The 63,406-nt window shown below is 32.2% G+C and overlaps 5 protein-coding genes across 6 annotated transcripts; 2 read left to right on the top strand and 3 right to left on the bottom strand.

The window, feature by feature from the left end:
- Positions 1-2,999: 2,999 nt before the first annotated feature.
- LOC132055516 (zinc finger protein CONSTANS-LIKE 16) lies at positions 3,000-5,345 on the bottom strand. The gene is made up of 2 exons (XM_059447384.1): positions 4,087-5,345; positions 3,000-3,508 (listed from the first exon to the last, which is right to left on the bottom strand). Exons 1-2 carry the CDS (start codon positions 5,059-5,061, stop codon positions 3,263-3,265), a joined length of 1,221 nt encoding a protein of 406 aa, XP_059303367.1. The 5' UTR covers positions 5,062-5,345; the 3' UTR covers positions 3,000-3,262.
- Positions 5,346-8,198: 2,853 nt separating this feature from the next.
- On the bottom strand, positions 8,199-10,696 carry LOC132058102 (lysM domain-containing GPI-anchored protein LYP6-like). The gene is given in 6 exon segments (XM_059450666.1): positions 8,199-8,486; positions 8,580-8,611; positions 9,062-9,223; positions 9,328-9,442; positions 10,186-10,518; positions 10,521-10,696. Coding segments are annotated over 6 exon segments (888 nt in total). The 5' UTR covers positions 10,549-10,696; the 3' UTR covers positions 8,199-8,268.
- A 6,424-nt stretch (positions 10,697-17,120) lies between these two features.
- On the top strand, positions 17,121-23,690 carry LOC132055515 (carbon catabolite repressor protein 4 homolog 5). 2 transcript variants are annotated; one of them, XM_059447383.1, is made up of 14 exons: positions 17,121-17,531; positions 17,928-18,091; positions 18,491-18,556; positions 18,650-18,702; positions 18,925-19,006; positions 19,709-19,755; positions 19,930-20,011; positions 21,024-21,116; positions 21,194-21,226; positions 21,326-21,402; positions 21,615-21,708; positions 22,551-22,636; positions 22,737-22,821; positions 23,146-23,690. In XM_059447383.1, the coding sequence occupies exons 1-14, from the start codon at positions 17,249-17,251 to the stop codon at positions 23,212-23,214; spliced, it is 1,314 nt and encodes a 437-aa protein (XP_059303366.1). In that variant the 5' UTR covers positions 17,121-17,248; the 3' UTR covers positions 23,215-23,690. The 2 variants fall into 2 exon arrangements, with proteins under 2 accessions (XP_059303366.1, XP_059303365.1); XM_059447382.1 differs by having other exon boundaries at positions 17,123-17,531; positions 21,603-21,708.
- Positions 23,691-24,812: 1,122 nt separating this feature from the next.
- LOC132055514 (uncharacterized) lies at positions 24,813-27,461 on the bottom strand. The gene is made up of 2 exons (XM_059447381.1): positions 26,768-27,461; positions 24,813-26,539 (listed from the first exon to the last, which is right to left on the bottom strand). The coding sequence occupies exon 2, from the start codon at positions 26,391-26,393 to the stop codon at positions 25,116-25,118; it is 1,278 nt and encodes a 425-aa protein (XP_059303364.1). The 5' UTR covers positions 26,394-26,539; positions 26,768-27,461; the 3' UTR covers positions 24,813-25,115.
- Positions 27,462-62,286: 34,825 nt separating this feature from the next.
- Positions 62,287-62,961, top strand: LOC132058101 (uncharacterized). The gene has a single exon (XM_059450665.1). The coding sequence runs from the start codon at positions 62,385-62,387 to the stop codon at positions 62,703-62,705; it is 321 nt and encodes a 106-aa protein (XP_059306648.1). The 5' UTR covers positions 62,287-62,384; the 3' UTR covers positions 62,706-62,961.
- The last annotated feature ends 445 nt before the right edge of the window (positions 62,962-63,406 follow it).

Below are 63,406 nucleotides of genomic sequence, written 5' to 3'. Positions count from 1 at the left end.
AAAAATGGGTAGTTGTCCAACTCTATCCAAAAGTTAGTTGGGTCGAGATGAGCTGGATCAAGATTGACTAAACAATGAATCATAGCTAAAGCATTCCACTGTTATCAAATTTTAATTTCTTTATTTGTTTCTTAGATTCGTTGGTGTATCTTATATCTAAGAAAACATGTAGTTAAAGTCAGCATGCAAAGTTAATTGTAGCTCTCTAATCAGTAAAGAATCTCCCAAACAAAAATATGTATAAAGAGTTAATAAATTCGATTATAAAGTAAAATAATTTAATATCACTACAAGAAAGTATAGAAATTGCAACAGCTCTTTTGGCAACAAAAATAATATAGTTGGCAAAAGTCAATATTTGGCAACAACTTAGTTTTATTGTTGGCATATATAATGAATCTTTTGAAAATGAACTTTTTTTTGTTGCCAAAAATTTACTTTTTGTTGCCATATAATATTGATTATTGTTGCAAAAAGTACTTTTGGCAACTAAAAAAAAAAAAAAAAAAAAAAAAGTTTTCATTGCAATAACAAATTAGTTGGGAAAAGTTTATATCTGTAACAATAAAAAAAATGTTGTTCTAAAAGATTTCAACAATAACCTATTTATGGCAACAAAAAAAAAAAAATTGTTGTCAAATGTCTTCTTTCTTGTAGTGTATCCTGTATATATAGATAAAAACGAAATTTGTTTATATGTATAAAGGACGAAAACTATCTAGTATATCTTCATGTACAATTTATAAGGCTATAAGATACATTTTACAAAAAGAGAGTTATATATTAGCAGTGATATACTATGTAAGATATAATTACAAAAGGATAGTTATATATTAGTGGTGATATACTATAGTGGACAAGCAAATACAGCGGGAATTTTGACATGTTTGAAATTTTGAGTTATTTGCTTCCTGCAGGACAGGGAAAACTGAGTCTATGACGTACAGGATATGTTACTCAAAAGTAATTTCCATAGAGGAAGTCAACTAATGGATCTAACTATCAGTATTGCAGGAAAAAAAATTCTAATATAATTGTGTGTGCTAAGCCGTTTTATACATATTGTGAAATGTTAGTATATATATGACTTATATATACTAAAAAGCACTAAAATCTCCATGGAACGTGGCATTTATGGAGGGATGATTGTGCCCTTTGTAAAAAGTGTATAGACTAGTGATCAACGATGTGAGCACAAATTTTGGAGACTAGGGATCAAATCTCAACAAAAACAAAAAATTAGGTAATTTCTTTTTTATCTGTATAATTTTGATGAGCAAAATTACATGATACTTCTACTGTAAAAAATAGCAGGTACTCGGAAAATAATTGAGTGCGCACAAATGATCTGAACATCGTGATCAGAAGAAGAAAGAAAAGTATATATGGATGGCTTTTGAACTGTCAATGAGCAATTATTAGTACTCCAAAGGCTGTCACCGATTTTCCGCATGCAATTATGCAACTTAACTTGGTATTAATTTCTATTTGGTAAGCTTGAGTGCTTGACTACTTTTGTATCCGATGTCTTATTTTGTGTGTGTGAGAGAGAGAGTGGGGGGGGGGGGGGGGGGTCCCATGTATTAACTGACTGAATTTGAACGAACGATGGATCCAATATTTGTCACTCTCAATTTGGGTTTACACTCTTTTCTGAGTTCCCACATCCATTACCATACTTGTGTTAGAGCCCGTTTGGATTGGCTTATAAGTTGCTTATAAATTGCTTTTCACTTTTTTTGAGTGTTTGGTACTTAAACAAAAGTCATTTTGTCTTAAAATGAAATTTCAAAAATAATTGGTTAGGCGATTTGATTTATCTAAAGCGAACTTATAAATTTCTTAAAATAAGCCCATCCAAACAGGCTCTTAGTTTGCTTTAGTTTCTTACTTTACTGATGTGGAGGAACTGGTTTAAGACCCTTTGGTGTATTCTTGATTCAGTTATATATTCACATTGCTCATAATGAATTCTAGGTCTCCCTTGTCCCCATTAAAAATTAATCAACCTCAACCAGAACCTTTAGCTTATCTTGAGGCGTGTGTATGCACTGTTCTTAAGGATATTTTACTCACATATTATCATTTGCCATTTTTGCCTGTAAAATTTATTAATAAATCGTATCCCTAAGATTCAACAAGCTTGTTCATGTATAAATTGGGAACAATCATTACAGAATCCCATGCACGAAAAAGGAAATCCAGCTTAGAAGAAATTGGACAAAGAAGAGTTAGAAATTCTGTGAATAACTCTCCAAAATACCATGTAGTATGGAATTCATGAGGTACATTCCTTTTTGATACACTACTAGTTCCTCCAACGTAATCTTGTATAATAATTTCTCCCTTGCGTGTTATTTGGTTATCATATCACTCCCCTTTTCTCTTGTTCTATCTTCCTCTTCTTTACTTTGCTACTTTGATTTAAGCAAACACGGTAACAGCAAGCTTACTTTGATTTGGTGCACGAGGTTAAGGAAATCCATGCCTTTAAAGTTGTTAGACTTGTCACCGACAAGATAAGCATAAATACTACAGATGATACTCACTTTACGTGTTACGTATATCATTATTTCTTTGATGCACTAGGTGTTTTATAAATTGTTAAAGAGTATATTGATGTGCTTCTATCAGGTAGATGCCACTAAGCTCTTTCTCTAATGAGTATTTAGCAGCATGAACTTTTAAATTTGAAGTGGCGGATTGAAGACATCTTCTTCGAATTTCGAATTTATAATTAAGGTTTAACTCATTGAATGTTACATATTATATCCAAACAAAAAAATTATTTAATTTCCAGCAGTCTACTACTATGAAAATCTGGTGCTTCTATGGTAGCAATGTTTTACCTAATTTTTCCCCTTTCTTTTGTGAGTAATCCGGTGCTTTGCTTCTTCTCCTCTTGTATATAAGCACTATTCTAGTTAAATCTTCAACAGCCTTAAACTTCTCTACAACATGACAGATCCGGGAAGATGGAAAATTAATCGAGCAAAATGTGAACCAAAAAATTATTTTCGACACTTGTTAGGGTACATTAGAGTTTAGGCCTCAAATGATATTTAAGGCATGCTTATAGGGATGCAAATTAATAGAGATACTTACTGAAGATGATGTAACGAAAGCTTAATTCACATGATTTTATTGATTGAATAAACATAGGTTATCATAAAAAGAACCTAAGTCGTTCCAGATTGCTAGAGCAAGCAAAATGGCGATGTTATAATACAAACCCTATCAACTCTACTCCAAGATCTATTCATCATCGTTTGTTCATCACGTAGGGAAAACCAGGTGCTGAAAACGACGTCCTTTTAACGAATCGTCCTTTAAGTCGAGGCCTTTTTTCTGCATTTAATTTTCTAACTTCGTACCGGATTTTCTGGGAGAACAATCTTGTCCGCCTCTTCTCTCTATAACGCGATACCCTCGCTTCTCTTCCTCCATCGCCACTTCTTACATATCCTCCATATCCTTGATGACCTCCTCCTTCTCCCATGCATGTTTCCTTCATGAATACAAAGAAAAAAAAAACATAAGAACGTATAAATCAAAAGATACATAAGAACGACAATGAAAAAACATGTCTCTTTTGAAGCATGACGATTTACTGGCATGTAACAACAGTATACGTATAATTTAACCTGTTATAGAGATCGTTGATCTGCTTTATTTTTTATATGTAAGCATGTAATTAGTTCTACTTTTGAATTAAGAATTTTTACATCGTTATGTCACATAAATGAGACTGTTAGAAAATAGGAAACAAAATTGAAGAAGAAAGACTTTGTCGTGTCAAATTTACTGTCCTTAAAGAGATATTTCCAATATTTTCCTTAAGGGTTACAAGCAATTCCCTTTCCGAATTAAACAAAGCTTGTACACTGTGAATTAATTTATGCTACTTGAGGTGAGTCCTTCTATTAATAGTATAACCTTAGAGATACTTTTCATTCCTGTTCAATTTACTCCAAAAATATTACTTCTACGTACTGACTGAACGATATCTACAAATAATCAGCATAAAATTGAGATTAAGCACGGAAAATAAGGAACTAATTTTTTTCAGAGAAATATGAAGTATACCAAGAAATCAGGCCAGCAATCATCAGGATTGAAATGAGGTCGGATTCCATTTGTCCATGGAGAAGATTGATTTGGCCAAGCACTAATAACCGCCTCATGATTAAGCCTCAAAAGCAGCCTCCTTTTTTCATCACCTTTACTACTCCCACTGTACTCTGCAACACTAGGGACAAATTCTGTTACTGCCGCAGTAGCCATTACTTTCTGTTCAACAGTTTCTTCATATTCTTCGAAATTCCAATTCAATGCTTCTCTTGCCATGTCCAATTCTGGATCCAAATGACAAGCAACAACAGCTCTCATTTCCTCATCTTCAACCTCGATTTTTATCCCCTTATTATCTTCAACAGTCTGTTCATCTTCTTCTTCTACGACTCTAAGCTCTTCGCCTAACAAGGTTTCAACATCTGCAGCAAATTCAGCAAGCTCAATATCGGAAGAAAGAAATTCAGGAAGGTCCAAATCATCACATGCATGATCCTCAGTATTCAACAGCATGTCCAAGTCAGTAATAGTAGTACTTTCATCTGGCACAGTGCAGAGTTCTGCTTCAAAGGGATCGAAAACTGGAACGCGATAAAGAAGCTGCTCTTCATTTTCATCCGGTGAGTTTTCTTCATTGCCAATTTCAGGGACACGATTTTCCTCGTCCTTTTTTCGTTGCCCCATTTGCGTACTCTTCTTTCCATTTCTCGGGGTTCGTGCCTTTCGAGTAAATCCCTGGTGCCAGGCAGGTTGATGAGTTTGGTCGACTAATTTGTTGTCAGTGGATTTGTTAGAAGATGTTTCAAGACGAACTCTTTCATGGCGACTCGCCAATTGGTTTGCTGAATGGACAGAAACATCGCAGGATTGACAAAGGAAAGCATCATCAGCAGGGCAAAACCAACGTGCTCTTTTTGATAAACAGCTATCACAAGCTCTAGCTGTTTTGCCTCCAATGGCATTTGCAGTCTTGCTTTCACTAGTCATCATTTACGAGTTTGGGCTATTGAAAATGAATCGGTAATTCAATGGATCCACTATAAAAAGAGAAGGGGTGATATCAGAACAAGATCCTAATTTCAAAAAGAAAAGAAAGGCGAATAAGTAATCACTTTTGAGTGAATTTGAACAAGCCCCAAAAATAAAGTGGAACAGTTCAATATATATATATAAAGGACTGTTTAGAGACATAAGGATATATAGTTGGGACAATAATTGTTCATTGAGTGAGACCACAATTGCCGCTTTTGCTACTACAGTTGTTTCGAATTGTTGAGCCCATGCACTTTTGGCTAAGATATCATCCAAGAAGAAAATAAGATTAAGCTCTTTTGGGTCCCATGAATTGTTCTATCTGAGTTTTTATTGGCTGAATTTCTGAATCCATCTTGAACAAAGTATTCTCATTGGTTAAATGTCTATATTTAGGATTCTTATGGGACCTCTTTGTAATATGTGGGCATATATGGAGATCAACGTGAATGAAGAAGACTGCTATTAGTGTGATTCACGACATTTTTGTCTCTATAGTTCAATTATTTCAGTTACAAGAATTTTAAATGTTTTCTTTGTGGTCCCTTTTTTTTGTCTCTTTCAACTTCGCCATCCCCGGCCAGTGGCTTCTTTCTCTGATGTTTGCTTCTTTGTGCTTAATGAGAAAATCTGAACCATTCTTCTCCTCCACTTGATCCACTACTGGATGTTAATTGATAAAAACAATGGCCTCAAAATATATTAACCGGGTTAATTTATTTTTTATATGTTGGAAATTTAAAATATAAAAATGGTAAAAATCTCGAAACATCTATAAGCAAAATGGGCCCTGCATGGAGTAGTGCTCCTGTGGTAAGAATTCAAGAAATAGAACATTGATAACCAGATCCACAAATTTTTACATGCAATAGACAAAATATACTGTTGAGTGTTGAGAAGGGAAAGAGTAAAGAAAGATTAGTGGTTTCTCTTTCTCCATTGAATCTTTGTTGTTCTCCTTGATCTTCTCTTGTTTCCTTCTTAAATAGCGTTTGTAGAATTAATGTGCATTTTATAGCTTATGTTAATTACATTATAATTAACAAACTTCATTTCTAGCTGTGAATATAACGAAATTTTGTTATGATAATTCTAAATGTCCTTGCTTTGTTGATTAATAGTATCAATTATTATAGTTTGCTCGCACACTTGTTATCAGTTGTCACATTAAAATTTTATATAATCAAAACCAAACATCTATCTTAAAGGTAATGATGCACCCATTCTTTTGAAATTCTTAATACGACTTTATTTATTGTTAGGAAATTGAGAATTTAGATAATGCTAACATGTACTATATTGCAAGTTCGTGCTTGTTATAACATTTTTTAAAGCTTTGTAATGTATCCGGCTCTCAATTCCATGTTGCAGTACGGTAAATTTTTATAATTTGCATCGTAATATGAAAAAATTGAAGCTAACAAACATGCATCACTGTCTTCCCGTTAATATATGATCGAGTAACTATCCATGATAATCGCGATTAGTGTTCTTGAAAAAGCCAGATACTTGATCTGCTACAACAAATTAAAATGTATTGATAGTATAAAACTACAGTATACTTAATGTTCCTATACAAGATAGAAAGCGACGACTAGGTAGTGGGTGAATTGTTGGAGAATTGGCTTATGGTGCTTACAAGATGTCAGGCTCATTCACCGAAAGAATCTTAGTACAACTAAAAATTGACAGTAAAATAGACTGGCATTGAACATTGTGTAATGTAGTAGAAACATGTCGACACCTGTCCCAAATTGACGTGGTGAAGAATAGCATAAGTTGAACTGTCTAATTCATATTGTGGATGAATCTGTAAGAACTTCAAATATCATGATCTTACCTGAGGTGAAAGCTTAAGTTTAGTCAGATTAGTTGAAGCATATCCATGTGTCATTGCGTGCAGGGGCGGAGCTACTTGGGGTCAGGGTGTTCACCCGAACGCCCTTAGCAAAAAATTACAGTGTATATATAGGATAAATTTTCTGTGTTTATGTGCATCTATTAACTTTTGAACACCCTCGGCAAAAAATTACAGTGTATATTTAGCTTCTTCCTTTTTTCGAACACCCTGAATAAAAATTCTGGATCCGCCACTGATTGCGTGTTATCTTTTCTAAGGACGATGATTACAGTTGTTTGATTGGGTCAATAGATAATGACACACTTCTAATCATATATAGGCTAGAGAACTATTTTTGGAACAGAGAAGACATTTAAAATCTAGTTATTTTTTCCCTGACATGATAAAGTTTAATCAATTGCGACTGATGGATTGCCAAACTCTGTGGAAGAAATTTATGGAAATATCTATTGCTCTAACTATGGTAAGACTTAAGACCCTATCTTAGTTAATTTAATTCACACCATTCATTTTAAAAAGATATATATGGATCACCCGCCCAAGTAATTAATCTCTTCATTGGGGTCCGACCATTGGAAAGGGGTAGACTTAAATTTTTAAGTAAGACATCACACTTCAATATGGTATTATAGTAGATAGATATACTAGGTTTGAGACTTCGAGTTTCACTGTCATTCTTATTACGAAAAAAGAATCAGATTAGCACATGAGAGTCTGTTGCAATATTATCAAAAAATTGAAACTTAGATCAAGTTTTAGAAGAGAATCGATTGTCACTAATAACAAAACAGCATAGGTAATTACATTACAGCACTATCCTTAATGGATAGGCGAAAACTTGTGATGGGAACGCAAAATTATTACAGTGATTACTCTATTTCTCAAAACGGATACTCAAGTTGAAAAGCAGAACAGGATTTCTTTCAAGTAAATGAGTTCATACTCGAGCTCCAAAAGTAGCCTATATTTTGTCTACTGTTGGGTCCCTAAATTAGAAGTTTGCCCCATTCGAAAATTCCAGTAAAGGCCGTTGGGGACCTCAGTTCACTATCCACTGAGCCATTGACATCGACCCATCACTGTGTCAATCAACTTGATTAATGACTGTACATTACTAGTTAAATAAGGCCGGTGGAAATTGATTAAAACGTATCATCCAAGCATTATTAATTATTTTGTTAGATACGAAGAATAAATTCAAATATTTACCAACAAAGCTTATAATCTAGTGATATCAGTAGAATTGTTTTACACAATAGGTGTAAGTTTGATTTTCATTATCCCTTTTCTCCAAAATAACCTTTTTACAAGAGTATTTCAAAGATAAACTCAAAAACCAATAAACTTATAAGGTGTAACGCTTGAGATAGCCATTTTTTGCTATGACTAGAATTGAATCCTAATGAGTGGGTTTTGGCTGAGTGTGAGTATTGAGATGGAGATGGGGATGGACTTAAGTATGGTGCTATGTAACTAGTTGCTGGAGACTCCATTGATGACCCTGCAGGTTCACTCTGGTTACCTACATACCCCCCCAAAAAATTACAAGTAAAACACCAATATTACAACTGAGAAGATTAAAATAAAACTCAAGGACTGATATATGATTTATTACCTAAACACTTGACATCAGTTGAATTCACCAAACTGCAAACAAACAAAGAAAAATATTAGTTTCATTTTTTTTATTTGCCAAGGGATGTACCTTATGCAAATATTTTACATGAGTGCAGGGAGTTGCTCCAAGGCCAGAAGCAGAATTTGGATCATCTTTTTGCGGTCTGGACAGTCCCTCCACACCCCCACCCCCCCCCACCCCCCCACCCCCCAAAAGTTTGTTTGGAGGGCATTGGAAGCAGACAAGGAAGGAACTTTATTTGTGAGGCATAAAAAGCCTGTATGTAATTTGGATTGAAATCCTAATATTTGGCAAAAACAATCTTGTGCTAGCAGTTCTGCAGCCATTTCTGTTTGTAATGATGCATAATATTGAATAAATAAATATACTTTTTCAACCAAAAAAAAACATTGAAAATTACTCCATGTCTTTTGACCCTCCTACACCGAACAGGGGGAGTGTTATCTTTTTAGTAGTACCTTCGAAAGATTTTGCCTCCAAGATGTCCACGATAAATGCAGGCTGTAAAATTGCAACCAGATGTTGTATGAGTTTCGTGCCTCTCTCCAATAAATAGCTTGGAGTCTTTGCACTGTAAATGTGAACATTTATCCGCAATTCCTGAGGGTGAACACTCTAAGCTGTTCGATCAAACACCAAGAAAAAAAAAAAACCGATGTTTATCGCTGAACTTGAAATTGATATCAAATGGGTACAATTAGAATCGAGTTTCATTGTTGGTTACCTGAGATCATTCGGTCTGCAGCCACATTTGATGCAATTATTAGCAGTCAAAGCATAAGAACCATTTGGAACTATTAGGCTTTCGTTGTACCAATTCAGATTTGCTGATGAACATGCTGCAGAGAACATAGTCTTAGTGGCAGAAAAATAGAAATAGTATGTACAAAGTTCAAATTAACGATACAAAATATCTTAATTTTACTGTCAAGATATACTTTCGAGATTTTCCTGTTAGCAAAATCTTCTCTTCATTGCCCTTGACTTTCAAGGAAGCGTGTGAACATGGGTGGATTCCGTTTGTCAAAAGAATGATCCTAACTTACCCTCTAGTCCTCTACATTTGACTACAACTTAAATTTAGCAATGTTATATTTCAAGTTGGAGACTACAACTTAAATTAGCAATGTTATATTTCAAGTTGGAACTTTGTTATTGTGAAAGGCAAACATGAGACAATTTACTAACGAGAAGGGGATGAATGCCCCCAAGTATAACATAGGGCGAAGGTATGTGGAGGCAAGAGCTTCAATTAAATCTCCTCGCCGAAAGATTATACTATAGATACAGTAGCGTATACAGTGTTAAATCTTGTTGTTATAAATGAAAAAAGGGGCTCAAATATAGCTTCAAGTCCTTTCAAGTTTTTGGTATGCATTCCAGTTTTTTTTTTTTTTTTTTGAAATATTTATATGAATTTCTGTTCGCTACGAATATAATGCATGATAAAATACGATATTTGTACAGTGAAATGGCGCTTTTGAACCTTTTCCCAATAAAATGTGTAGTACTCCTACTGCTTACTTTATAGTAAATTTTTTTTTTTTTTTTTTTTAATTGTGAATGGGTTTTGGTTACTTACCAGCAAGTGGAATAGCCAGAATATCTCCAGTATCAATTTGAGGCTGGCCAAGCCCATTTATGATCTCCAAATTGCCAACTGTGACACCATACTCTGTTGCAATGTTTGTTAACGCATCTCCATTCTGCACCACATAAGACAAGTACACACTGGTTGCACCATTATTGCTATTATTGAAACATGTACATGGCAAGGGAATCACAAGACTCTGTCCACTGACTAAAGGGTGTTGATCTGCATCAACCCCATTAGCACTCCCAATCTGTTCTGCACTAACAAGTCCTCCATACACTTCTGATATTGACATCAAAGTATCCGTTGCACCAATCGTGTAATGCGTGGACAAAGATCGTCGTATGCCATCGACACATGAACATGAAATGGGTATTTTTAGAAGTGTTTTCTTGGGTAAGATTTGGTTCGGTTGATTTGAATCTATAGAGTTGGCAAATAAAAGATCAGAGACGTTGACTCGGAACCTAAAAGCTACTTCAGAAATCTTGGAGTCGAATGGAAGGCGATACGAGAGATAAGAGGGGCATGAGTCTGATGCATTACAAGGTTCAATCACAGATTTTGCTAACATGACATGTGGCAGAAAAAGAAGCAAAATTGAAAGGAAAATGGGGACAAGAAATTTGCATGTCATTTCTCTGATCTGCTTTTGTTGTTCTTTTGGTACACAAGGACATGAACTACAAGAATCGTGTTTCTCTCTATTTGTAATTCTTTTTGTTATTACTATTGACTTGGGATTCCTTGAATTAAAGTTTGTTAGGTGAGGAAATTATTAGGACAGAGAGACAGCAAAGAGAGAACTGGGATTTTTAGTAGTAGAATCATGGCATTAATATATTGAAGGACCAGCAATAATCAGTTGTCACTCCTCACTTGTCAGTCATTTTGCCCAAATAAATACGTGTATTCACACACTAGTTTTCAAAGTAGATTGTCAAATAGATTTTCATATTATTATCATCGATCAAATGTTCGAGACGGGTATCAATTTTTTATCCTCTAGTTGTGAGATAACTAAATGAATCTTCGGTTCCTAAATTTTTTTGGCACTTAACGAAATTGGACATTTTCTAGAAGCAAAATTTAGATATTTAAAAATTATTCCAAAGTATTATAAGTCGTACTTTTTGTATTTTAATTTATGTGTCTACTAAGAATATCACTTTTTCTATCTAGTATATTTTTAATTTAAATACCACATATGACATCTTTAAAAATACAAAATTCACATTTTGATACATTATACACGACTTTTAATTATTTTATTTCTCAAAATTTTACGGCCAGTCAAATTATGACACATAAAAGAAACTGAGGATGTAGTTTTCTCGTTCAAAGTGATAAAAAGGAAAGTACATTTAAATAAGGGAAAAGGTGCAAATATACCCCCGTTATAAAAGTGGTGTAAATATACCCTATGAATTTTTTTAAAACAAATCATTTAGTTTATTTTTTAATTAAAGAAATACCACATGGCTTTAAAAAAAAAATGTCTACCCATTTTTTTTAGTAGACATATTTTTCTAAAGTCACGTGATAATTTTTTTTTTCATCTTTTGAATTGGGTCGGGTCTAACCATCACTTTGTAGAACTTGCCTTTAAGTTTTGGTGGCTTTCTTAAAAAAAAAAATGTGTTAAAAAAAAAAAAAAGTCTACCCATTTTTTTTTAGTTTTTTTCTAAACGATAATTTTTTTTAGTGGACCCAAAAAAATGTGTGAACCACCAAAAATAAATTTACCATGTGGCATTAGAAAAATATTTCTACTAAAAAAAATGGGTAGACTTTTTTTTAAAGCCACATGGCATTTTTTTTATTAAAAGATAAGCTAAATGATTTTTTTTTTTTTAAATCTCATTAGCGAAAAGGGTATATTTTCACTATTTGTGTAAGGGCAAGGGTATATTTGCACCATTTTATAACGATAAGGGTATATATATACCACTTTTTTAACGAAAATATATCTACTTTAAATCGCAAAGTTGAGGGATATATTTGCACCTTTGCCTTTTAAATAACTAGTATCAGTACTCGCGCGAATTATATCCAACCCACACCCACACCATCAAATAATAAAATCTATATGAAAAGAAAGACAACGACTTATATAATTACTATCAAACAACATTTTCTTTCATACTTTTCTTTATTACATTATTCACTATTTAAAATTATTAAATTATCAATATGAATTTTTATTAGCTTAACATATGGTTTAATATACTTATATGGTACTCTCCTTATTGATATAGCATCGATATATAATTTTGTTCCTGATAATTTTTTTCTTTTTGATTTTTTTTATTGTTCAAAACTCTTTATTTTTTTAAATTTTATGAATAATATTTTGCGTATAATTACTTCATTATGTTCTTGAAATTAATTCAAGATATAAATATCCTCATCTATCTCCATGTTCCCCACCTCTCTCCCCTTATACATTTTTACCTATAACCAAAATAATATCATATTTTAAAACTAAAATGTAACTTTGAATTCGACCAAAGTATAAATATTTTTAATTATTTATTTGTCTTTTTCTCCTAGCTAATACTTGTTGTATTATGTATTACTTAGTATTTTTACATTATTATGTTTTAATAGCTTGCCACTTTACTTAATGTCCTTATTCATTATTCCCCTTTTAATATAATACATATAAATATGTATTTTTCTTACTCTTGAAATTTAATTTATTTCAAAACTACAATTCCGTTGAGCCGGTCTTTGTTCCATTATTTCTTTTTAAAATTATCCAAGTTAGCATTCCACACACCAAAAATAAGAGAAGTCGAGAAGTTTGAATTTTTTCCCATCTCAAATCTCATTTAGTTAATTAATAAGTTATTTTAAATAAGATCTGTTTATTTTTTAAATATAATTATATTTAAAAGTATAGAAATTTAAGAACTTATTTATTCTCATCTATCCAATATCTTTCTATATAATCCTACAGTAAAATTGAACGGCATTTACTTAAAGAAACAACTTTGAGACTCTTAACATAATTATCGACACAGCGCATTTTGCAAAATAAATTATAGAACGTTGCTAAGAATAATTTTCTACCTTTAATGCTTTATATTTATATTTTGTTTCATATCAAGTTGTATATGTTGAAAAAGATAATTAATTAGCCACATATTCTTCTAATTCCGTATTGATATTGTGGTACCTGAGAAGCAAAAAATGTAGAAGCAAAGCTCCCAGTTCATGAAAACATAGCAACAACTTCCACAAAATCACATCAACAACCGCATTGCAAGCGCTTGTAAAAAAAAAGAAAAAATTCAGAGACTCATTGCAAGTGTATAATACTCCTACATGTCAGAAAAAAATAAATTGACTATATATACATGTATATTCAATTTTAAAGGATTATATAATATATTTTATATTTCAAAGAAAATGGATTGTATGGCATGTAGCAATCTAGAAGCTGCAACAATCGCATAAACGAACCTTCGAGTTTCATTGCATCTTAATGTATAATGGATGTGTGGATGTATTACTTGTTTGAAGTTTTCATGCTTGAATAATTCTCAGCATTAGCATTCTTATTCAATTTCGGGCATCCGCAAATCTGCAGGCAAAATGAAACATTCTTATTTTTCCCGCTTAGTAACATATGCTTCTGGCACTACAAAGCCAGAAGCATGTACCCAATACAATATATTATATCTCTAATATCATGTAATTACAATATAGTTGCATGGACAATTGATAAAATGTACTCATATTACATATACTTCGACTTACCTGGGTGTGGCAACGAACTTGCTACATCGTTATCCCTAAACTCCAAAAGTTCTCCTGTCTAACAATAATTTGATAAACAAATAGTTACATCAGTAGCCGAGCTCAAGGCAAAACAATGAAGTATGAATCTTTGTCAGGATAAAAAGATACTGACATATACCGCATAAAAGATAAAAAAACAATTCTCTGTGTCAAAGAAACCCAATATCTCTCACCTTAAAAGTATAAACTTTTGATGCCAAAGATAAATATAATTCTATGAAGAGGAGATGAAAAACAGAGAGCCAAATAACTTAAGATTTTCTGTAGCAATTATACCCCATAGGGATTGGGTGAACTGTTGATTTCTCTTTATAACTTTATTTTCCTTATCGAATATGTCCTTATTGTATTACAAGTCTTTAAATTCAAAAGTCTATATTTCAAATTAGTTGGATTTTTTTTATCTCTAATCAGATATGTTTTATCTTTCAATTAAAATTAAATTCAACTTTTTTTTAATCTCTATCCAATATCTTTCAAATCAATTCAAAATAGTACATCCATCCCCCTAGTGATACTGTAATAATTATTATCCAAAATAATGCAAACATACATGTTTACAATTATTATTCTTGAATTGCACGTCACTTTTATGTGGAAGATTACTATAATTAGCTAAGATTTTGGTTGATTTGATTTAAAGTTAAAAAATAGTACATGCTTTTCCCCTCTACTGACTTACGGATCCTCAAGATAGTAAAAACCCATTTTAAATGTTGCTTATAATAATTTAGTCTGACTATATTTGTTGAAATTTTTTTGAATTAATATTTCATTCGAAAGTGTTTTTCTATTACTCTTTGTTGAAAATTTACGAGAACTCCATCATGTGTCAAACTCTAGATCAAACTACTGTTTAAATTTAAAGAAAATGCTGATTTTAGCTTTATCTTTAACTAATTCAAATTTGAAAACTAATATTGTTATTACATTACCTATTAGACGATACTTCAGTTCAAAGTCATAAAGGATATAGCCCTATAAATCTTGATAATATTTGTTTTTAAATAATTAGCTTTAAATTCAAATTTGAATCTTTATCTTTCAATTATCAATTCAAAAATTTTATTATTTTTTATTAGCTTTGTCTTAATTTTCATTAACTTTGTCTTAAAATTGCCAAGTCGCTTGTTATTAGCTTACCATTTGACTTAACCACATTACTTGCAATTGATCTCTTATTTTATATAGATAGATTTGGTTTGACTTGATAAAGCAAAATGTCATAACTATATTGGAATGGTAGGTACTAACATTCAGTTGATTTATTTCGACTTTGTCCCTTCAAAAAATTTAACCCCTTTTTTTTTTTTTTTTTCTTTCTTATATAAGCAGAAATATGACCTCTTTCCTAAAAGGACAGAATTCTTTCGCCTGACAATTCAAGTAAGGGAAAAGGGTCAAATATCTTTCCTCTACTTTACATTTATTGTTTAATACGAGCCTCCTAACTTTCTATAGATGGAATAGGGACCTCCCCATTATATATACCTAAATCAAGTAATAAAAAGTCAAATATATCCTTTTAGACAAACACAGATTACAAGTTGGGGCCAAATATATCCTTATCGTTAGCAAAGTTTCAAAAATATCCCTCATTTCTAATATATTTCCACATAAACAAGTTTAGTCATTGAATTGGGGTGACATGTCGCCACATGGAATCATGACATTTAGCTTATTCTATGTGGTGCCTACATGATAATTTTTTTTAGAAACAATCTGGAAAATTGATTTGTCTAGAAATAAATCTGTTAAAAATGACTTTTATGAAGAAAAAAAAATTAGGACACTTTAAAAAAAAATACTTTACAGTTTTCCAAAATATATTTTTTTAAGAAGCAGGTTTTATAAAATAAAATAAAATTCATATTTTTAACAAAAATCATTTTTAACAGATTTTTTTTAGACAAATCAATTTTCCAGATTGTCTCTAAAAAAATTGCCACATAGGCACCACATAGAATAAGCTAAATGCCATATGGCGTTCATGTCACCCAATTTCAATGACTTGACTTGTTTATGTGGAAATATGTTAGAAATGAGGGGTATTTTTGAAACTTTGCTAACGGTAAGTGTATTTTTGGCCCCAACTTATAACGAGAGGAGTATATTTGATTACTTTAATTAACGAAGGCAAAGTTAATCAATAAACTAAAGTAGAGGGTATATTTGACCCTTTTCCCTTCAAGTAACTATAATTGGATATTCTTTTTATATCATCTCAAAATCGACATGATCCTATTAACCAACCTCTGTCCCTTTCAATATCATCATTTCATATGTCGATTCAACAATTTTACTTTTAGATTAAGCTAAATTAACCCTGATCAATTATTAGGGCACTACTTTAGCTCTAAATAAATAAATTAATTAAGGTTAAGTTGTAACTGTTTTTATATTTCATTGTAGATCTATATTAAATTTTAGTATGGTAGGATACTAGGATATCACATGCTTCTATAATGAAGCTATCACCTAAGTTGCTCGGATTTGGGTACGGATATCCGATGTGGTGCGAATCTAAAGGTTGGATTCTTCATGATTTAAATTTTAAATTTTTTTGATATGAACTGGGTATATATGAATACGGTGCGAGAATTTAACTAAAAATAATTCAAATATCTAAAAATAGAGTTATAAAAATATGCCTAAACTATAGTAGACTATTTAAAAGGAAAGCAATGCACTAAATTTTAGAGTAAGTTTAAATCTGTAATTATTATTAAGTACATATACATCTTCTTACTTTTTTTTTTAAATAAACATGGCTATTACAAATGATATAGAGGTCATGATAGATTAGAAATCATTGTATTTATCTCGAATTTTTCTATCGATTGTGGTCAAAGTATTCAAAATTAATTGACCAGATTCGGTATGGATCCTACGCCCACATTGTATCGATACGGGCTGCGTGAAAATAAAAAATAAAGAATAGTCAGAACCCTACTCAAGCGTTTGTATGAGAATAGTCGAACGCCCAACTCAAACGAATTCATGATGAAATCTAAAATTAGTACATTCAAATTAATTGCGATATAATTTCTTACTGTACTTAATTCCAATTGAAAATAATGGTCTTAATTGTCATTATTGACAAAATAACGTGGACAATTTTTATCTAATATATACGAAAACATAGTGCTAAATTGTAACATAGGGCGGCATATTCAGGTTCACCTATTCGTTCGATAAAGTATTAACCACGCGCCGCCCAAGGTTTAAGCACGCGCCGCCCAACATGGGCCGAACCGGCGACGGCGGTGATTCGAAGAAAAGGAGAAGTAGTCAACATGATGATATTGGTCAACACCGTAGCAAAAAAAAGAAGCAAAGATTAACAACTGAGACTGAAACTTCAACCCTAACCCTAAATCATAGTAGTTCCACTTGTTATACTCATCATACATATGCAAATTCGTACAAAGAAAAACGGCATAAAGGAAAAACAAAGAGGGCAATTGTTGTTGCAGATGATAAGCGCAAATGGGTTTACTCTACTCACATTGTTTCCCCATATCAAGGTTATCAACTTATTACAAATTTATTGATTATTCTATTTTTTCCCCTTGATGTGTCTATAATTTAAATAGGAGTATTTGTTTTCTTAGTGGGCGTTTGGACATGAAAAATGTGAAATTTTAAAAAAAAAGTTGAAAAATGGTATTTGGAAATTGGAGTTGTGTTTGGACATGAATACAACTTGGAAAAATGTTGAATTCCTGTTAATGATTTAGAGTGAAAAATGTGAAAGCAGGCATTTGGAGTTTTTAGTTGAATTCCGGAAAATTGTAATAATTCTATGTCCAAACATGATTCTGGAATTTTAAGTGAAAAATTATCCACGACCAAACGAGCCCTTAATTTTGCAAATGTGTTGCCGCCTTTCCTGTGTCTGAATAATCATCTTAACTTTGCAGATAGAGTTGTTTTTATGTCGTATAATGTACTAGGGGTAAAAAATGCAGCAGCACATGAGGACCTGTATCTTAATGTCTCTCCAAAATATTTGGATTGGGACTACCGGAAGAAGCTCATATGCAAAGAAATTAGGAAGTATAATCCGGGTATAATGTGTTTCCAGGTAAGTTTTAATTTCAAAGTTTCTAGCTTTCTTTATCTTTATTCATTAAAAAATGGAAAGGGGAGGAAAATGGAACTAAGAAACTAAGTAAGCTTAATCAATTCGTAATAAAAACAAACATTCTAAACTTAAGATGTGTGGTAGGCCCACATCACGTGTTTTGAATCTTGTTATGATGCAAAGATGGTATTTAAGCGGATAAGGATAGAGGCGCAAACGCATTACCCATCAAGTTGGAAGTTGTAGGCATCTGATTTCTCGATTATCCAAACAAAAACATTTTGAATGGAATTATTGTTTTAGTATCTTCTTAGCGAGAAAGTTTGTGTTACTGGCTGAGCACGTTATGAAGATGTTCAGTTATTTTAGAGAAACTTATTTCTACTTATATACCTGCAGGAGGTTGACCGTTTTGATGATTTAGAGTATCTCCTCCAGAAAGAGGGCTTCAAAGGGGTTTATCAGGTGCATTATAGTGGAATTTTTTAATGGATGACCTTATGTTGAACTTTTTGTCACATTTTGAATTAAATGCCTGTTTTCTCTTCCCTTTAATAGGCTCGTACAGGTGATGCATGTGATGGGTGTGCAATATTTTGGAACAGCAAACTGTATGGTCTTGATTTTTTATTTTTTTTTTAAATTTCTTTCAGATTTTGTTGCTTACTAAGCTAGGTTCTTTTTATGGGATATGAAAGTCTACTGGTAAAAGTTCCAGTTTTTGCTTGTCATATTTGGCTAAGTCTATGGAGATTGAAAACCGACTACCTTTCTTTTCCATCTAGTTTATCCAATTTGTTCGACTCATGTTACAAATATATATATTGTTATAGATTTGACATTCTGCATGAGGAGAGCATAGAATTTCAGAAGTTTGATCTACGCAATAATGTTTGCCAACTTTGTGTTTTCAAGGTAAATCTGCTATGCGTTTAATTAATATTTCTTTTGTTGTTTTTGCACTAAGGATAACATTGCCCATTGTGGTGATGCCACACCTGATTTATTGGGCCTTAGGTATCTTTTAGTTTGTCTAATCTCTTTCTTTGGCACTTCCAGTATGTTTCTTATTAATTTAATAATTAGTAAGTTGCTATAGGAAATGTTGCTTTTGGTAGTTTGTCCTTAGCAAAGTCAGCGATTAAACAAAAACAGTGGTAGTTAGTAAATCAACAAAACGGTGTGCTGTAGTGCAGAACAACATCATGTCGTTTTATGGATTTACTTTCTCTTTGAGAGAACTGCATGTTAAGCTTCATCCTATCAGACATTTTAATCTTGTTAAAAATAATAGGCTTCTAATCCCAAAGGCAAGTCCAGTGTTAGGTTCCTTTAGTTAACTGACTCAATCCTCCCCCAAATGCCCCATCCTTGCCAAGAATAACAGCGTGGCTTCATGACATGCATGCACTCTACCCAAGCTGCACATGTTATCACATGACGCGATTGGTTCATTATCTCTGTGCTGGACATGGATGTTATGGGAAATATCTTTGAGTATCATGCAAACCTGCTCTTATTTCTCCTGTAAACTACTAGATGGTCACGAAGAGTTAATTTACTCGAATGATCAGCTGGGACCTACTTTGATCTGTAGTTCTTTTCATTAACTTTCAGATGAATGTGAAAAGCTCAAGTAAGGATATGAGTGCTTCAAATTCGGAGTAGGTCTGCTCTATTTTATTGTTATTCTCAACATGTTGAGTTTTCGTATGTTGCTTTGTGTTTATAGTATTTTATGTAAGTTTTAGTTTCTGCTTGTCAATTCTTAGTTTTAGTTTCAGCTTATCAATTCTTTGCAGTCAGTTTGTTATGGTTGTTTGAATGTTTGTGGTTAGGAGTTTATCCTCGCAAAGCTTTGTTGTTGGCAATATTCATGTCCTCTACAACCCCAATCGTGGAGACATTAAGTTGGGACAGGTATATTTTTTCAGCAAGAACCAACGTTTAATTGTTTATGATGAATCGACTTAGAACTTTGGATAATAGTAAACGCTTGGATGTGTAATCCATTAGTTCTAGCTATTTTTATTTTTTACTGCTGGCACCAATTTTCCATCCCCTCTCCCAAGAAAATATTGGTTTTGTTTAGGCGCACAGGGCTGAATGGTATTTTGTCAGGAATGTTTCGTGTCTTTTCTGCTTGGGAAGTTAAATAACAAATGTTTCCATTAATTTGGCTGTAGCAAATTCCCTTTGATGGAGGATGGTTTAACTTTTCAATTTCTTACAAGAACATCTTTGCTTTACCTGTTTCATTAACATCTGCCTCCTTAACAAGGCTAATGGTGTGACCGTGTCATTGAATTTGGCTCCAGGATCAACAATTTGATTTTGACAAATAGTCCTGGCAGGAAAACTGCATCCCTTCTCTGTCCCATCATCCTCCTGCACGAACAGTTTTGCATAAACCAATCCTTTTTGGTTGTTCACAGTTTTGCATAAACCAATCTTCAAAAAAAGTTCATGGTTTTATAGCATCTCTCTTAGGATTCTCTTTTTATAAGGAGCATCTCTTGTAGGATTCTTAGTTAAAGCTTGAATCGCACTTTTTTGGTTCATTTTGCTTAAGCCAGTTGTTCTAACCTAATTCATTTTCCCCTTGAAATTTAATATTATGAACTAAATCTTAAACGGGTTTCGAAGGATGATCTTGTAGTGATAAGTTTTGAAGAACTAGGTATAACTAGTCGACATGATATGCAGATAATAAAGAGAATGTGGCTGTTTGTGGGTTAATCATGAAAGCTACACACGCTCTTTTTCTGATCAGTAGTGTACTGGAAATAGACAATGTTCCTGTCAGTCGATCCTGAAATATGAGAAAATTTTCAATAAAATATTATCTTTTGATCAGGGAAAAGTTTCAATGAAGTTGGTTGTTATTGTTTTGGATTAATTGATTGTTGCAACTTATCTTTTATTGCTATAGGTTAGACTCTTTCTTGAGAGTGCTCAAAGGCTATCAGAAGAATGGGGTGATATACCAGTCGTGCTTGCTGGAGATCTAAATAGTATGCCCCAGGTACTGTACCTATTCTGAAAAGTTGGAAATGTCATATTGAAGCTCGCAGATCTAATTTTCTTTTTGTTGCTGCTCAGAGTGCAATGTATCAGTTTTTGACTAAAAATAAGGTGAGCCTTAGCTACCAGAACTTTGTGATTCTGATGCTTTGTACACTTAGTTACCTTTTAAAATTTTATATTTTTTGCAATTTCTAAATCACGGCATAGTTGGACATCCAAATGCATGACCGAAAGCAAATCTCTGGCCAAATCTATCCATTGCGCAATAGAAGCTTCAACTCGAGGTTCTTTTTTATGTGTGGTCTATCATTTTATTTTTTTGAAAATAAAAATAAAAAATGGTTCTATCATTTCTGCCCACCTAACTGATGCTTTGCCAATTTTAACTAACAAATGGTTCTAACTTTAACAGTAAGTGGCTAATGTATCATTCACTTGTTGAGTAGTAATTGCACATGCATGAAATCCTATAAGCCTTGAACAGATTGAGCTATAGATGGAGTGATGAGGAGCTAATGCTTGCTACCGGAACAGGAGGTAGTCACCTGATACATCAGTTACAGCTGCGCAGTGCCTATGCTGGAGTTCCTGTATGTTGTCTTCTATCCAAATTTCCTTGATTTCTAATATCTTTAATTAATCTCTGCTATTATTTAGTGATAATGTGCAAGATTTATCTTCAGTTGTTGAATTTGAATTCAAGAAATTACCTTGTGCGCACACGTAAGGTAGCGGCTGCAGGTTCCCTTGTCATAAAAAAAAATTTAAAGAAACACAAAAAATACTTTCAACGGCAATTAAAATCTTGTGATTTTTTAAAGAAAGGGTAGCACCTAAAGTCCTGAACTTTTGATTCCCTTGGAACTGTTAAAATTTAGAGCAAGAAGGGAATATTTCCCCTTGGAAGTGAAAGTAAAGAAAGGTTGGGGAGAAAAAAGGAAATTGTTTTAAGGGCAAAAGGGAGAGAAAAAATAGCAAAACCAGAACAGATAGAGAAGAAAGTCGGAAAAAGAAGAGCATGAAAAAGAAAAGCTGGGCAAAAGAGTTTGGTGGCTGTAGTATTATGGCGGGGACAGTTTCCTTTACCTTCTTATTCTTCATTATCCCTTTTTACTTCTTATTCTCCATTCTTTTTTTGTTTTCTGTCCCCCTTTTATCCTTTCACTGTACTTTCCCCCTTTTTTTTTTGGGAGGGGGTGGGGGGGCCCCTTTTTCCTAGTGTATTTTGCGTTTCGTTTAGCAGTAAGTTTTATGAGCCAAGGTGGAACATCAAATACTTACAGAATTGTGAACTTGGAGGGGAGGAGGGGTTTTAATATGTTCCTTTCTCAAGTTTTCTTACCTAATTATTTTACCAGTGTCGACCAGGTTTCAATTTCTACAACTTCAGTTCCACGTTGTTGCTGATAAGTCTTTGTATTTTAATTTTTAGGGAAGCTCTAGAACCAGGGAAAATTCTGGAGAACCCTTGGCGACATCATATCATTCTAAGTTTATGGGAACTGTTGACTATATATGGTACTCTTTACTTAAAGAGGAGCAGTACATTTGCCTGAAATTGAGAATTACTGTCATACGTCAAGGGTATTTCCTTTTTAAACCTTGTGAGGTGATGCAGGCACACAACAGAGCTTGTTCCTGTAAGAGTTCTTGATACCTTACCTATTGATATTTTAAGGAGAACAAGAGGGCTTCCTAGTAAGGTATAGTTAGCTATTTGATTCAAGAATTTCTTCGTGAAAACATTTAAGTGCTTCGTGAGTCATATCTGTTGAGAATGTAATATTGATAAAAAAATTACCACCATGCTAAACATTCCCTTAGCATGTGGCTGAACTTGGAAGCAAAGCATGAAATTCCATTTGCGTAAAATCACCTTGATGTGTAACTATGTCGGCTATGCACAAGTTGCAGCAATTATTTAGATGGAATCCCACTAGCCTGCCTTGACTCTTTGGTTATTCTAGGCAACCACTTTACTAGCATCATAAAGTATAAAACCTTATTCAAATTTTTTTATTCTGCAGAGATGGGGAAGTGATCATCTTTCTCTAGTGTGTGAACTGGCTTTTGCTGATGAAGAGAGTGAGACTTGACTATTCCTTCCTATCAAGTTAAAGTTTGAGATGCATTGCCGGAGGGCCATCATGCATATTATGCTCCAATGGTGCTTGAGCTTAAGAAAACTGCTTCATGTATCCATTAGTGATATGCTTTTCAGCTCAGGTGCATAGAAGATCTCGCGCAAACAGAAGGAACAGAAGTACAAGGAGGAACATGGGGAAGTAGGACGAAAGGAGGAGCAGAAACCTGCGAACTCATAGCGCAATCTTTAGATTCATCTAATTTTATTGTTTCTGAATAGATTATTTCATACAATGGCAGGGTTATGAGAGTGGAAGGAAGCCACTTTTATTTAGTACTCGTAATACATTACAGGAAAGAAAATAACCATGTCATTTACTTTCAGTTTTCGGGGAGAAGCAATGGACGCGGTTAGTCAAAGCATTGGAGACTCGAGTCTTCATTTTAGTTAGTGTTAATAAATAATATGGTTTATTTCCTATTTGAATTATAGTGGTGGATTGTGTTGGGTGCAGCTTCGCCTCAAGAAAACAGTTTTCGTTCCCGACAAAAAAAACACTATTATTCATTGTAACATGTGAAGAAGCAAGGGAAGTTGCAACCTTAAAAGAAGAGATTTGAACGTCTTTTGGTCGTTAAAATATCAAGTGAGCTGCTAGTTTAAAATGTCTTGAACATCTGACCGTGTGAATTCTGAAAAAGCTGCAAAATTTGAACTCTTTTGAAAAGTGGAGCAACCAGCCAGCAGTTTCCTTTTTTTGGCTGATTCTAAAGGCATCATTGAAAATAGAAGTAGAGAAAGTGCATTTTCTATCGAAAAATGAAGGTTTAATGTTTTCAATACTCTTGGCCACATACAGCACGCCACACTTTATTTTGGGCTTCGCTCACAAATTTGAGAATCAATTAAAAAGCTTTGCATGGCAAATATTATTTTTACCATTAGACAAATATCCTAAGCATGGGATCAAAGTAGAAACAAAACATCAGTTTTACTGAAGAACGCTTGAAAGATCTTTTTAGAAATTTTGACTGATGGTTCAAAAATTCTAGTGAGAAAAGACATTTCATTAACATATTTAACTTGTTTTTGTAACTTACCGTCAATTCATCATTTTAACCACGGATGAATTGGACGTTAATTGTTTGCCGGATATGGCAGTTAAAATTTTAAAAATTCAATCCGTAGACTTGAATTACTTTATGTGCTTTTAACGACATTTATGAGTTAAGAATAATACGAGTATATGACCTTCTTCCAATGCAACAGCAGCCTGTGTCAACCTCCACTAGGTGATTCTTTTCCACTTTTGATAATTCTACTACTTCATTTTCTTTGTAAACATGGTAGATATCCATCATTTTCAGAAAATATTTATAGCATCAAAGTAATTCAATTCAGGTCGTGCCACAATTTCCACCACCCACAACTAAAAAAGCCTAGAGGGAAAGCAAAAGCTCTACCGCCTACAAAATACATATTCTGGTAGATTTTTTTTAATTTTTTTTTTCTGGAAGCATGAAAAAGGTCCCCTAATGAAAGACAAAAGAAAAAGGCAAAGAAAAAGCAAAACAAGGGGCTCTACCTTTCACCTTCAGATTCTCCACATGAAATCAAGAAGCCACAAACATAAGTGCATAATGGACCATATCTAGCATACACAATTGCCTCATCAATAGCAACAATAGCTAACAACACAAATAGAATTTTTCATCTATTCTATAAGTTCCTCTTCCTTTTTCACCTCATTGGAGATAGAGTAGGAAAAAAAGCGGGGTTGGGAACTAGAGGATTTTGAGTTAAAAATCCTGGGAACATCTTTTGAGCAAAAAGCAAAAATCCCAAGAAAAACCCCTCTCATTGCCCACAAATTTCAACTTTACAAGCAGTCTTTTAACTTACTCGTCGTACTTACGAAACTAATTGATCTTGTAACAAAACATCATTTAACCATCTAAGCTCAACTTCATCCAATTCTGGTGAAGTGGCAGCTCCAACATCAACAATTTCGTTTACGCCGTAAACAAACTCCTCGAAACCATCACAGCAGAGAAGATTGCTGTCCAGGCCTATAAAATCTGTATAAGGATCACAAGTTTGTGCTAAATCCTTATCAAATAGAGCATTCTCATCAAAGCCTAGAAGTTTCAAGTTATTCCCCTTAACTGCACTTTCCTCAAAGTTCAAGTTATTAAGCTCTGCACTAATAGAAGGAGACATGATGAGAGGATCGTCTAATACACCAAGAATAGACTGGTCATTGCCCTTTGTAAAAAATTTACTAATTTTTATCGTCGGTTGTCGGGCTTTCTTTTTCTTCTTGATATTGACTGCAGTCATCTCCACAAGGCTATTGCTTATGGAGCCTTGTTCTATTAAAGGATCTTCGATCAATCCTGAAATGCCCTGTTCTCCCTTGTTAACAATGCCACAAAGCATTTGATCTTCCAATCTCAAATTAAAATCTCGACAACCTGAAGGCCGTAACAATTGCTTTTCCACAACTGGCATTTGACCCGTCTCTTTCATTGGAATGTCAAGCAGGGCAGCTGATGATGTGGGTACATCTAGCACCGAGGATGGGGACGGGTGTGAGTACAAACCATGGGTCGTCCCGTTTGTAGGACGAGATGAACAGGCTGCCATAGAACACTCAGGAGGAGCTCTAACAGAACTCACATTTTTACCCTTTTCTAACAAAATCGTTCTATCAAACTCAGCCCTCTTTGCATCGTATGCTCGTGCAGCACCTTCCACGGTGTCAAAAGTCCCGAGCCATATTCTTTTCCCTTGTGAGGGGTCTCTGATCTCCGCTGCATATTTTCCCCATTTCCTCATTCTAACTCCTTTAGGCAAAGACGACGATTTTATCTGCACCCTCTTATTTTCAACATTCTTCTTGGAAGAATTTTTCATCCGAATGTCATCAACTTTATAACATTTTTCGGAGTTTTTCTCCCACGAGGCACCGGGAATAACGACTTCCTTAACAACACGCTTGATACTAACGACATTTTTATTTGCACGAAAAACATTCTGATCATCCTCACTCTCAGATTCAGTAGCATCAGGATCATCATATATGATCCTAACTTTTCTCACTGAATTAATGAGACCATCCATTTTTACCCTTTCCCTCTTAACATTCTTTTCCAACTTATTAGTCATATCTGGACTAAGCCAAGGCATCTGTTGAACAATTTGGGAAAAAAATAGATAAACCCTAAACCCCTCTCAAAGAATTCTAAAATTTCTGGTAAAATTGTCAGTCCCAAGAAAAACCAAGAAATTTTGTAGCCAAATTAGAAAAGCAGAAGCTTTTCTTTGAACAAGTCCTGCAAACAAAAAAACACAAAACCCCCTTTAAACCCATAAACCCATAAATGCCATGTCTTTCAAGAAATCATGTAAATCTTTTCTTTGAAAAAGTACAAACAAAACAAATCATGTAAATCATACAGAGCAAAAAAAAAAAAAAAAACTTTCTATTTCTCATCACACAAGAATTCTCCAAAACATGCAAAAATGGGTTGTAAACACAAATTGAAAGATCAAGATCATACCTTTCTGGTCTCAAAAAAATCATGAAAGAAGGTAAGTGACACTTTTCTTGCCTACAAAATTGAACAAAGAATGAAAAAGGCCAGAGTTTATATGTAGCTCTAGCCAGATCAGTTACACCTGTGATCACACAAGACATATAATTCTTTTCTGTCCTTTCTCTACTCTCTGTTTTGTCTTCTTTTTTTAACAAAATTGCTAGAGAGAAAAAGAAGAAAAAATTTTCAAAAAAGAAGATCTTTTAGAAGAAGTAAATATATTGGGAAAAAATCTCACTGGAAGTAGAAGTGTAGAAGCAGTAGAAGATGTGTCTGTTTTATTTCCCCCCAAAGAAAGTGGAGAAATTGGGGTGGGAATGACAATTTCAAGAACCATATAAAGTGTCCGCGTGGACTCTTTATGGGACCATAATATGTTGGTCTGTAGTTTTTTTTTAATTTAATTTAATATAACCAAAGTCTTTGATACTATTTGTATTTATTTTTTTTAAATGTAAACAAAGGTGACTGCTATTTGTAATTGGACTTGTATTTTTCAAAATTTTCCTTTTCTTACTTTATTACTGGTTGAAAGTTTCTATGTTTATGGTATTTGCTTAATTTTTGCCTTTTCAACTTTTATATGGAATTAAATTTCTTTACTAATTTGTGAAGTTTCTATAATTGGCTCAATTAATGTTTGAGAAATAACGTCCTATTTTTGGGAAGAACAGGCGTTTCCTTATTTCTATTGCTTCTTTTCTTTGGTGATTCTTGGAGGAAAAAGAAACACGTGGTGAATTTATATTTATTAGATAAAAGGAAAGAAAACAGAGTAAAATCTTTTTTAAAGTAAGTAAATTAGTTATTACTATTTCATGAATATTAAGTAAATTAGTTATTACTATTTCATGAATATTGCGCCAAAAAGATACCTTAATTCCATATGCGCTTGGTAAATTATTGCTAATGTTGTGTTTGGAATTTGAATCAGCATGTATTTTTAATTGACAAACATGTACTCCCTCCGCCCATAATAAGTGTCATGTGTGTGTGTGTGTGTGTGTGTGTGTGTGTTGTGTGTAATAAGTGTCACCTTGTGTGTGTGTGTGTGTGTGTGTGTGTGTGTGTGTGTGTGTGTGTGTGTGTGTGTGTGTGTGTGTGTGTGTGTGTGTGTGTGTGTGTGTGTGTGTGTGTGTAAATTAAGACATAAATTGACTAGTTTTTTTTTTTTAATTCTACCCTTAGATAATAAAGTAATATCTAAATGATGATTGAAAAAGCCACATAGTAACTTGATATTGTTGGATTCCCAGTGTCAAAAGGTTTACTTCTTGTGCATGCTCTAATCAAAAGGTAAAAATAATTTATTTTTATTATATAGGAGTAATTTGATAAACTTCACATTGCATTATTGGTTTCTTAATATGCGTGTTCTTGGCTAAGGTGACAATTATTATGGGAAGGAGGGAGTATTAGCTTTCAATTTTTTGCACGGATTGCCCCTTTTTTGCGGTGGTCTTTAAATTCTGGCCCTCAAATTGGTGGTCTTTAAATTTTGCCCTGCGCTTGAAAAGGCGGCCGAAAATACTGAGGTTCTGTGTTCGAACCCCTGCTCAGACATAAAAATAAAAATAATTTCGCAAGGCAAGGCTTTGAGAAAAGTCTGTCTTATGCGGCATAAGTTGCCTTAAGGCATAACTAAAGTTATGCCAGATCCGACATTTGGTGCCTTAAGGCATAAATAAAAGCTTGCCTTATAAGGCAACCTATGCTGGATCCGGCATAACTTTAGTTATGCCTTAAGACAACTTATGCTGTCTCTAGCAGGGGTTACCTTAAGACATGACTAAGCCTTAAGGCATAAAAGTCTACCTTGTCTTGTGAAATCATTTTTATTTTTATACTGAAGTGGGGGTTCGAACCCAGAACCTCAAGATTTCTACGCGAAGGGCAAAATTAAAGACCAGCAATTTGAGGGCCAAAAATTAAAGACCACCCCTAATGAGGGGCATTCCTGTGAATTGCCCATTAGCTTTTGGCTTGTGAATATCATATTTTCCATAGTTGAAGAGACAATTTATTGGCTGGTCAAAAATTAAATATTGTTTGCCAATTTTTTATCACACGTTTTAGTGTAATTAATTAGTATTTTTTGACAAGTATATATTAAATTAATTTTAGAGAAAATACATGAAAATCTCCCTTAACTTGTCCCAAAATTCACTTATATAGCAACTTAACTTTAGAGTGTGTATATACCCCCTAAACAGCTTTCAAGTGAATTAAAAATATCACTTTATACATGCAATACCGGTTTCATAATTGGGAGGTGATATACACGCGCGCCACATGAGCTTCATCTGGTCTAACACGTCGATGACGCGTCATATAGTAAACAAATTCACTTTCCATTTGTTTTTTTCTCCCCCCACGTCATTTTTTTTCTAAGTTGTCGTATTCACTTTCCATTTGTGTTTTCTTCCCCGCGTCATTTTTTTTCTATGTTGTCGTTTTACCTATTATCTCCGATGAGTTTTACTCCATGAAGGTTCTTTAAGCGGCCGTTACTCCGTTGTCTCCAGCCAAACACCACAACTACCACGCTCCACAAGTTCCCCTTTCCCGTTCTCTGAGCTCCGATCAACACCCACAACAACCCCAGCCCCTTTGCTTTCCTTCGTAACTTCCAGGCCTCGCCAGAGATGCCATCTCCGACGAATCTCAGCCATTAATGAAGCCACCAGCCCCGCTTTTGATTTGCCCCATTTCAGGCCAACATGTTTGCTTTATTATGGCATCGCTCCGGCGTCCGCCGTTGAAGCGACGCCACTGACCCTGTAAACCGATAAGTTGGTATTTTACCAACTTATTTCTTCTTTAGTCTTAGATTGTTGTTATGTTTTGATTGAAAAAATAGTGCATTTAATGTCATTTACTTCCATTTTATAGGTTCATATGATTGAGAAGAGCTTTGCAAGAAACCAAGTGAAAAATAAATCAAAAAGAGGCCAAATTGAAGAAATGACAAAAACTGGACAGTTTTACAAAAAGCGGACAGTTATGCAAAAATGGGAGAGATGTGCAAAAAACAAAAATCAGGAGCTGTTTTGGTCTAATTTTGAGTGGGAAAATTTTGGGACTACAAAAGTAAGACTTGAAGGTATCATTTTTCATCTTTGGCCATTTTCAACACAAGTTTTGGAGACTAGGGTTCATTAACTCACACTTTGGAAGAGAAAATTTGAAGACTTAGATGATAAATTTCTTATTCTTTTACTCATTTCTTCAATTCCTTGTTATGTATTGAATATCTAAGTGTGTAGTATGGAAATATTCCATGAGTAAAGTTGGATTGAAACTCTTGTTTTGCTTGTGTATTGAATGATTTTTATTGCTAATGAAGTGAGTTAATGTTGTTTTAATTAATCTTGTTCTTTAATGTTTATTAAGGGATTAACTAACCCTAAGACCCGCCCATTTACTTCAATTGAGCTCGAGAGAGGAAGATTAAGGTTAGGAAAGATTAATTAACAAGAATTTGGGGCTTTAAAACCCATCTAATAACTTGAGCTAGAAATAGAAAAGTTACTTGAGATTATATTGGTTGTTCATATTTTCCAAATTCTAAGGTTTGAGAAAGCTTAGCAATGAGATTCATCAATTTGGTCGAGAGACTTTAGAAATCATTATCTAATTAGCATAAACTCACTCATAGTTGTAAAATTGTGAAATGCATTGGATCGTTACTTGAGTGTAATTTCCTTTGTATCCATACTTGTGGTCATTGATCATTTTATCCGTTTTCTAGTTAGTTTTATCTTTGTTAGTTGTTAAAACAAAAATCAAATATTTAAAAAGTGTTTGGCTTAGCGTAGTTGGTGATAATTCCTTACTTGTTTAGATCGCCTAGTATATTGTTCCCTATGGGATCGACCCCGACTCATAGTTGGGTAATTATATTACATTCGACCGTGTACACTTTTTCTTTGAGGAGTGAATTTGGACATTATCATAAACATTGCTCTGATTTTTTGTGATATTATGCCGGAAACTCGTTTGTCCTATTTCTCTTTAAATTCACACTACTACTACTACTTTAAATTGGCTAAAAGATAGTAAAAACAAAACTGGGGGTGAAGAAAGGAAACAGATGAACAAGAAGAAGGTGGGTTGTGTGTGTGGGGAGTGGGTGGGTGGCGGGGTGCGGGTTGGGGTGCGCAGGAAGAAGAAGGGATGGAACAAAGAAGACAAAGTGGGGCCCACTTATTTTTTCTCTTCAATTTTTTGTATTTACGCGCTGAGATTTTTTTATTTGCCGCGTCAACCATTCAAGGTGTTATTACTTCACTTTAAAGTTGTTTAGGGGGTATATATACACTCATAAAGTTAAATAAACTGAGTTTTTGGGACAAGTTAACAGGGGATTTTATTTATTTCTCTTAATTTTACTTAATTCCATATGCGGTTGGTGAATTAGTTATTACTACTTCATGAATATTGCGCAAAAAAAAAAAAAATTATCTTAATTCCATATGCGCTGGGTAAATTATTGTTAATGTTGTGTTTGGAACTTGAATCAGCATGCATTTTAAATTGACAAACATGTATTCGAGGAGCTATTGGCTTGTAAATATCATATTTTTTCATAGTTGGAGAGACAATTTATTGACTGGTCAAAAATCAAATATTGTTTGTCATTTTTTTATCACACGTTTAGTGTAATTAATTTGTATTTTCTAACAAGTATGTATTAAATTAATGTCACTACTATATTTGGCATATTTTCAAGCATTATAACCAAAGGTACAAGCAACTCAATATATGACTAAATTTTTTTACATTTTCCCACATGGTGTTCGAAATTTGTACTAAATTCGGATTCGTACCAGGATGTCCCACATTGGGGAGCAAAACGCTCCCTAACAAAGGCGACTCTATACCTAGAGAGACTCGAACTTAGCACCTCTCGTTAAGGATGAAAAAGTACTTATCACTCTACCTCAACCTTTGTTGGTGATATATGCATAGAATTGTTACCTTTGTACGATGCAATTGAGTGTCCACAAGGTCATCAAAGTATCATTGTTTCTGTTGTTCTTGTAATACTAACAAATTCAGTGACACTTCAAATATCAGAAGAGACAAAAATGTCACTTGATTTTTTGTCTAAATTTTAATAGATAGAATATTCGATATCTTACATTGACAAAATCATCTGGTAATTCTTGTGTTTTTTCTTTTAAATTTGTTCGGTATTGCTTGATCCAACAAGTGAATTTTATGAAAGAAAAAAAAAATTAAAACTTATCATTTTAAATATGTCATAATACTTGCGTGATTATAAGACTTTTGATACTTGTGATTTTAAACATGTCATAACAATTGTATGACTATAAAAGTTTTTCATTTACAGTGAAATGAAAAGTTTAAAGTAAATTATTTGTAAATACTAGTGTCTCCGCATGTGCATTGCACGTATACGCCGAATCATATAGTACATAATTTTGTTATAATATTAGTATTGTTAAAATAAAATTTTGAATAGATATAATATACATGAAATTGGCTTTGGTTTCGTAACGCTTACCTTCCTTGTAACTTATGATATTAAATTTATCTTCCTCATAGTTTACGATATTATATTTACCTTCTTTATTTTATTATATTTTTATAATAATTGAAATTGCGTCAGTGTAAGAGAGAGAAAATTAATGGAAGATTTGGTTTATGAGATTATCTAAATCTTGTGCATTGATGAAGATCACGCGAAAAGCGCGTGAGCAGAAAAATGGTCAAAGAATCGGGTGATATTTTTTAAATCTGATACAATAAACAACTAGAAAGGAAAAATAATCTCTAAGATTGATGAATATCTATGACTTTAAATGATTGAGGTTGTTCCCTATTTATTATAGAAATATGTCGTTTAAAACGGTTAGCTATGAATAGTTTTTGCATAAATAATATCTCCGGACGTGTGTTGCACGTCTATGCCGAATCATTCAGTATATTATTTTGAATAAATACAACATATATGAAATATATTTGGTTTCGTAACGCTTGCCTTCCTCGTAATATATGTTATTACGCTTATCTTCCTCGTAATTTATGATATAACCAAGGCCACAAGCAACTCTATTGATATTTGCATAGAATTGTTACCATGGTACAGTGCAATTGAAAGCCACAAGGTCATCAAAGTATCATTGTTTACTGCTGTTTTTGTAATACTAATAAGTTCCGCGAGAATTCAAATTCCGGAAGCGACAAAAATGTAAGGTGAATTTTGTCCTGTCGTCTGAATTTTAATTGATAGATATTCGATATCTCAAACTGACAAAGATGTCCGATAATTCTTGTCATTTTCCATTTCAATTTATTTGATATTGCTTGATCCAAAGCCTGAAGTTTAAGAAAAGTGTGGTTATGTGATTTTTGATACTTGTGATTTTAAAAATATCATAATAATTGTATGGCTACAATAGGATGAAGTTAATTTTTCAAATATAATTATGAACGTACTAATACAAAAATAGTGTCAAACAAATTAAATGTACAGAATATATTAGTTTATGTGCACAAAAGTTTATACTCCGCATTTAACAAAGAAATGCAATACCGCCCCATTTCAAACACAATGACGGTGAATAATGAGTGTGTTTTCACGGAAAACGTTACAGCAATAAAATACTTCTTGTTGATGTCACAACACTAATGTGTTGTTTCAATTTAAATACCTTATCTCCCTTTTGTTAAAGTTTATTCCAAAATAATTTGAATTTAAAAAACTATTTAATCATTTAAAAAGATAAAATTTATAATTTTTAACTGCTTATAACAGTAAAAAAAAAAATATATAGGATAAATGACTTTTGACTAGCAAAAAAACTAAACAATTTACAAGTTCGTATGGATGTCAATTTTGGTATTGGGCATTTCTTGTTCAACAAGTAATATCGACTTTCAACTTATACAATGGAGGTGGAAGAACAAAAGGCAAGAAAAATCCTGAAAATGTTTGATTTAATACTTCTAAACTGGTATGTTTTTGTAAATGCCATGATTTTACGTAAAAATCTCCCGATTATACACTTCCATAAATGAATTAGCAAGTTCATTCTTATTCTTGCCAATGATCTAACTTTATTTAATTTTAGAAATATATAATGAATAAATAGGGCAGAAATGAAATATATGACATTAGGATATTGAAAAGTATTCAATTTATATATGTCCTCGGCATAATTTCCGGCGAAGAGTGTTAAGTTGAACACTCTTTTGTCAGTAACTCTCTCCATGCCATCATGACCATGAGTATGATAAAAATAATAATAATTCCAATCAAACAAAAATTATAATAAGAACAATAGCAATAAAAATTTGAAATTCAGCTTCAAATTGGATTTAAAATTTTTATAATGAACACTAATTTTAAAATCGTGTACGATGAAATTGAATGCCCACAGGGTCATCAAAACATCATTGTTTCCCGTTGTGCTTGTAACCCTAATAAGTTCTATGACAATTCAATTTTCAAAAGAGACAAAATGTCACGTGACTTTTTATCTAAATTTAATAGATAGAATTTTCGATATCTTAAACTTACAGAGATATCTGGTAATTCTTGTATTTTTCCACTTCAATTTGGTTGGTATTGCTTGATACAACGCGTGAAGTTTAAGAAAAAAATAAAAATATTAAAGTTATAATTTTAAGCATGTCATAATATTTGCGTGGTTATAAACCTTTTGATACTTTTGATTTTAAACACGTCATAACAATTGTATGACTATAAAGGCGTCTCATTTATAGTAAAATGCAAAGTTTAAAGTTAATTCTTATTAAATATTAGTTTCTCCGCACGTGTGTTGCACGTGTACTCCGAATCATATATTACATTATTTTATAATAATATTCATATTATTGATAGAATTTTAAATAAACATAATAGACATGAAATAGGTTTTGGTTTCGTAACGCATACCGTCCTCGTAATTTATGCATTACGCTTATCTTACTCTTAGTTTATGATACTATGTTTACCTTCTTTATTTACTTTATTTTTATAATAATTCAAATTGCGTCAATGTAAGAGAGAGAGAAACTAACGGGAGACTCGAGTGATGAGATTATCTCTAATCTTGTGCATTGATGAAGATCAGGTGAAACGCGCATGAGGAGGAAAATTGTCAAAGAATCGGGTGATATTTTAAATCATACAATGAACAAAGAGAAAAGCGAAATAATTTATAAGATTGATGAATATCTATGACTTTAGCGATTGAGATATTTCCCTATTTATTATAAGAAAATGTCTTTTAAGACAGTTTGCTATGAATAGCTTTGGTATAACTAATGTCTCCGCACGTACGTTGCACGTGTATGTCAAATCATATAGAATTTTATTTTGGATGAATATAGTATACACAGAAAAAAAAAACAAATTTTCTATTTCTCATCACACAAGAATTCTCCAAGACATGCAAAAATGGGTTATAAACACAAATTGAAAGATCAAGATCGTACCTTTCTGGTCTAAAAATCATAGAAGAGGGTAAGTGACACTTTGCTTGCTTGCAAAATTGAAGCAACAAACAAAAAGGCCAGAGTTTATATGAACCTCTAGCCAGATCAGTTACACCTGTGATCACAAAAGACATATAATTCCTTTCTGTACTTTCTCTACTCTCAGTTTTATCCGATCCTCTCTTTCTTTTTTTTTTTTTAACAAAATTGCAAGAGAGAAAAAGGAGTTCTTTTTTGAAGAAGTAAAATATATTGGGAAAAATCTCTCACTGGAAGTAGAAGTGTAGAAGCAGTAGAAGATGAGTGTTTTGATTCCCCACAAAGAAAAGTGGAGAAATTGGGGTGGGAATGACAATTTCAAGAACCATATAAAGTGTCCGCATGGACTCTTTATGGGACCATAATGTGTCGGACTTATAATTTTTTTTTTTTTTTTAAATTTAACCGAAGTCTTTGATACTATTTATATTTGTATATATAAGTTTTGTTCAAGTATGTATTAAATTAAGGGGAAATTTCATAAATATACAATTTGCTCACTTACATTACAAAAAAATAATCCAAAACTTATATTGCAAAGCTTTAACCCAAAAACACTTTTATAAAGTACTATACACTTTATATACAAAAGACAATTACGTTATGCATATAGGTATTTGAAGGTGTATACATATTTATACGCCTATATACATAAACACCCATATACAATATTATAACCCATATACCCATATACATCCATTTACAATATTATAACCCATATACACCCATATATAATATTATAACTCATACCCATATACATTATTATACACTATTATACAAAAACTAACTTCGTCTTCTTCCTTGAAGCCAAGCACCAAATCCATTCAAAATGCCTCAAAAGCTACACCACATCACCCTAAATTTCAGATTTAGGTTCCTTAATACGTACCCAATCTTTTGCAATAGTAGACACTTCAAATGGAGCTTATTTATGGAAACCCGATTTCAAACTTTGAAGCTTCGAGCTTCAACAATGGCTGCTTATGGAGTTTCCGTTTCTTGTTCATGTTAAATCAATGGATAATCACATTTTTATTTCAAACAACAGATTCTATTCAAAAAATTCAAACTCCTCGAATCAATTTAAAGACAACTTCGAACTCTATAAATGTCAAAATTGAGCTTTGTCATGTACTTGGCTTGTATTTAAAAAAAATGAATTACTCCAAGTATTGTTGCTAATATTTATGTATTTCATTAGAAAGTAATTACTGAAATTAAATTGTATGTCTAATTATAAACTTTGATGTTGTGAATTATAATTATTGTACAGTGCCCACATTATATTGAAAGAATAGTGATCGAGTTAAGAGTTGAATGCAGTAAGAGAGAAATGCAGATTAGCTCTTCAATGCTCTGCACGGGCTCTTCCATTTTAATGTTGGAATTTGAATTTATGTTAATTAGTACTAATAGCTTAAAGAGATAGTAATTTGTGTGGTGGAAGAAGAGATAGGGAGAAGGAGAGAGTGGGTGGAGAGAGATGGGGAGGTGGAGGGGGGAGTGGGTCATTTTTTGTAAGATTTAACAAAAATGAGTCAATTTTAGTAGCATTTGTTACCCTAATTAACATAAGGTGTAATTATCTCTTCAATAATTAATGTTAGTGTCATATTTGGCATATATTAAAGCATTATATATAACCAAAGGCACAAGCAACTCGATATATGACTAGAATCTTTTTACGTTTTTTCACAGTGTTTGGAACTTGTACTAAATTCGGATTCGCACCAGGAGGTCCCACATTGGGGAGCAAAGCGATCCTAACAAAAGCGACTCTGGGAGACTCGAACACGAGACCTCTCATTAAGAATGAAGAAGTACTTATCATTTTACCACATCCTTTGTTGGTGATATATGCATAGAATTGTTACCTTTGTACGATGCAATTAAATGTCCACAGGGTCATCAAAGTATCATTGGTTCCCGCTGTTCTTGTAATACTAACAAGTTCAGTGACAATTCAAATTTCAAAAGAGACAAAAACGTCACATGATTTTTTGTCTAATAGATAGAATCTTCAATATCTTACACTAACAAAAAACATCTGGTAATTCTTGCCTATTTTCATTTCAATTTGTTTGGTATTATTTGATCCAACACGTGAAGTTTAAGAAAAAAAAAATTAAACTTATGATTTTAAATATGTCAATATTTGTGTGATTATAAGATTTTAGATACTTGCGATTTTAAACATGTCATAAACAATTGTATGACTATAAAAGCTTCTCATTTATAGTGAAATGAAAAGTTTAAAGTTAATTATTTTTAAATACTAGTTTCTCCGCACGCCGACTCTCATATAGGACATTATTTTGTAATAATTTTAGTACTATTAAAATAAAATTTTGAATAAATATAATATACATGAAATTGGTTTGGTTTCGTAACGCTTACCTTCCTGTTAATTTATGAAATTACACTTATCGTCCTCCTAGTTTATGATACTATGTTTACTTTCTTTATTTTATTTTATTTTTATAATAATTCAAATTTTATCAGTATGTGTGTGTGTGTGTGTGTGTGTGAGAGAGAGAGAGAGAGAGAGAGAAAACTAATGGAAGATTTAGGTTGTGAGATTATCTTAACTCTTGTGCATTGATGATTATCACGTGAAAGGCACGTGAGGAGGAAAATGGTCAAAGAATCAGTTGATATTTTTTAAATCTCGTATAATAAACAACGAGAGAAAGGCGAAATAGTTTCTAAGATTGATGAATATCATGACTTTAAACGATCGAGATAGCTCCCTATTTATTATAGAAAAATGTCTTTTAAAACGGTTTGGTATGAATAGTTTTTGTATAACTAATATCTCCGCACGTGTGTTGCACGTGTATGCCGAATCATACTATATATTTTTTGAATAAATATAATATACATGAAATTTGTTTTGTTTTGTAATGCTTGTCTTCCTCGTAATATACGATATTACGCTTATCTTCCTCGTAGTTTATGATGTAACCAAGGCCACAAGCAACTCGATCGATATTTGCATAGAATTGTGACCTTTGTACGGTGCAATTGAACGTCCACAAGGTCATCAAAGTATCATACTACTAATAAGTTCCGTGATAATTGTAATTCCAGAAGAGACAAAAACGTAGGGTGATTTTTGTCCAATCGTCTTAATTTTAATAGATAGAATATTCAATATCTTAAACGGACAAAGATCTCCGGTAATTTTTGTCTTTTTCCATTTCAATTTGCTTGGTATTGCTTGATCCAAGACGTGAAGTTTAAGAAAAAATAAATAAACTTATGATTTTAAATATGTCATAATATTGCGTGGTTATATGACTTTTGATGCTTGTGTGATGTGTTTTTAAACATGTCATAATATTGTGTGGTTATATGACTTTTGTTGCTTGTGTGATATATTTTTAAACATGTCATAACAATTGTATGGCTTCTCATTTAAAATGAAATGAGAAGTTGAAGTTAATTTTTCAAATATAAATATGCCATTATATTTTTTAAACGTACAAATACGAAAATAGGACCAAACAAATTAAAATATACTGAAAATAATAGAATGTGCCCAAAAGTTTATATCCCGCATTTAACAACAAAATGCAATACTGCCCTACTTCAAACACGATGACGATGAGTAGTAATGAGTGAATCGTTTCACGGAAAACATTACGGCAATAAAATATTTGTTGTTAATGTCACGACTAAATGTGTTGTTTCAATTTAAATACCTTATGTCCCTTTTGTTAAAGTTTTATTCAAAATAATATGAATTTTAAGACTATCGAATCATTTAAAAAGATAAAAATTATAATTTTAAACTGCTTATAGTAGTAAAAAAATATCTAATGAACTAATGGAAGATTCGGGTGATGAGATTATCTCCAATGATGAAGAACACGGGAAAAGCACGTGAGGAGGAAAATGGTCAAAGAATCGAGTGTATAGGAAAATGTCCTTTAAAACAGTTTGCTATGAATATCTTTTGTATAACTAATTTTTCCGCCCGTGCAACGCACGCGTATGCCGAATCGTACGGTATGTAATATTTTGGATGAATATCACATAAGAGAGAAAAAAAATAATTCTATTTCTCATCACACAAGAATTCTCCAAAACATGCAAAAATGGGTTATAAACACAAACTGAAAGATCAAGATCATATCTTTCTGGTCTGAAAAAACTCATGAAAGAAGGTGAAAGACACTTTTCTTGCCTACAAAATTTAACCAAGAGACAAAAAGGCTAGATTTTAGATGAAGCTCTAGCCAGATCAGTTACACCTGTGATCACAAAAGACATATAATTCCTTTCTGTCCTTTCTCTACTCTCTGTTTTATCCTCTCTTCTTTCCTTTTTTACAAAATTGCAAGAGAGAAAAACAAGGCATTATTCAAAAAAAAAAAAAAAAAAGATCTTTTTGAAGAAGTAAAATATATTGGGAAAAAATCTCACTGGAAGTAGAAGTGTAGAAGCAGTAGAAGATGTGTCTGTTTTATTTCCCCCCAAAGAAAGTGGAGAAATTGGGGTGGGAATGACAATTTCAAGAACCATATAAAGTGTCCGCGTGGACTCTTTATGGGACCATAATATGTAGGAATATAACTTTTTTTTAAAAAAAAAAAATAACCAAAGTCTTTGATACTATTTGTATTTTAGAAAAAAAATAAAACAAAGTTGATAGTACTATTTGTATTTGGACTTGTATCTTATTCAAAATTTTCCTTTTTGGTATTTGTTACCGGTTAAAACTTTCTATGATTCTAGTATTTGCTAACTTTTTGTCTTTTCAACTTTTAAATTGGAATTAAATTTATTTACTGATTTAGAGAAGTTTCTATAATTGGTTCAATTAATGTTTGAGAAAACAAGTCCTATTTTTGGGAAGAACAGGCATTTCCTTATTTCTATTGCTTCTTTTCTTTGGTGATTCTTGGAGGAAAAGGAAACACGTGGGTGAATTTATTTATTAGAGAAAAGGAAAGAAAACAGAGTAAAATCTTTTTTAAAGTAAAAGTAAATTAGTTATTACTACTTCATGAATATTGCGCAAAAAAGATATCTTAATTCCATATGAGCTTGGTAAATTATTGCTAATGTTGTGTTTGGAACTTGAATCAGCATGTATTTTTAATTGACAAACATGTATTCGAGGAGCTTTTGGCTTGTAAATATCATTGTTTTCCATAGTTGGAGAGACAATTTATTGGCTGGTCAAAATTTAAATAATGTTTGTAAATTTGTATCACACGTTTAGGGTAATTAATTAGTATTTTTTGACAAGTATATATTGAACTAGTGAAGTTATCCGCGCTTCGCGCAGTCATTAAAAATAATAAAAAATTATGTATTTGTACAATAATTAATTTTGCTGGTAAATCTAGACAAAGTAGAAGAATTAAATTTTCATGTATAGAAAAAATCATTTTAACATCGCATTTTCCATAAAAGAAAATACTAACTCTACATTGTTCATAATTCGATCGTCTCTTTATAATTCTTTTAATATTCTATATAAAATTTTGTCTAAAAGTATTTTTGGAAAACATTTCAATATGAATATAAACCCATTATAATTGGCTATTTAAACTTCAAAAACAAAAAAATAAAAATTGATGAAACATAAGAAAGAAATAATATTGAAAAGTTGTGGGATAGATTACGGCTAATAATTGAAGGAAATAAAAATACTCCAAGGAAAAATATAAGCACAAGCGGAAGACTCAACAATGGCTATATAGAAGAAATTTATCAAACTAGAGAGAGAAGGTAGGAGACTTTACTTAATAACTCAAAACTGTTGAATCTCACTACAATGAAAATATGTGACATAACATCCCTATTTATAATACTAGAAAATCAACATATACTAGGACTAGAAAACCTATTCCAATATGAACTAGTCAAATAAATCCTAACTAAGTATGAATTAAATAAATACCAAATACCAATCCTAAACAACTTTGGATTAGTAATCTTGGTTTAATTCCAACATAGCCTCCCTTAAACCAAGATCTTCAACCTTGAGCATGCCATTAACAATATCACGTCTTGTAAAGTCAACCACCTCGGACTCTCGAACCATTTCTACCGAAGTATGTAGCATCGAACAAACTTGCGAGTGCCATCTTTAGTCGATTCGGTTTCTCTTCAACAAGATTCAAATTTAATTTGACTTTCTCCGTCTTCAAAATATCATGAGCATATTTGTTCTTCTTTTTGTATCCTTCAATAACTCGTCTTGATTTAAAATCATCTGCTTCTTCACTTGATTTGTACTTGGTCTTGCGTGCCCATCCGACTCTAGTTGACCTTTCAATAGGTGGTAGAGCAGTATCATCAACAAATAATTTTTCTTCAAGCTCCTCAAAATATACAATCTCAGATAATGGTTCAAAATTGATTGCGTCTTCAATATCCAAAATCATGCACGTCAATTGTGGATCTGGACCCTTAATTATTTTTGCTTCAATTTTGGGTAGATTATCAAAAACTTGCTCTTGATGAACTTTTTTGCTTCTTTCATCACTAGATTCATCTTCAATACCTTTAAACAATTTTTCTTGTGTGATAATGGCGGGTACTTCTATTCCTTTTTCAATAGCCCCACATTGTATAGACCAATCATGTCTATTACATATTTCATTACTTAAAACACTAGTAGCCTCTACCGAAAGAGCATCAGTCCCAATCAAATTATCCTTTTTAACTATACTAGAAATCATTGATAAATCAATTTGAACATTATTGGATTCTGCATTGCAATCAAAGACATCTATACCACAACAAAAATTACCTCTACATTCTCTTCTTTTCTCCATAATTTCTAAATTAAGGGCCTTCTTCATTTATTTTACGCATTCGATGACTTTTCTTTATCTTTTGGTTCATCCTTTGTTTGCAATGCCTCATCCACTTATCTCATGTTCTTTGATTCAATGACATCTCATATGCCACCAATTCATCTTCTACATCATCAACTCTCAACGTATTAAGATCCTGGGTTGCCTCAATATCTGTTTTCTTAATGTGAAATTCTAATCTTAGAGACTGCAATATCTTTTCAACAACTTTAACTTCTTCCAATACTTCTCCGTTGATTTTCATATCATTAACAATTTCTGTAATTCTTACAAAAAATTCTTTGACAGATTCTGTTGGTTTCATCTGGACCAACTCATACTGTCTCCAAAGCTCTTGAAGTTTCTCTCTCTTTATGTCTACAAAAGACGTCTATATGATTTCACCAAAATTGTCCAAGCTGCTTTAGCTGATTTTGCATACAAATATTTGTTATATACATGCAATTGGACTTTGCTATTGAGGTAATATAATGCCTTATAATTCAATTGCATATCTTTCTCCAATTGTGTAGCTGCTTCACCAGTCAATGTTGTGCCTCTCCGGATTTCCACGAACCACTTCATCAATAATGGACCATAGTCCAACAACATTGAAGAAATTCTTCCGTTGATACCAACTCTCAAAATTATTTTTTCCATCAAACACAAAAACGGGACAATCTGGTAAATATGGAATATTCATATTTCTTTATATGTCGGATCTCACACAAGGCTTTGAACAGATCTCACGCAGGCTTTGATCGGATCTCTCACAGGCTCTGATACCAATTTGAAGGAAATAAAAATACTCCAAGGAAAAATATAAGCACAAGCGGAAGACTCAACAATGGCTATATAGAAGAAATTTATTAAACTAGAGAGAGAAGGTAGGAGACTTTCTTAATAACTCAAAACTCGTTGAATCTCACTCTGATGAAAATATGTGACATAACATCCCTATTTATAATACTAGAAAATCAACATATAGTAGGACTAGAAAACCTATTCCAATATGAACTAGTCAAATAAATCCTAACTAAGTATGAATTAAATAAATACCAAATATCAATCCTAAACAACTTTGGATTAGTAATCTTGGTTTAATTCCAACAATAATTGTTGTAACCTGTAAAAATAATGGCATTACCTTCATCATGACTGTGTTAGCATTTTAAGTTTAGGTAACTTATATTATTTGACAATGAAAAAAGGAAGACAACAAACAATAAGAAACTAAATATTATATATTTTTTTAATTGTTTTTTATTACATGGAGGTAAGGGAAGGGGAAATGGGGAGAGGATTACAACATGGGGATTCAAACCCTCACCAACAAGGTGAAAGTTACAGTGAGCCTGAACCAATCGAGCTACTAGATCCCTCAACTAAATATTATATTAGAATTCATGCAAAAAAAAAGAAGTTAAATTGTAATTTTTTAATAGGAGATTTTTATTTATAAGCGTTTGAATATAAACTCTATAAGCTTATTATCACAAATATAATATTTTATTTTGTAGACAGCTTGATCAATTCATCGCATGCTGCTATACTTTCATTTTGTGGAATAATGATATTGACTTTACAATGTCGCCGAAGTTGTAACCTCTTCATGAATAGCCTTTGTTATGAGGTTTGAGCTACTGAATTTATTTAACCTAGATTACAAAGATTAATAATACAAAAAAAGTAAGGCATAAAAAATAGAGTCCTTAACTTGACCACAATTGGCACTTAAATACCCAATTTTGAGAATGTACATTTAGACACACCTGATGTGACACATAAATTTTAGAGGTGTCTAAATGATCATTTTTTAAGTTAGAGTGTTCAACTAACACAGTGAAGAAAGTTGAGGATATCTAAATGATCATTTTGTAAGTTGGAGTATTCAAGTAAAAGTAGATGTCAAGGTTAAGTGTCTATCTCTACAAAAAGTAACGCCGCACTTTGGGAATTTCGACCAAATTACTGCTTTGGAGGTCTGGAATTTTAACCAGGCATCGATGTATGCGTATGCGTATATGGACGCATTGGTGGGAGAAGTTGTTCCAACACATTTGTTTGAGGGGAAAAAAGGCAATCTAAATCCCCTCACCTTTCCTTTCCTATTTAAATGTTGTCCATTATTAATGTTTATTAGTAATTTTGTTTAGAGATTAATTTTGGAGTTACCTACATCTTGATCCAGAGCCTTCATATGACCAATTCATAATAATAGTTCACTAAATATAAATAAAACTTTAATATATATTAATTCGTAATTGGATTTTGATACTTTTGAATATAAAAGATTGTAACGTAATTTTTCCTGCATTTATTCTGTTTAAATGCTATTCCTAGCTAATTAATGATTGTAATAGTAATATTTATAAGTGATTAAATATACAGAGTATTGAGCTTTACTGAGGAGGGAAAAAAACTAACAATGAGAAAAAAGACAAATATGTTTTCTAGTCTAAAAACGTGCCACGTAATCTCTTCAAATACCAGAATTATGCATACATGAAGATATAGATAAATATTAATAGTCATTATATATATTTTTGAGATTACTGGGCTTTAATGAGGATAAGAAAATAGCTATAAAAAGTTTTTCTAAATTGATAAATATATTTTCACATCCAGAATGTGCCACGCCATCTATTCTTCATGACTTTTTCCCATGATACATAGCTATAAAATTTTATCCAGAAGAGAAAGGAAACAGAAAAAAGTAGGTGGGCATGGTATGGTAGATACCGATTATTATATCGAAATCGAAAATTTTTATACCGTGATTTCGGTATTATGGTATTTAGTATGCATTTAAAAAAATTATGATATATTTATAAAGAGAATACCAAAATACCGAATACCATACCGAAGTATATAGTTACATATACAATTCATATATATTAGTATTATAATACTAACAAATATATAAACTAATATTATTACAAAACTAATTGTTTAGACATCGAAACTTTGATTACTCTGTCTTGATTGAATGTCTTTTTTGTGTATTTGATTTACGAAGGGGATTGCTTGTACTTTCTTTTGAATCATTTTACATGTGTGAGGTGTTAGTATGATATAATTGAAACGTTTCTTGAGTACCGAAGTCATAATTCTCTACAATATGATTATATGTAAGTTGGAGTCGAAAAAACTATGGTTACCGATTTTCTGTAATGCAAAATACCGAAACAGAACTTGAAAATACCGAACCATACCGAATTAATTTGGTATGGTAATAGTATAGTATTTTTAGAAACTGAAAACTGAAATTACCGTACCGTAATTTCAAATACCGTACCATACCCATCCCTAGATAAAAGAGTGAAAAAGGTAGTACTAAGAAAGCTGAAACAACCAATTGTTGGGTGCAGATTTCCTTAACTCCAAGAAAATATTCAAATTATAAATAAAATCAAACTTATGTATGCATTCGTAATTAATCTATATCAGATTCTTGATCTCCTTTGTATTAAACAATGCAGCCAAACAACTATTCTGCAACAAATTAATCAAGAAGTGCCCCGTTAAGTTTTGAAGAAAATAAGGGGAGTTCAGTCATGATTTATTGGCAAGTGAGTGCTGAAACTCATCCGAAGTTATACCTAATGACCACGCACTATGGTTCTGCGCAATCGCCCTCTTAATAGAGGATTCTACTAGTCTTTGATATTCCTGCAGCTATTTCCTTTGTACTTCATTGTCATTAATTTAGCAATGGCCGGTGATATTCATGCGTACATCATGATGCGAGTATAAATCAGTATAGATCGGACAAAGACATGATTTCTTATGCAAAAACATAAGAATACAAAATTTCATTTAACTCTTAACAAAACAAACCACAAATTGATTAGGAACATATCAACTTCACATAAATATATCTCAATCCATGTAAGAGATAATAATTTACTACTTGAAAACTTAATACCACTTGCAGAAGTTTAGGCTGCTTCACTTACCACGACATCAACTATAAAACATATAGCAACACTAATTACACCTTCACCAAAAATCCTAGCTTCAACAAAAGTTAGGGTTGAGTAGATATCAATATTTTAGATGAATACAAATGAAAAATAAACAAAATATTTAATATAAAAAACGCTTACGTAGAGAATGGATGGAGATAAACGATGAGGACCAGAAGGATATATAACATAGGAAATGATATTGTGCTCTACTTTGGCAAGGGGAAAAGGACGTTACAAATCAAGCTTGGTCCGTTAAGAAGGTGACTTTCGGACTTTTTAACATAACATAGCACATAAATGTGAGTATTTTCTACAATTAGTGTAGTTCAAAGAGCATCATAAAGTAGGTGACGTAGAAAGTTAGATGAACATGCATGTCGGGGGGATTGTGGATTTACTAATATAATTAAGAGTAAAAGTAATGAAGATGAAAGGGTGTAATAAGTTATAGAGATGACTTTTTAAAGTAATATAATTGAAAAATGATATAAAAAGTTAAAAAAGGGAGAAAAAAGATAAATAGGATCCTTGACCATAGAGAAGTGCCACATCACGTTGTCTGTGCCTATCTTTATATTATATGTAGATTAATTTTAGAGAAAATATATAAAATCCTACCTTAACTTGTCCCCAAAACTCACTTTATATAGCAATTTAACTTTACGGGTGTTTATTTACCCCCTAAACAACTTTCAAGTGAATTAAATATCAGCTTATACATGCAATATCAGTTTCATGATTGAGAGGTGATATATACGCGCACCACATGAGCGTTATCTCAACAACATGTCGATGACACGTCACATAGTAAGCAATTCACTTTCCATTTCTTTTTTCTTCCCCCACGTCATTTTTTTTCGAAGTTGTCATTTTACCCATTGCCTCCGGCGAGATCTCCGATGAGTTCTACTCCACGGAGATTCTTTAAGCGGTTGTTTCTCCGCTGTCTCCGCACGTGCGTTGCACGTACCAATCATATAGTACATTATTTTGTAATAATATTAGTTATATTAAAATAAAATTTTGAATAAATATAATACACATGAAATTGGTTTTGGTTTCGTAATGCTTACCTTTATCGTAATTTATGATATTACGTTCATCTTCCTCCTAGTTTATGATACTACGTTTACTTTCTTTATTTTATTTTATTTTTATAATGATTCAAATTGTGTCAGTGTAAGAGAGAGAGAGAAAAACTAATGGGAGATTTGGGTTATGAGATTATCCTAAATCTTGTGCATTGATAAACATCACATGAAAGGCACGCGAGGAGGAAACTGGTCAAAAAATCGGGTGATATTTTTAATCTCGTATAATAAATAAAGAGAAAGGCGAAATACTTTCTAATATTGATGAATATTTATGACTTTAAATAATCAAGATTGTTCCTTATTTATTATGGTAAAATGTCTTTTAAAACGGTTTTCTATGAATAGTTTTGTATAACTGATATCTCCGCACGTGCGTTGCACGTGTATGCCGAATCATACAATACATTATTTTGAATAAATATAATATACATGAAATAAGTTTGGTTCGTAACACTTGTCTTCCTCGTTATGTATGATGTTACGCTTATCTTCCTCACAGGTAATGATATAACCAAGGCCACAAGCAACTCAATCGATATTTGCATAGAATTGTTACCTTGTAGAGTGCAAGTGAACGTTCAGAAGGTCATCAAAGTATCATTTTTCCTATTGTTTTTATAATACTAATAAGTTCCGCAAAAATTCAAATTCCAGAAGAGAAAAAAATGTAAGATGATTTTTGTCCAGTCATCAGAGTTTTAATAGATTGAATATTCAATACTTAAACTGATAAAGATGTCCATTAATTCTTGTCTTTTTCCATTTCAATTTGTTTGGTATTTCTTGATCCAAGATGTGAAGTTTAAGAAAAAAAAGTTATGATTTTAAACATGTCATAATATTGCGTGGTTATATGACTTTTGATGCTTGTGTTTTTAAACATGTCAGAACAATTGTATGGCTACAATAACTTCTCTTTTAGAATGAAATGAGAGGTTAAAGTTAATTTTTCAAATACGAAAATAGGATCAAACAAATTAAAAGATTGAATATAATAGACTGCGTGCGCAGAAGTTTATATCCCACATTTAACAAAAAAAAAAAAAGGCAATACCGCCCCACTTCAAACACAATGACAATGAGTAATAAGTGAATGTTTTCACGGAAAACGTTACGGCAATAAAATATTTGTTGTTAATGTGACAACTAAATGTGTTGTTTCAATTTAAATACCTTATCTCCCTTTTGTTAAAGTTCAATTCAAAATAATTTGAATTTTAAGACTGTTATAATTTTTAACTGCTTATCGAATAAGCGACTTTTGACTAGCAAAAAACTAAACAAATTTCACAATTAAGTTCGTGTGGAGGTCAATTTTGGTATAAGACATTTTTTGTTCAACATGTAATATTAGGGCTGAGCATAAAATACCGAAAACCGAATTACCGAACCGAACCAGGGATTTCAGTAAATCGGTTTTCGGGAATAAAATTAAAAATACGGTTTTTCGGTTTCGGTATTCGGTTTTAGATAATAATACCGTTCGGTAATAAAAGGCCATTAAATTAATATACCTATCAGTGATTGAGTTCTGCTTTAGCCCATGCGTATTACTATTCAGCTACCTAAAAATTAAAATCCCTAACCCCCTGTTTGGATGGTGGTTTCCCGTGGTTCATTGATGTATGGTTTTCTATGAAACCATGTTTGTTTTCATTGTTCTTAAAATTATGTGGTATGATTTTGTAAACCCGTGGCTCATTCCATGGTTATATAACCGTGAAAAGTCTCAATTTTTGTAACCACCGATTTGGTGGTTTTTCCGTGGTTACGTATTTCATTTCTCCATTATACCCCACCCTCCATCATCCACCCCACCCTACCACTCACCCCCACCCCACCCCCACCCCCACCACTCACCCCACGCCACCACCCACCCTCACCCCCTACTACCCCACTCCTCCGCCACCCACCCCAACCACCACACACTACCCCTCACCCCACCCCACAACCCTCACCCCACCCCACAACCACCCACCTCACACCACCCACCCCTCCACCACCCCCACCCACTACCTACTTATTTCTTAAAGTTCCTATTTTATTCTTTACCTGAGTTTTATTAATATATATAAATTAATTTCTAATTAAGAGATAAGGGTATTTTAGTAAACTTATAAGTTATTATACAGTACCATACAGTCAAACCAAACAATACAAATGTTATTAAATCACAACAAACGATACAGTCTATCCAAACATTGTGTTTATTAATACAGTACGATACAATACAACACAACACCATACTGTGCCATACCATACTGTGCATTAATGAACCACGGGAAACAACCATCCAAATAGAGGGTAATCTTTCAAAAACCATAGCCGACCGCCTCTCTCACACCATAGTCGACCAATGACCATCCACCCCCACCGCCTCTCTCACACCATAGTCGACCAGTGACCATCCACCCCCACCGCCTCTCTCACACCATAGTCGACCGCCTCACTTTTGATGTTTGAAGTGGTATATGTTATGCTTGCTTGTAGAAGAATAGTCTCACGGAGATGATGAGTGTGGCCGTATTTATAGACACAATATTCATCTATTGATTTCTATTGACATTTCACTTGGTATAAGTTGTGGCCATTGAGAAACAAACTCTCGATGTATAGTATATATGACTGCATTTTTGGAGGACTCACACTGTTATCGAGCCATGCTTTGGTTCCCCTCAACCGATCCCAACAAAATGATATTTAACTGGCGTGACTAGTACCTGTGTTTGTAAATGAATAAGTTCTCATTCTAATGATTAATTTGCAAGTTGTAAGTTCCCCTTTTCACACTTTTGAGTCCTTGGATTTGCATTTCTCATTATGTTAGCCGTATTGAAGCTTCCAATATGATATATCTTAATTGCTATTACATGATGAGCTAAGACTAAGTTTTTGGAGGAAGAAATTTTGCCGCACTTGAAGCTAAATACCAGGAGCTGTATGAACCGTTGTACACAAAGGTGAAAAGGATAGTTAAACTTTGACCCACATCTACATGTATCTTGACAATGAAATCAGCTTCAATACAACGGACTTCGACTTCTATATGGTATTACCGAATACCGTACCGAACCGAAGTTTGATTTACCGATTATCGAATTACCGAATCAAAATTTGAAAGTTCGGTATTTAGTATCTACTTTCAACTACCGATTACCGAACCCGAACTTTGAAAATACCGAACCGAATACTGAACGCCCACCCCTATGTAATATCAAGTTATCAACGAGTGAAAACCATTTACCCCCCCCCCCCAACTTTACATTGAACAATAGTCATTCTCCCTCTTTTATGTCAATTGACTTTTTTAAGTGTCTATTTTACCCTTATATTATAAACTTTTGTCTATTTGTCCTACTCTAAAATCGTGATTTTCTTTTTCTTTTTTATGTAACAGAATACCTAACGAAAATTAATATTATTTTGAATGAAAAAAGAAATATGAGAAACAGCGATTAAGTATATAAATTAATGACATTCTATAATGAATAAATGACCAAAATATTAAAAATAAGTTTATTAATAGCAAGCACAACGCTAATATCTATTTACACAATTGTAAATATATATAAAAAAAAAGTGAGATATTTATAAGCTTATTTCAGTGTAGGTAATAAGAAAAACAATAATAAGAACAATGGTAATTTTATAAAAAGACCATCTATTTGTATTGTTAAATTAAAATTTAGAAAATATTAGATTAATAATAATTAAAACTCGTTTATCTACATAGACAACAACGAATCAGAGAGTTGTAGAATTTAGTTATATGTACATGTATGTGCACATTTACAAACATACGTACATGAATATATACATATTTAATGCACTTAAAATAAAAATAAAAATCATAAAAAACAGCGATAGATTTTGCAAGAAAATTATAAAAGGATTATTCTACATGTAAAGCTAATGATATAAAAAAAAACTATAAGAAATTATAAAATTATTTAAGCTATAGAGAAAATACCTAGGTAGAAATATATTATATGGTATAAATATATAATGTATTACATAGATAGAGGATAATGATGTCAATGGCATAATAGAAATTACATAGCATAAAGGGAGGAGAATGACTATTGTTCAAAGTTGAGAGGGGAGTTTGATTTTTAAGGTAAAGTCAGGGGGTGTAAATGATTTTCACCCAATATCGACTTTCAACTTTTACAATGGAGGTGGAAGAATAAAAGGCAAGAAGAATCCTGAAAATGTTTGATTTAATACTTCTCTACTGGTCTGTTTTTGTATATGCCATGATTTTAGGTAAAAATCTCCCGATTGTACATCTTGTCATCCATAAATAAATTAGCATGCTCATTCTTACTCTTGCCAATAATTACATTAAAATAACATTTTGAATAAACATAATATACATGAAATAAGTTTTGGTTTAGTAACGCTTGCCTTCCTCGTAATTTATGATATTACGCTTATCTTCCTCGTAGTTTATGATACTATGTTTACCTTCTTTATTTTAAATTATTTTTATAATAATTCAAATTGCGTCAATGTGAGAGAGAAAAAAATTATTGGGAGATTCAGATGATGAGATTATCTCTAATCTTGTGCATTGATGAAGATCACATGAAAGGCCCGTGAGGAGGAAAATAGTAAAAGAATCAGGTGATATTTTTTTAATCTCATACAATAAACAAAGAGAAAGGTGAAATAATTTATAAGATTGATGAATATCTATGACTTTAAAAGATCGAGTGTTCCCTATTTATTATAGGAAAATGTTTTTTAAAACAGTTTGCTATGAATGGATTTTGTATAACTAATTTCTCCGCACGTGTGTTAGAGGTGTACACCGAATCATACAGTACATTATTTTGAATAAATATAATATACACGAAATACGATTGGTTTCGTAGCGCTTACCTTATTCGTAATATATGATAATACGCTTATCTTCCTCATAGTTTATGATATTATGATTACCTGCTTTTTCTTTTCTTTTTTATAATAATTCAAATTGCGTCAATGTAAGAAAAAAACAAAATAATGGGAGATTCGGAAAGAAACAACGTAATGGGAGATTCGGGTGATGATATTATCTTAAATCTTGTGCCTTTACAAAGATGACGTAAAAGGCAAGGGTAAAAATGGTCAACAAATCGGATGATATTTTTCTTTCTTTTTTGACCAATTTATATATTTCTTCTAGTTTTCAAAAAGTAAAATTTCTTGAAGTTTTTTCTTCTTTACATGTATGTTAATCCTCGTCTAAATTTGAAAACAATAGGTATCTTTTTTAACCAAACCAAACATTGTTTGAGAAGAACTATATGACTATATGAGATCTATGATTTTTTTTTTCTAGCTTTGACCCTCGCAGATTCAATATCTATATCCTTTCTTTTATTCAAAGAAAAACTAAGATTCATATTACATATTGTCTGTAGCTATTGTATTAATGTACATAATTATCGTATTATCAACTTAAGTTACTATATTATCAATTGTTATTGAATAACTATTTTGGGTTACTTTAATTTCAAAAAGAAAGTTGCTTTTTGTTTTAAAACTATTATCCTTCGTTAGAAAGTATAAAATCCTAGATGACTTTGTAGGATATTGGCTTTTGATTTCAATGCATTTTTGCCTAATATTTGTAACCATTACGAAGTTCGATATCTTAAAATGGTAGAGATATCTGTTAATTCATGTATTATTCCACTTCAATTTGCTTGGTATTGCTTGATCCAATGCCTCAAGTTTAAGAAAAAATAAAAAATTTAAACTTATGATTTTAAACGTGTCATAATATTTGTGTGGTTATAAGATTTTTGATATTTGTGATTTTAAACGCGTCATAACAATTGTATGACTATAAAGGCGTCTCATTTATAGTAAAATGCAAAGTTTAAAGTTAATTCTTATTAAATACTAATTTCTCCGCACGTGTGTTTAATTCTTATTAAATACTAATTTCTCCACACGTGTGTTGCACGTGTACTCCGAATCATATATTACATTATTTTATAATAATATTCATATTATGAAATAAAATGTTGAATAAACATAATGTACATGAAATAGGTTTTGGTTTTGTAATGCTTACTTTCGTCGTAATTTATGATATTACGCTTATTTTCCCCGTAGTTTATGATACTACGCTTAGCTTCTTTATTTTAAATTATTTTTATGATAATTCAAATTGCGTTAATGTAAGAGAGAAAAGATCTAATGGGAGACTTGGGTGATGAGATTATCTCTAATCTTGTGCATTGATGAAGATCACGTGAAATGCGCATGAGGAGGAAAATGGTCAAAGAATCGGGTGATATTTTTAAATCTCGTACAACAAACAAAGAGAAAGGTGAAATAATTTATAAGATTGATGAATATCTATGACTTTAAATGATCGAGATTGTTCCCTATTTATTATAAGAAAATATCTTTTAAAATAGTTTGCTATAAATGGTTTTTGTATAACTAATTTCTCCGCACGTGCGTTTCACATGTATGCCTTATCATACAATATATTATTTTGGATGAATATATTATACATGAAATAGGTGTTAGGATATACTATTAACCATGCGTTTAGATATAGTATTTTCTTATGGAATAATTGTTTATTATTTATTCAATTCAATAAAATGTTACATTAAATGGATCATTTTTTCATATATGCGTCCTCAACTTATATAGTAGATGATTTAGTGTATAGAGTTTAAGCTTATACACAGAAGATTAAATCACCGGTTCTTATAAGTTAAAAGTTATAGTTCACAATCGCAGATGGAAATTTGGACAAACCATCAGAATGATTGTAGCGCGAGATTAAATGTAATTTATCTTGATTATGAGAATGGTGTAGTTCTAACTTCTCGTGCTAGTGCGTTTTGAATGCATTGAACAGGACCAAGTAGAGATAGGTGTTTTAGGTAAGATGGCAAAAACATATTCTCTAAACTATTAAATGTACTTATATTCCTAATCTTGATATAACTATTATGAGCTATATATATTAATTGTCATTTTGATTTATTAAAAGGTGAGATCCTGAGATGGGTCAATATGCTTGGTAGATTGGATGATAATAATATATATATTGGTGAAATAATAAGTTAGTTGATGGAATCCATGTCTTGGTATAGAGATTGATGATACACCTTTTTGAGAAGCTTATAAGTTTTCATGTGTAAACCCGGCCGGTCGATTTATGAATCCGACACATGAAATAAGTTAAGCAGTGCTCTAAAGGAAATTAATCATTGAATTAAATTCGTCAGTAATTTAATTTATTGATTAATATCTGTAATCTTAACATGGAGAATTATATAAGTGTTTAATGGGGAATTTCGAAATATAAATGGAGGAGTGCAATTACGAATTTCTAGTGGAATGATTTGTAATTTATTATGGTAAGAATAATTCAAAACAGATTTTTGAATTATTTCTATGATAGGGAGCCTCAGTAATTAATTTCGTGGTCCCTGTTGTGCCCATATTTAACTAGGACTCAGAATCCTGTTTCTTGGGGGAAAAGGAAGAAAAAATGTTTTTTTTCCCCCTATGTTGGACTGGGTAAAAAACGTGAAAAACCCTATATATATTTGGGGTCCTCCTAACCTAAAGTACACAAGTTTTCAAACAATACTTGCCCACCCAAGTATTGAGAGAGTTCGGCTGTTATTTTGGGATCACTGCAGAAGACCGCAGAAATTTTGGGATCTGCAGAATTGGAGTTGGACTTGCTGAAGGATATTTGTTCACGCTTCAAGAGGTATTTCTCGAGTTAATTTTCAGCATGTTTGTATGTTCTACATGTTCGTGTTTGTTATCTATTATTCATGTAAGCAGTATGATTATGGAATCGCTTCCACTGTGCATATTTTCCAACAATAGGTTCATGAAATAGGTTGGTTTCGTATCGCTTCCCTTCTTTGTAATATGTGATATTATGCTTATCTTCCTTGTAGTTTATGATATTAAGTTTACCTTCTTTTTCTTTTCTTTTTTATAATACTTCAAATTGCGTCAATGTAAGAAAGAAACAAACTAATGAGAAATTCAGGTGTGATGAGATCATCTTAAATCTTGTGCATTCACGAAGATCACGTAAAATGCGAGGGCAGAAATGGTCAAGGAATCGGGTGAGTTTTTCCTTTCTATACCAATTTATATGTTTCTTCTAGTTTTCAGAAAGTAAAATTTCTTGAAGCTTTTGCTTCTTTACATGTATTTTAATCCTCATCTAAATTCCAAACAATAGGTACTTTAATTAGGACCTCCTTTCTACTTCTTTAACTAAACATTGTTTGAAAAGAATTATATGAGATCTATGATATTTTTTTTCCAGCTTTGACTCCTCGCAGATTCAATATCTATATCCTTTCTTTTATTCAAAGAAGAACTAAGATTCATATTACATATTGTCTATAGTTATTGTATTCATGTTCATAATTATCGTAGTATGAACTCAAGTTATTATATTATCAATTGTTATTGAAGAATTAGTTTGGGTTACTTTAACTTCAATAAGAAAGTTTTGTTCTTTGTTTTTAAACTATTACCCTTCATTAGAAAGTATAAAATCCTTGATAACTTTGTAGGATATTGGCTTTTGATTTCAATGCATTTTGGCCTAATCTTTTGTAACCATTATGAAGTTACAGTTAAAGATGAAGTTGTGTTTGGTTATACTTTTTACAAAGATGGAGTTGGATTTCAAATTTGAAAAAGTGATCCCTAATTTCCAACTACATTTTCATAAATTTCAAATAAAGTTTTCTCTTCTTCCCTTTATAAAAAGTATAACTAAACACAACTTCATCTTTTCATGCAACTTCATAAATTTCAAATACAGCGAAACATATTTGAAATCCATGAAGAAACGCTTACTTATATTGTGAGTATTATTTGAAATCATTTAAGGGGATAATAATTGGGAAAAGGATACTACCTGGTCATTAAGAATTTGTTCGGCCCATATTTGGGCTTCATATCACGATTTGGCCTTTCGGCTCAAACTATTCCCAGGCGCTAGCCCATTCAAAAAAAAAAAAAGGAGACTTTTGTGGCTACTAAGATCAAAAAGTCGCCACTACAGGTTCACTACAAAAGAGCAAAATGTCGCCATTAAAGGTCGATGAAAAAAATTAATATTAAGCCTTAAAAAATATCCCAAAATATGTATAATATGTGTATAATTAGTAAGTATAAGTTGATGAGCCTTTAAAAAATATCCTAAAACATGTATAATATGTGTATAATTAGTAAGCATACGTTGATTATACATTTATTAAACAGAAATTATACGTTGATACTATAGGGATACATATAATATACAAAAATGATACAGTTTATATACATATGATAGATTTTCTATACAAAGAATAATACAATTTCTATACATATGCTGAAATTAGTTTAAAAAAGGCTAAAAATAGAATTACTTTTATAAAGCTAAAAATGCCTTATAAGATTCTTGAGCTATCCGGTTGTCAATAGTTCGGGCCAGATGGCCATTTGTGTCCTTTTCCCATAGTAATTCGGTCATTCAACAAAGACGAGAGACATATCGACATTGATGGTTATAAATTGGAAGATGGTTATATATGGAAATTGCATACATGCATTAGAACAAGTCCCACAGCACGAAGGTCGGGAATTCAGTTTGTGTTTTTTGAACTTTCCTTGCAAACTTGACAATTTTCCATTCTTTCTCGTCCTCGGTATGTTAATTTTTTTTTTTGGGCGGAATGTCCTTCAAAGAATGTCCTTCAAAGGCACTTTATTTTTAATTTTGACTTTTGCCCAAAAGTAGGCTTCGCCTAAACTTTCAGTGGTATTCGGGTTCGAATCGATTTTAAAAAAATTGACTGAAATTTAAAAAAAAGAAATTCGCAAGGCGAAAAATTAAAGACCAGTTGGTAACAAAATTTGCCTGAATATGCCTAACTTTTGCCCAAAAGTAGGCCTTGGATCAAGTACATAAAAAGACTTTATTGCCTTGGTTTTAATATGGGAAAGCGTATATATACGTAGTTTTTGCCTATATATTTTTTTTATCTAGTAAGGTAGATATATATATTTTTAAATATTAATTTTTTTTTTTGCTCTGCTTAAAAAATTATAATATTTCTATGTATGAAAGTTGTATGAAATGTGTATGTGTGAGCAAAATTTTTACATTGCGATTTTTGAAAAAAAAAAATTGACTGTTGTATTAATTTTCCGGAGCCTAATATGAAATTTAATACCCGAAACTAAGTCTTGAAATTTTTATACCATTCGCGAAGGCCAAAAATTAAAGCCCACCAATTTGAGGACGAAAAATTAAAGACCAGTGCCTTTGAAGGTCAATCGTGCAAATGACCCGTATGTTTTGATTCTGGGCTAGACTATTTTGGGCCATGTAGCAATACTGACAATGTTCCATTGGATCAAGTACATATCTATTGCTTTTATAAGACTTTATTGCCTTGGTTTTAATATAGACATTTGACATCCTTCTATAACCTTGCCATTGAAAAATATTCCTCACCCCTGAAAATGCTTGGTTAAAGTAAAAGAAAGTATCATACTAAAATCCAAATATCAGCAAAAAAACCCATGGAAGACAAATTAATAGCATTATGTAAAATAATACTACTACTTATCAAATATTTTGAAATATTTCAAACCAGAATGTGTCTTACTATTGTAAGAGGCTGGACGCACATATCTTCCTAAAATAACAAAATATTAAATGGTGCAAATTGATGTTTACAGCTTTGATCATTATTTAAACTTTAACTGAAAGGAATCCGAAGTTGAAAATATTTCAAGTAAAATAATGATTCACCAAAAAAAATTAACTTTTTTTTCAAGTAAAATTCATATTCGAATACAGTTTCAACTTCAAATACTTTTCTTAAAAAACTTGAACTAATAGTATTTTTTCTTCTCAAACGGCCTAATTAAAGAGTCATTTGGTCTAGAAACACTTTAGTAAATGCTTTTATATTCTTATTTTTACTCTTTTTCTTGGCTTGTTTCCATGGAAGAGGCCAGTATGGGCCACATTCAACTGTACGTTTTTCTTTTCCATTGATGTTATAGTTGGCACTGTGGGAACGTGAAAAGTATGTACTTTAGTATTGAAAAGTCTTAGTTTAAACGTTGTCAAATATACCTTCTAGGGGAAGGAACCGGATCATCTCATTTTTTAGACTTGTAACCCTAACAACTTTTCTCTCTAGGAGAACTAGTAAGCATTCATTGAGTTCTTAAGCTGTTATCAAAAATCCTTATCTACTAACAGTTTACATTTATTGTCATTATAGCTTGTAGTCTACAGTATCATATCACTGTATTCGAAAGAGCTTATGATCGGATACGATTCACTTGTCTTTTACTCTTACTCTGCTAAACAAACAAATTCAAGTGAGAATCCCAAAGTCATTTTGTAGAGGTAAACAACTCTAGCTCCGTTTTGGTCTTGCTGTGAACTATTCTAACTCTAATTCTAATAGAGAGACAAAGTCAAATTTCCACAGTCAGATGCTTTGTCTTTCCACGTCCACATACTAGTCCCCCAGTCTTTGTTTTATACAAGCGAAGTTTCCATATAGTTTACAGCACAATAATTAATTACCCAAGAAAATGAGACAATACCTATAACTAAAATCAAGTGAAACAATACCTACCAACTAAAATCAAGTGTAGGACCCTTGTATCTTTTTAAAGAAGGAAAGAAAGAGTAAAAGCCGGACGGGACTTAATTTTCTTTTTCCTGCATTTAAAAAACAGAGAGGTGAAATATTATTAGAATTAATTGTGAATTGTGATTGATGGTGATAAAAGCGGATCAAAATCAAACTGGATGTGAACCCGACCAACCTTTTCATTTTTCTGCGAAATCTTTATGTAACATTCTTTTTATATCTCTTTTATTTAATTTATATTTTTACCACCCTTTCGCTGGAATCAAAGTAATTCATCACTTAGAGCCGTTTGGATTGGCTTATAAGTGATTTATATTTAATTTATATTTTTACCACTCTTTTATTTAATAAGTTAAAAAGTGCTTAAAATAAGTAAAAAAGAAGTTGGGAAACTCCAACTTTTTTTCTTTTTTGCTTAAAAGTATTTTCGTCAATTTTGATTTCTTTCTCTTTTTTATCTCTTATACATCCTTCTAATTCCAATATTACCCTCGCTACTAAAAACCCTAAACTATCGTCTTTCCCTTTCAACAACTTATTTTTAACTTCAACACTTTTATCCAAACACGAATCATTTAACTTATTTATAAAATAACTTTAAGACCCAAAAATCTTTGAAGATTATGCTTAAAAATCACTTTTTTTCAGCTAATCCAAACAGGCTTTTATTCCATGGTGACTCAAACGTCCTTTTGTTTTAATTATCGCAACCTTGATATCACGAATAGATCTTATGCACCTCTAAAAGTAACCCCTCGTTCCTTTTGTTTGGAATTTACTGACTCAATTGATTCGAAATCGTGCGGTAGAAAGTTGATTATATATAGAAGCTTGGAGCACTCCTTATTAAAAGAGAATCTATTCTCAAAATTCATATCTAAGAATTTTTTCATTAAGAAATGAGGAGCCTTTCTTAGTTCACAATATCCTTGCCTGTTGTTATGCTAAAACAATCAAAAAAACTCTAAATATGATGTGATATTATTCGTTGCGAATTGAGTCCATACAATTTCATGAAAAGATTTCACATGATCAATTATCTCAACTACACTTTATATGTACCTTCTTTTTTTTCTTTTTTCTTTTTTATTTAAAGGAAAGGGTCAAAATACCTCTCTATTTTTATTTATCAGCTAGTTTTATCCTCCGTTACAAATTGGATTTATACCCCCGCCGTTATGAAATTTAACAAAATAATTGCTCAATCTAATGGATTCCCCCAAATCAATCTCAAGTGGACAGGGTCGGGTTAAAAGAAAATTGAGTAATTTTAAGTGAAATTGATTGAGGTTGATTTGGGGGAATTGATTAAATTGAGGGATATTTTTCTTAACTTTCATAATGGCAAAATATAAATAGCCTCAGCTTGTAACAGAGGACAAAACTAGGTAATAAACGAAAGTAGGGAAATATTTTTTACTCTTTTCCCTTTTTTTAAAAAAACTATTAAAATAAAATTTTGTTCACGCACCCAACATTGATAACTCAAATATTCAATTCTTATGTTAGAAGATTTGATTTAAAATATTCAAATTCATAGCGGAACTGCTGATTAAAGGCAAGTTTTGGGTTCTCGAAATTCTATTGGAGTAAGAGCCAATTTGGTTGAGGCATGACTTTTGATTTATTTTTATTATTTTGACTTGAAAATAAATACTTAAAAATACTTTTTTATTTTACTCAAAACACTACAAAAGTGTTTAAAAATTATTTTAGCTTTAAAACACTTAAAATAGGGCAATCCAAACAGGCTGTAACATGATTGTACGGTGTCCCTATTTAAATATGTTGACTCCATGGAGTCTCCCTCTTAAGTCTTTCAAGGAAACATCGTGCATTGGGATTTTTTTTATAAAAGAAAAAGTGTGTCCATTTCACAGAATGGAACTGCTACGCCAAAAGGAGCGTAATGTTCAATTGCCGTCCCACTCTATGGTCGTCCTCCAATCACTCGAGTAGTATAAAAGCCACCACACAAATGTGGTGTAATTTGTAGGAAAAAACACGCACACAAGCATAAAGTATTAAAAGCACGCTCACACACCTATGTATTATACTTTCTCAGTCTCAATTTAAGTGTCTTATACATTGACATGAAATTTAAAAAATAAATAGAGATTTATGAATCTTGTCTTCTTAAATTTAAGATGTGCATAGTCTTTTAAATCTCGTGATCTTAACAGTGCCATATAAAATATTGAAACTAAAAAACTTATTAAGGAGCTGTTTGGACATGGTTTCAAACCATGATTTGAAATCATATTTGGATATGCAATTGGATATCTTAAGTTATATTTTCTCTTATAAACATAAAAACCCACAAGTTGTGAAAACTATTAAAACATTCTTAATTTTTATATAACCTTACCAAATGAGCAAGTCATAGTTCTAACAATATTAATACGCTACTAGAAGACCTTTCTAAAAAGTACAACACTAATTAATCAAACTTTAGTTCAATAAAAACGAAAATTTAACATGAATAGTAATGAAATTGGTAGACATAAATAAAGATTGGTGGAAGTTAACGAAGTTGGTAAATGGTCGGTGGGGGTAATTGTTAAAGATATCTACCAACTTATGAGTCTTTTTTTACAAAATATAAACTTATGAGTCAAATTTTTTATTTAAATTTTTTGAAACCATGAGATGAAATGCATGTCCAAACGCCTACTAAGTATAAAAGGAGACACTATTTTTGGGATAGGAAAAAAAAAAGACATTTAAATTGAAACAGAGGGAGTAAATAGTAATAACAAAATTAAAGTGCAACACATGAAAAAAGAAAAGAATTTTATAGATTAAACAAAAAAGTTTAATTCAAAAGACTAGTCTATTAAGTGGAAGAATCGATGGTCACCATTGGTATCACTTTCTTTTTTTTCTTTGGCCGACTTGATCACGGCTAACCCACCAATTAGATTTAAGCCGCATTCTTGGTGCCCTACCATATGGACACGGCTGACACCCATCTTCGGTTCAAGCCACTGTGAGTTGCAGTTTCAAGCGTTGATCGATATGTTTTGATATCAATTACTATTATAAAATGAACAACAGAGCCTCATAAAGACGTTGAGAGGCTTAGCATACAAACTCGTTAATATTTTCTCTTTTAAATAAATTTTGAGATAAATTGACAAACAACAAAAAACATGCACCTAACTAAAGTAATTTAGGAGAACTTTTACTTATTTAATATTCAGAAACCGTACCATTAGTTGCGGGTCATAGTTATAACTTATAGTCGACTAAAGGTGAGTTTGAGAAAGCGCGTGGGAAAGCATTACACATTTGCGCATTGTGGACATACAGTGTGATTACAATGACCATTCCCATGATGACATCATCACCCAGACGTCACCAAATTTGTGAATGGATGAACGGACGTATTTATATTCTGAAACAACAGCAACCAGCCAGGAAGAAAGAATACAACGAAAAGCATATATAGAGTCGATAACAAAATAGACATAGATGTGAGAATAAAGAGAAGCGACAGCATTATCTAGCATTAATCAGCCAAGTCCTAGATGCTACATATGGAGGGTGAGAAGAAGAGGAAGAGAACTGAAAAGGATGACGTTACCAAGCATGAGGTAGATATTGCTGTGAAGGAAGAGGAGGAGGAGACAGTGGTGTTGCCGTCACCTTCAGAAGCTGAAGTTGACGAGTTCTTCGCGATATTGAGGAGGATGCACGTAGCGGTGAAATATCTACAGAGAAGTGCTCAAATTCTACCAGCTAACGTTAACGCTCACGGCAGCACGCTAACCGCATCGCCTGCCGGTGTTGCTGCTGTCGTGCGAAAACGTGGTTTGGACCTCAACACTCTGCCAGACGGCGGAGACTAACGCTGTTTTAAGCTTTGGTTATATAGATATGCAAGCTTAATTTGTGCATTTTCATCAGTAGTGATGATATGCCGTACAGCTTAATTAAGCTTTTCGGAGGGCACTGTTTTTCTGATCAGTTTTGGAGAATTGGTAACATATATTTCTCCTGTAATTTTAAATAGTCCGTACTTAGTAGAAACTAATGGACTTGTTTGATCTTTGTTATCTACTTTGATTGTCATTAAATATGTATAATAAAAACTATGCATAAGTTGGATCGGCTATATTATTTGATGCTTGCACATAATCTTTTCTACCACATGATTTTTCTTTGATTATAGTGTCTCTTCATAAATATATAATGAAATATAAAGAAATTAAGTACTAACAAAAACCAACGCTGAAGATTTATTTACAAAGTGAATAAGCAAAAAATATTTTCCACACTTTGTACTTTCTAATATTTTCAATCTTTTGGTCTCTATTTTCTTAATTCCGTTTTGTTTTTAAGTGATATATACAACAACCAGAAGTTGATACTAGTGAATTCAAAAAATAAAAAATGAAATCTGTAAGACTCTAACTATCATCTAAAGCAAGTTATTGAGCCTATTTGGATGGGCTTAAAATATGCTTTTTGATTTTCTTATAAGTGATATAAAACAACATTGATAGTAAAAAAAAAAATAAGTTGGGGGTAGGCTAACTTATTTTTTTTT

Source organism: Lycium ferocissimum, chromosome 5 (assembly GCF_029784015.1).
Source record: "Lycium ferocissimum isolate CSIRO_LF1 chromosome 5, AGI_CSIRO_Lferr_CH_V1, whole genome shotgun sequence".
Classification (NCBI taxonomy): Eukaryota; Viridiplantae; Streptophyta; class Magnoliopsida; order Solanales; family Solanaceae; genus Lycium; species Lycium ferocissimum.
This window is presented reverse-complemented; position numbering and strand designations above follow the sequence as displayed.

Bases quoted from the DNA above. Each gene is read 5' to 3' on its own strand.
- LOC132055516 (XM_059447384.1), bottom strand. From the start codon at position 5,061: ATGATGACTAGTGAAAGCAAGACTGCAAATGCCATTGGAGGCAAAACA. The intron at 3,509-4,086 runs GTATACTTCATA...GTATTCATGAAG, and splicing joins ATTGCTGGCCTGATTTCTTG to GAAACATGCATGGGAGAAGG.
- LOC132055515 (XM_059447382.1), top strand. From the start codon at position 17,249: ATGGGCCGAACCGGCGACGGCGGTGATTCGAAGAAAAGGAGAAGTAGT. The intron at 21,227-21,325 runs GTGAGCCTTAGC...ATCACGGCATAG, and splicing joins AGTTTTTGACTAAAAATAAG to TTGGACATCCAAATGCATGA. The intron at 22,822-23,145 runs GTATAGTTAGCT...TTTATTCTGCAG, and splicing joins CAAGAGGGCTTCCTAGTAAG to AGATGGGGAAGTGATCATCT.
- LOC132055514 (XM_059447381.1), bottom strand. From the start codon at position 26,393: ATGCCTTGGCTTAGTCCAGATATGACTAATAAGTTGGAAAAGAATGTT.
- LOC132058101 (XM_059450665.1), top strand. From the start codon at position 62,385: ATGCTACATATGGAGGGTGAGAAGAAGAGGAAGAGAACTGAAAAGGAT.